We start from the raw sequence: 72089 nt of genomic DNA, 5'->3' as shown, positions 1-72089 counted from the left end.
TAAAAAGATAAAGAAAGAAGAGTTCTTCTTGGGTTGCAATAGCGAAAGACGATAGTCAGACGAGTTCACAATCAGACGGTTGATCGACTAAGCACCTGTATCTAGGATACGAATTTTAAAATAGGAAAAAAAAAAACTAATGAGGTTCTAATCTTCCATATGAGTGGTAACAACTAAATATTAACAATAATATTAGATAAAAATAAATAAAATAGAATAAATAAATAAATAAATAATCAATAAATTAGGAAATTAAGAATTAATAAAGGCAAAATAAGCTAAAAAACTTAAGAAAATATTTTGAAATATGATGTTCTCTCAAAATCCTTACTAATTTAATCCATTAGTAAAGTTCCCTTATTTAAAATTATTTTTTACAAAAATCCATAATTTTGTATCCCCAAATATTTAAATATTATTATGAAAAATAAAGGCAAAATAAGATAAAGTGAAATATGATCAAATTTAGATAAATATTCCAAAAATATTCTTTTAAAATAAGCAAGCAAAATTAAGGTAAAAATAATATAATATATTATAATATATATTATATTCAAGTAATTAAATAATTTAATAAATGAATAATTAAACAATTTAAAACCATAATTTAAATAAATAATTATATTTTAAAAACATTTCTAAAATACATACAAAGTGTTTATCTGATACACCACACTATATAATAAGTGGTATTACATGGAACATAACATCTCAAGTACTCCTTCATAAGGTGACAAAAAGAGATACCTGTTTTCAAAAGTGCTAATGCTAGTAACTTATTATCATATGATTTAGGAAGAGGATAATTAATGCTTTTTGTGCAAAATATCTGTCATCCTTACTAATTTAATCCATTAGTAAAGTTCCCTTATTTAAAATTATTTTTTACAAAAATCCATAATTTTGTATCCCCAAATATTTAAATATTATTATGAAAAATAAAGGCAAAATAAGATAAAGTGAAATATGATCAAATTTAGATAAATATTCCAAAAATATTCTTTTAAAATAAGCAAGCAAAATTAAGGTAAAAATAATATAATATATTATAATATATATTATATTCAAGTAATTAAATAAGTTTAATAAATGAATAATTAAACAATTTAAATAAATAATTATATTTTAAAAACATTTCTAAAATACATACAAAGTGTTTATCTGATACACCACACTATATAATAAGTGGTATTACATGGAACATAACATCTCAAGTACTCCTTCATAAGGTGACAAAAAGAGATACCCGTTTTCAAAAGTGCTAATGCTAGTAACTTATTATCATATGATTTAGGAAGAGGATAATTAATGCTTTTTGTGCAAAATATCTGTCAATTCTCTCTCATTTAGCTCCTATAGGATGACTAAATGATACCCATATATTAATCAATAAATATAATAGTACATAACACTAAAACTATATAGTACGTTTTAAAATAATGGAATTAATAAATTCATACTTGAGCAAGAAAGGCTATCCTCAATCCAATGAATAAATTCACCATAATCTTCAGAGGAATTAAATATTTTAATATACCCAGCATGATTATTTCTAAAACAAAAAAATTTAAACTAATTAAAAATAGAAATTTCAATTCCAGTTGGAATATTTAATGCATATTGTTCACGTATTGACTAATCGCAAACTGCATTATTAAACTATATACATGCGGATAGATATATATTGAGAGAGAGTTCTTAATTCTAATATACTTAATACAAATTCGTGTCGAAGTCTTACTGTCTAGCTTGCCATTCGTTAATTAATTTATGATAGATAATGTCCATACATAAAAAAAGTACAATATTGAGATTCACAATTTTGAGCAATCAAAGGTATTTGGGGTTCCAACTTTGATGGCAAGTTTCATAATTTCTAGGTAGGAAGTAGATATTTGGTCTCGATAGGAACTAGAATGTTAATTTTGGACTATGTTGCTATAGATAATATTATGTTTTGTTATTTATTTATCATTGTTATTATTATATATATATTTTTCTTTTCAGTTCACATTATCTTTCAATTATGAGACAATTTACAGTGTAATTAACAATCGAAAATTGAAATATAAGTTATACGTAGGAGAAATGAGATCCAAAATTTAAGGAAAGCTGAAAATAATCAACAAGGAATTGAAACGGCAATGATATAATGATCAATTGTTGTCCTACAAGTTAGAAAATATTTGAAATCCATGCACTATTTAGGATGTCATGAATATGATGACCCAACCAAATGATGTATATATACGGGGAATAACCCCATATCATACACAGTCATAAACATGATCCATGTTAATTAATGAACAACTAATGGATTGTCTTTTCTTTTCTTTTTTTGTTTGAATAAAAACTAATATAATGTTGTCTTTCAATTAGTCTATAACTTATCAGTTTAAAATATCATATACATTCCCGAATGCCAGTAGGTAGTTATTCTCAGTGAAGAAAATATCGATGTCGATAAAAATATCGAAAGTATGAATTTACAGAAATATCGATGGAAATGTCGATATCAATGGAAATATCGATAAGGTTATGGAAACTGTAAATTTTTAATTTAGAATACAAATTTTGAGATATAAAATAATTAATATAATAAAATAATATAAAAATTCAATAATTAGAATACAATAATAATAAAATATAATAAAATACTCATCCAATTAAGTATATATACTAAAATTTTAAATAATATATAACAAAAAAACTAACAATGTTATTTATTTATTTTTAAAATTAAATTTATTAAAAAAATAAATAAAATTAAATTAAACACTAAGATAAAAAAATAAAAAAAATAAAAAGATGTGTATTAAAATACTACATAGAAAAAAATCATGTATTATCTTTTATATAATATAATATTATCATATTATTATTTTATATTATTTTATTATAAAATATTATCATATTTTATTTTTTTATTTATTTTTTTCTTTCTCTTTCCTTCCCCCCACGTGCAAATTTCTTTCTTATCCTTTCTTCTTCTTCCTCTCTTCCCTTCGTCTTCTTCCTCCCTCTCTTCTCTGCCAGATCACAACTAATCCACATCACAGCTGCCGACATCTCCCCAAAAAATCCACCGAAACCTGACAACTTCTCACTGACTTTTCCATCGGAATTTCCACTATATCCACCCAAAAAATGAAATCCCGACCGACTCCTGCGTTTCCAGGCGAAACCCATCGAATCCGGTGACATTCCGGCGACACCCATGACAGAAACTCTTTCCTCCCTCCCCTCCTTTCGATGTCGAAGGTGGTCGACAACCGACAGAATCGATGACTTTTCGCCGGTGTCATCGACATTTGCTTCACTGGTTATTCTTTGTTGGTGGTGGCCAGTAGATGTATTATTTATTGCCCTTATGTCTTTTACATATATGCATATACTGGCTGTTGCCGCCGCCGCCTCCATTGCAAAACTATTTTTCAAAAGGTATAAAAAGAGGAAGGTAGACAAAAAAAATTTATTTGCTTTAACTGTTATTAAAATATTAATTACGCTTTTGTATTTTGACTCACACATTCTTACCATTTAGGCTTTTAAACTTTAAGTTCTCAAAAATAATGATTTAAAATTTTAATTTTTTATTATATTGCATGTTCATTCAAAATTTATCTAAACTTTAATTTGACTAAATAGATTAATAATGATTCTATTGAAAAACTTAATAAAAGACTCCGTGAGAAATAAAAAAGAAACAATTGGAATGTCCATCGATGTTAAGAATGAGACTATGTCAATCGATGATAAAAGCAACATTATGGTTCTCATTAATGAAATAATAATAATAATCACATTTGCAAAATTGTTGCCAATCAATAAATTGAGGATTAAATGAATTTAAAATAAATTTTAAAACCAAATGATTAAATTACAATTTTAAAATTTTAAAAATAAAAAATACAAAAATGTAATTAATTCCAACATATAATATTCATATCTTCATGAAATTATTGTATATATAGTCATCATCGCGGTATAAAAAGAGGAAGATAGACAAAAAAATTTTATTTGCTTTAAATTAATATACTTTCGATGACACAGTATAAAATGATAGTATCCATATATATCGTCATTAGTACGGTTTGGTGCTTATTTATTCCATTTTTCAGTTTTTATCTCTTTCTGGAATGTAGTGCGTGTGTATATATTATTTAGTGTATACATAGCTTATACGATGTTATATGTTCCCTAGAAAATTGCACCGTAACAAATATTCTACATGCTTTTTAAGAGTTTAAGTCCCATCCTTGAGCAATACATTTTTATTATTTTTTAAAAAAAACTTTATGATTATCAACAAAGAAATTAAACAAAATATAATTTATTAGATAATTATGACGATTTTTTTGAAACAATAATTATGATAACTTTATTATTAAAATTTTGTTAGTTGAAACTGAAACAGAAATTTAATTATACGGATACAATCTATATATATATATATATAAAAGCATTTAATTAATTTCAAAATTAATCTATATTTTGGTGAGTAATGGGGTTCAAGAAAACAGGAACATACCCTGTTTTTTGCGTTTTTTTTTTTTTTTTTTCAATTTTTGGTAAAGGTGTTTTGGTTAGATATACTATGTAACTTTTACATAGTTGGAGAAATTTCGTATTTATTTTCTTTAATTTTAAATATTTTGCATTTGCCGATCATCATCAGTTAAGTACAGTAATTTAATATTTGGTAAAAAATGTGTACTACATATTTATTATATATTATTTTCTATCAAATATTTTATTATATATTTAGTCAAAATAAATATTTGATAAAAAAAATAATGTTTTAAAAAATATAAATAGGTTGGGCTAAGTTCAATAATGTTGAAGTGGTGATGGAATGGGTAATTTGTTAGTGTTTAGCAGGCCATTTGTTTCATTTTAATTTGCTTTTTGAATAATACAGTTAGAGAGTGAACCTTCTCCCCCTAGCTGCTCGGTAACTCGATTCTATTACTTGAATCAAGCCTGTAAAACACTTGATAGTGGCACAAGGATGAAGACAAGACGGCTCAGGTTGTCCAAGATCATGACGAGCACATAGAGCGGTGCCGGGGGTATACGTTCCTAGAGGTAACACCTAGTAACGAGATACCTGTTCTCAAGGACGTTGAAATTCTGCAGACGGGCATGGTGAACCCTATAAGCTGCAGGGAATCAACTGCTTACAATGTTCGACGCTGGCTCCATACCCTGAACATGAGGGATATGAGCTTTCCTTATATTTACTATCTGATCCAGACGATCCCCCGCCCCGATTCTTCTTGAGACCTAAGCATTATGCTTATTTTTATTTATTTATTTATTTTTTGGGTCTTCGACCACAGGGGAACACTATGAGGTGCCTCGACTTTACTGCTTTACAAGTTCTATATATAGCCATACAATTCATTTGTACTGTATAAGGCATATATATATATATACATATATACACACAAAGAGGTGTATATATATATATATAAGATACTTGGATAAATATAATAAAAAGAATATAATCCAGTTAATATTGTTATTTTTGTTTTATATTGGTGGATTCGAAGTTGAGATCTATGTTAAAACTTGAAACTATATGAAAAATAAGCACATCTCTTAGTTGACATGATAGACATTATACTAATTAGGACACTGTAGAACTATTATATTAAGCATTCTGGTACTCCATTAGCAAATTAACAACGTAAGAAAGAAAGCCATGGAAGTCACTCAGTTTTTAGCAAATATTTTGCAGATAGTTTATTTAGATTGAGTTTAGGTTGAGGTAGTGATGGTCTTTAGAGGCTGAAAGCCATGTCGAAAACTTGCTTGCCAAACTTTCTCAATGTTGGACATAATGTTACCACACTCATGTTCATTCCAACCTTCCAAAGCGTGTATAATCCCTGCTATTCTCCAGGCACTCATCACCCTCCTTGGCAACCAATTCTGACAAACAAATTAAACAAAAAATAATAAAATATTGATAACTGAGATATTATTAATATACATACATATATAAAATTATATTGTAAATTGGTTGATAAAATCAAATTAATTTACCTCGCAACAGCGTAGATTTTCAAGAGACACAGGAGTTGCCATTGCTGGTGTGTGGTGGTAAAAGCAGTCTTTGCGCAATTTAATGTGAAAGATCATGGTTTTACTCATGTGAAAGCTCGTGTCCAACTGAAAGTACAGCCATTTTACCTAAAAAAACAAAAAAGGAAAAAAGTACAGCCTTAGGCAACATGATTATACCTGTTCCCCCTAGCAATTCAAGGTTCAAACCGTCTACAGAAAAATAAATAAATGAATAAATAATAATAATAATAATAATAAGAGGAAGAAGAAGAAGAAGAAGAAGAAGAAAACTAAAAATAAAAAATAAAAAAAAATTCAAGTTCAAGCCTAACTAAAAACAAGAAATAAAAAAAAATTCAAGGTTCAAACCTATTTACCCAAATAAACAAAGTCAGATTCCACACACACACACACACACACACACAAAAGAAGAAAAAAAAAAAAAAAAAAAAGGGTTTCAAACCGTGGAATTACAAAGGAGAATCAAGAGGTTCCATCCACGGGCATTTAATGCCATTTTTTGTTAATTACCAGTCTTGTCATTTTGATATGAGAAAAAGTGATGGGTATTTTTAATTTCCCACATTGCTCCTTTGGCCTTTTCTTTTAACTTCTTCATCCACGCTTTTTTTTTTTTTTATATTAAAAATAAAATAAAAAGTTTTTATTTAACTTTCTTGTGGATTAAATACATGCCACAAAACAACATACCAAACCAAATAAACCATTTAATTTATTTATTAAATGATTACAACTTTTACCAAAATGCTTTAAAAATATATATATATATATATTCCATTAAAATAAAATAATATATTCCATGAAATTCACATAAATGACAATTTCATTTTTATTTAAATAACACAATATTATGCAATAATTCATACGATATTTCATGTAATTAATCCAAAAATAAATTTTATAAAATGTACTACTCGTCTGAACATACAAGTCACTTCACATCCTTCACAATATGCGCCGCCGCGGATATCTAAAATGCCAAAAAAAAAAAAAAATCATTAAAGTAGTTTTTTTCGAATATTTTACACGCAATTTATTTGGAAATTTAACACAAATCTTAATAAAAACTAACAATTTATACACCAAAGTGGACTATAAAATAGAGTAATAATATCAGAACTTTTATATTGCTATATAGTAAAATGGACTATAAAATAGAGTAATAATATCAAAAGAGACGGAAAGCAATAAATTACAAAGGCGCACATACCAAATTCACTTGCTATCTCATTCCATTAGGTCCTAACCAAGGCAGAGTAGGACAAGGTTTATGTATAACACCGAAAAGGACATTTTTGGCCACCCACAAAAAATTGAAAGAACTTCATTGACATAATTGACAATGACACCATTCTATTGCCACATTACATGACATCAGTAAAAAAATAACTTCTTAAACAAACCAGCAAGATTGAACGCTCAGTGAGCCAGGTAATTTTACGTTGTCTTTCGGTTGATAAACTTTCAAATAAGGAACAAATTTCATTGCATATAGAAACTTACATAGTTATCAAAATCAACTACAAAATGGAAAATGCATAAATATTTTGTAAAAAGGTTGAGCTAGTGTTTTGACCGTGTTGAAATTATTAGAGGGTGAAAACCATGTTGAAGACTTGCTTCCCAGACTTTGTCAATGTTGGACATGGTGTTACCACATTCATGCTCATTCCAATCTTCTAAGGCATGCACAATCCCTGCTTTTCGCCATGCACTCATCACCCTTCTTGGCAACCAGTTCTACCACAGAAAGCAATAGATAAATTTGCCAACAGAAAGCAATAGATAAATTTGCCATACATATATAAGCAGAAAATCAATTAAAGACAGGGAAGGGAAAGCTGAATCATATATATAGCATCTGAAGAGTAATATAAAAAAGGGTAATATTAGGGGAATTACTTTGGATCTTATTATTAATTACATCACAAAAGCGTAAATTCTCAAGAGACATGGGAGTTCCCATTGCTGGTGTGTTGTGGTAGAAGCAGTCTTTGTGGAATTTCTTAGGAGAGAATTGGGAGAAGGAAATAAAAATTGTTCCCTTTGAAGCCTTTGACTGTGCTTCTTCACTTAATCCATCTCCCACTAGCTAGATCTGAAACAGTTTATCACAAACATCTGAATGAGTGGCGGACAATAAGGATGTATAAACGTGATAATTAGCACTAATCTTAAGAGGGCATGATTTGCAGCACAGTTTACCTTGTGAGAGTAGCGTTTTGAGCTAATTTACTGGAAAATGTATTGCTACCGAATGATTTGTTAAGTTTGATATACTCATCCTTATGCAATGCAGCTACCTGAAATAAGCTTTATTAATTCATGTAGAAAAGATAGTTGAAGTAAATTTTTGAACTTGAACCTTCTTAAGCTTTGCCTATATACTTCATACTGTAATAAGCAATTAACTTGTGTTTGACATTTATAACTTTTGAAAACAGAACAGAAAAGAAACACCTTTAGTGGTATATGTATTTGTATATGCATTCGTCTATGTTTGGAAAGATAATGTGTAAATATATTCGAATATTTGCCTCTAAGGAGAACTTTGGTTGTCCCTTTTGGTATAATGTTTAGAACTACGGCCGCTGCTAGGCTACTTCCATCCACCACCTTTATTTTCGGCTTAGGATGCCTTAGCACACAAAGCCCACCATATCCGTTCAGTTCCTGGCTCTGCAAAATATATCAATTTTTTATCAAAGAGAAAGCAAGAGAACGGATTGTGCTAAACAGTCTTAAGTTTGTTGGCTTTGTCTAAAACAGGGATGAAACTTTGTTAGCATCTTAAGATTTTCATAGTGTTTCCACTGAATCAGTGATTGAATTTGAAAATTGATAATCATAGTTTATGTTTATTGATATTTTATTTAAGTTTTAGCAAGCTTACCTAATTCAAGAGACCTAAACTCTACACTTTAACCCCCTTTTCCTCAGCTTCAAGTATGGCTTCCTCAATTAAGCCATTGATAGATTCATATTGCCATTGCAAGAACTACTAGGAAAAAAGAATTGAAGAATATAAATCATCACATTAAATCAACTAATGGAAATTAAATTAAGAACACAATTTATCTAAATCTTATTTGTATGAACAGTTTTCCTAGAGTGGAATAATAACCTTGTAATTTGTATTTTGGAATAGCCCAAGTCTGTAATCTGAGTTGACTAAATTGATGCGTCTCAACCACGAAAGTGCTACCATAACTCCATGTTAACACCATGGACCACAATGTCACTGGCCACATCAACCATAAGTACCATTTTGAAGTGTGGGGCCTAGAGGCCAATGAGGCAAATCTCAACTGTGGATGATAGATTCTGGAGAAGTTAGATGTGTTAGATGCACCGCATCTGGCACTTCCTCCTCTCTCTTGAGTGAAGACTCGTGTAGGGAATCTGAAGATTTGTCCATTGATCCATAGATGTAGTCATAGAGTGGCATAAATAAGGAGTAGTTGGTTTGAAATTGAGTGTGATGCAGAGAATGGAACCTGTTGTATTTGTCCAAATACTGACTTTGAATTACATATTCACAAAAAAGCTGAACAAATGGGTTATTTGGAGCATTATGTTATGTACTTGGTTGATCAATTTTTAATAAATTACGTTTTACCCAATATATATATATATATATATATATATATATGTCTTATTACCATTTATCTTAATAAAGTAGAGATGAAAGTTAATTGAAAGAGGGGTTGGGAGCTTACAATGGAGTTTACATGTAACACCCCGTCCCAAATCGCACCGGAATCCGTGCACGTTGACCGAGGTTGACCGTTGACCGTTGACCGAAGGGGGTCAAAAGTTGACTTTTTGACTCGGTGAGAATTTTGAGTTGACTAGGGTACCGTGGCGAAGTGCACGATGCCACGAGTTCGTAGACTGATAGCACGTCGAAAACAGAGCTACGGTTTGAAAGTTATGGACGAAACAAGTTGCGGTCCAAACTGTCCAAGGGGTGCCGGAGTTGACTTTTTGTTTATGGGGAATTGAGTTTTGACTCATGCATGGTTGTGAAGTGCTCGTCGATACGAGTTCACAGACTAGCGGCACACTCAAAACGGACATCCGGTTAAAAAGTTATGGACGTTTGAAGTTTACCGGATACCGTATTATTTTAATGTTTTTGGGTCGATGAACAGTGAAATGCCACATGTCAGCTTCTGAGTGGTCCACGTGGCATGAACAGTGTCACACATGGGTTTTATTTGTTAAAACACTCGGGGAAGAGAGAGAAAGAGAGAGAGGAGAGAGAAAGAGAGAGAGGAGAGAGAGAGAGAGTCACCGGCCGCCGGTCATTTTCACGTTTTCCAGCCTAGTTACTGTACACACGCCGGCCAGCCAGATTGCCCACCTCATTTCCGGCAAAACCTCCAAATTTCACGGCGAACGGCCGCCGGACGCGCCCGGATCGGACCTCCGAAGTTTGGCGGCTATTTTTCCCCCTCCACCGCCGGCCACCGCGAATCGGCACTGTTCCGGCCATTTTCCGGCCACACGCGCCTGACAGCCTTGATCCTCTCCTCAAGTCCGGCCTACCCACCAAAAATCACGGCCATCGGACCACCGATGCGCCGGGATCGGAGCGTTTTCCGGTGAGGGGTTGGAAATCTTCAAACGGTGATTTCTCCGCCGTCCGACCTCCGTTTTGCTCACCGTCGGTCCCGTTGGATTGCTCTCCTCACGATCTACAAGTCTACAAAATTTTACAGCCAACGGCCACCGCACGCACGCGCCACCGGCGACGGTTGCTGGTGACCGTGGCGGCCCGCCGGAAAATACTGTTCCAGCGAGTACCCAAAATTTCGGCCAGCTCCAGTCCGCAGTGTTCGACCTCCTGAACCCAAATCCGACTTCCGTTTCCACCAATTCGCGACGGTTTGGGAGAATTGTGGAGCCGAAACCCGAAAAGCTTCCCGATAAAATTCCGACCCCGTCGGGTACGATCATCGGAAATTAAGACCGGATCTGTGATTAGCATCACTCGAGCTTCGATTCGGTATATGATTCGTAAATTTTAGTTATCGTTTGTGTTTGACCCCCCGGGTACCGGGTATTATTTACCCGAATAAAATATTAATTTATTTGACTGCCTGTGAATTTTGTTCTAGGAGCACCGGTGAGTCGTAGAATTGATCCCGTAGTGGATCATGGGTTAATTGCGTGCTCCAGGTGAGTGACCCACCTTCAGATTAATTTTGGGAATTTAATTGGTGATTATATTATGTGTGATTTAAATATTTGGAAATTAATTTCTTGTGCCAAATATTTATTGGATTTATTGTGGAATTATTTATGAATTTATTGGATTTAAGAAAATGTGCATTTTGATGCCATGTGAAATTATTTTATGGTTTGAGGATTTTGAAATTGGTGTGGTTTTAATGGTAAATTGGGCACGATTTGATTTTCAAATATTTCAAGGAAAATATTTGGTTATGTTGGTGATTTCAATTTTTATAAGAATATGCCCATAAAATATTATGGGATTTGGTTATGATATTTCGAGAAATTATTTATGCTTGGAAAAAAAAATGTGGATATTTGAATTGATGGATTTGGGAGTTGGTGGATTTGTAAATCATGGGATTTATGGCATTGATTACAAAGAAATTGTGGGAAAATTTCCAGTTCAAGCGGATGGATTATGCCCGCTATATTTATGAAAAATGTGAAATTTGTTATATAATTTACAATTGTGAAATTTATGATTTTTAGATGCACCGTGCACGTACTGGTGTTCTGTTTATATGTGATATGGTTAGTGTGCACACGGTTGTGATTAGCGCGCAGGTGGGTGTGATTAGCGCGCAGGTGATGTGATTAGCGCGCAGGTGGGTGTGAGTAGCGCGCGGTTGATATTATGAGGGTGTCCTGTGGATGCCATCGGAGAGGGCGGCCACCCCCCTTTGGCCGGGACATCAGGTTAGCAGCGGCGCAGTGGGACGCCACGCGACCGTATGCCGGTTTCTCTCTATAACCTCCTGTCTGGCAGTACCTCGGGACGCTGGGTACTCTGGCGCCACTGGTATATAGTGGGTGCATCAAATGATTTTCAGAACTGTGTTTTAAAAATAAAATGTTTGGAAACTGAATTGGAATTAAAAATATAATTGTTACCGCTTCTGGTATTTAATTGATGTCTTGGTTTTCGGGGAATATGGATAAAGGGTTTTGTGAAAATGTTTTAAAAGGGGAACCTTTCCAACTGAGAGAATTGTAAGGGTTTTGAGAGAAAATATTATTTCCAAATAATTATTATTTATATACCTATTACCGTGGTATTATATTGTATAGTAGTAGGGTCGCTCACTGAGATGATTAGCATCTCACACTCTTAAATTCCGTTCCTCTAGGTACCAGGTTGTCGGTGTTCATTCGGAGCAGACTCGATCTTCATCGCTGTTTTACTTCGTGAAGTACCCTGTTCTTCTTTATTGCAGTTGTACTATTTCTTTCACTCTTGTTGTATTTATCTTGTACTGGATTACTGTATTTTTGTTTTGAAGTGCTGAAATTTGTGGAACCAATTTGTAGTTTGTGGGAGGAATAAGGGGATATTTTTGAAGTGTGTTTTCAGTGCAGGTAAATTTGTGGTAAGTAAATCCCTTAGGGGAGGTGCTGCCGGATTTTCCGTTGGAAGGTTCGGTGGTATTTCCCTGGGATCAGGGCTGTCTAGGGTTCCGGAGGAGGAATTCTGGACGGGTCCTGACATTACATATGGTACTTGAGAGGAGGAAATATAGAGGAGAGCTAGTTTGGAACAAGTTCAAAATTACAGTGGCCCATATTGTTCATGGAATCAGTTTAAGGTATATAACCAGAATAGGATGCTATTGAGACAGTTCCTGTGAACACTGTAGTCAACATTGGGATTGCAAACAGGACAATATATGCCAGGTGCGCCGCAAGTGGGTGGGTGACAGCTGTCAAAGAAGTAAAAATACAACTAACTAATCTCTATCAATATTCAGTGCACTGTGTCTCTCTCCTTAATTCCTTGTAATTTTCGATTAGTTATCATACATCCATAGAGCAAAACAAAAACAGCTTGTTATGCATATCTTTGGCCAGTACAAACTATATATATATATATATTCTTGTCAGAGGTGCTGTAAGAGATTTGAGAATTAGACGCATCATGTACATAGAGATCAAGTTTCAAACAATTTAGCAACCTGAATAACCACTTCCATCTATCTAACATGTTTCCATAAATTCCATCAAGTGCCATTTAAAAGCTAACATCTGGGTACGACAAACATTACTCTAATTTATGCCAAATTCTGTCCCATATATTATCTGTATTTGCATCAATCACACAACAAATTGACAAATATATGTAAATATATTAAAATTTCCACACTTTTAACAAAATTATCAGTGCCTCAAGTGCCGCAAGCATGTCATCGATATATATATGGTGTTACGCAGTAAGAACTTGGGAGCTATATAAATATTTCTGTAGTTTATTATTCAATTTTAATAACCTTGTTCCACTTGTAACTGATATAAATCTATGTCAATGAAGAATAGTTCAACACAACATCCTTCAATGATCTCACACGATGTAGAAACTTATTTTGCATAAAGGAACAAACCTAATAATAGTAATAATTAGAAAAAGCCAAAATATTAATGCATATAATATTTTTATAGTTATAATTAGGCTAACATAATGATTGATTAGTTGAAATTCATGATAGGCTGAAACCCATGTTGAAGAGTTGCTTCCCAGATTTTGTCAATATTGTTGGAGATGGTGTCGTTGTTCCCACATTCATGTTCATTCCAACCTTCCAAGGCATGCACCATCCCTGCTATACGCCATGCACTCATCACCCTTCTTGGCAACCAATTCTGTTACATGTTATAAACCAAATTTTTATTTAGTTGATCTAATAAGAGACTGATTATACCAAAAGATGATATCAATAGGTCATGACCAAATTGGAAATTATTGGTTAATTACCTCACAAGTGTGTAGATTCTCAAGAGATGTAGGAGTAACCATTGCTGGTGTGTAGTGGTAGAAGCAGTCTTTGCGCAATTTCTTAGGTGGGAATTGGGAGAATGGAATAAATATTGTTCCCTTCGAAGCCTTTAACTGCTCTTCATCACTCAATTCATCTCCCACTAGCCATATCTGCAACAGTATTCAATTAATATTGGTAAATTGGTAGGAGCCTAAGCAGGATATATATGATCAATTAAGTAATTGGTATTATTATTACCTTTTGAGAAGAACATTTTGAGAGAACTAATTTACTTGCACATGATAAATTGGGAGTCAATGATTTGTTAAGCTTCAGATACTCATCCTCATTCACTGTAGCTACCTGAAATCATGAGCTTCAGATACATATTTATTCATGATTTTTTTTTTTTTTTTTTTGGTCATTACAATAATACCCAGATACAATCATTCATGTTGAACATAAATTTCAGTTACCTTGAACCATCATCGAATAAATGCTTTTTCCTTTGATGTTTACACAATTAATCAGTAATTAAGTTGTCGTAAATTGTCATTTACATAGTTATCGTTATTGCTTAATTATTTTCTTCCCCAAAAAAAAAGGAAAATATCCTCAACAATTCATCGTGTATATGAATTTATATGTGTGTGTGTGTGTGTGTCTATATTGATGATATTTACCTGGATACCCTTTTGGCACAGAGCCAAGGCAAGGGCGTAAGCGACCTTGGTAAGTTTGCCTCTAAGAAGAACTTGTGTAGTCCCTTTTGGTATATTGTTTAGAACTACAGCCACTGCTAGGCTACTTCCATCCACCAACTTGACTTTCAGCTTTGGATTCTTTTCCACATAAAGCCTTCCGTGTCCATTCAACTCCTCACTCTGAAAATAAATTTATTATTATTTTTATCTTAAATAGAAATAGGGACAAAAAGTAAATATCTGAAAAATTAAGAAGCAAAAACTTGCCTGGTTCAAGAGACCTAGACTTAACACTTTAACACCCTTTTCCTCTGCTTCAAGTATGGCTTCCTCAATCAAGCCGTTGATAAATTGATTTTGCCATTGCAAGGAGTACTAGGAAAGCATATATATGGAAGAGCAATTATACCCAAATGCAAAACAAATGAATTTAGAAGAACACATTTAATTGGATTAACATGTGTATAACAGTATTTAATTATCTTACCTGGAACTTGTATTTGGGAATAGACCAAGTTTGCAATCTGAGTTTATCAAAACGATGCCTCTCAACCACAAAAGTGCGACCATAAATCCAAGCCAACATCATGGTCCACATTGTCACTGGCCACATTAACCATAGGTACCATATTGATGATGTGTGGGGCTTAGAGGCCAACGAGGCAAATCCCAACCGCAGATGGTAGATCGATTCTGGTGTTGTTAGATGGGTTAGATGCACGACATCTGGCACTTCCTCCTCTCTTTTAAGTGAAGTCTCATACAGAGAATCCGAAGATTTGTCCATTGTTCCATAGATGTAGTCATAGATTGGCATAAACAAGGAGTAATTTGTTCGAAATTGAGTGTGATGCAAAGAGTGGAACCTGTGGATGGAGTATTTATCAAATAATCGCCATTTTTGCTATGAGTTATATTTTACATGTACGTGTAATTAATAATCGAAGTTGATTAAAAATTGAAAGAATGATTGGAAGGCTTACGATGGAGTATACATAAGGTACTTGAGAGGTGGAAATATAGAGAAGAGCCAGATTGGAACTAGCTCAAAGTTGCAGTGACCCATATTGTTCATGAAATCAATGAAAGTTATGTAACCAGTATAGGATGCTATTGAGACGGTTCCTGTGAACAATGTGGTCAGAATTGGAGTCGCAAACAGGACGAAATACGCTAGGTGCTCCGCAAATGGATGAATCACGGCTGCCACATAAATATATTTTTATAATATTTAGTAAAGAAAATTAAAAATACATAATCAAATTACATAATCATATATAAGCCTCCAACAAAAGGGGTCAGCTATTAGGAGTCCATTAGATAATTTATAGAAATTGACCCCAAAAAAATAAAAAATAAAAAATAATGATAACGCACAAGTAATGGGCTCGGTGACAATGGAGGAATGGTGATGAGAATGATAGCGAGAGTAGAGGAAATGGTGGTGAAGAGCTCTGTGGAGCCAGTAATAAAGGAACTCAACCGGACCCACATGAAGCAAAATTGTCATGACCACTCCATCTGCCCTCCACAACGGCAAGTTTGAAGCCCGTTTCACTGTCTTGCTTACTACGTATAACAATATTCCATTCAACAATATTTGGTCGTCCCTATTAATTAGACCCAAATTAAATTAATTAATAAGTGAATTAGTTAATTAATTTAGTTAATTAATTGTAGTTATCAGTACTAACCAGTTCCTTTCTCTGTCAACTTGGTCGAATTCGAGACCTCTATCTAGGATCCGATTGTTACCTTTGGTGGTTCGGTAACGAGAAAGAGTGATCCAAATCTGGTTGTGAAGAAATCTCCATAATAGAAATGGTAAAATCAGGAAATGAGACTGGTCTTTCTCTTTCTCATCCGCTTTAAACATGTATGAGTACGTGTTCTGAATCGCCCATGGTGCCAATATCATGTACTGCATGCATAACCCACATTTTTAACTCACAAATAATAACGGTATGCATTACAAAGAAAATATTCATATCATAATATGAATTATTACTGTTATTATATTCATTTTTACAACCTTCATATTAAATATTAAATTGGAGGAAATTGAGTAATAGAAATATATAGTCGGTTGTACTAGAAATAGATAACAAAATAATTCTAACAGTATCTAATGCCCTTAATTTGAAGAACTTAGATTGACATAGAGCCTGATAAGCATGCGTCTTCAACCCAATCTTGATCATGTGTTAATATAATATTTTTATTTTCTTAATTAAAAAACTATAAAAAATTTTCCAAATATATTCGAAAATAAGTAATATCCAAATATATTTAAGATAATATAATCCAAAATTAGAAAAAATATCATGCACAGAAACTTTCTTATTCTTCAGTACATATGACACCTTATAATATAATTAGTGTCAGCATATATACATGCATCACCATGCATACATTCATGCATAAATATACATACATACAAACCTATATATATGTATATATAAAGTATGAGTATGTGTTCTGAATCGCCAATGGTGCCAGTATTACGTACTGCATGTATAACCCACATTTTTAATTCACATATATATAATATAATATGAATCACAAACAAAAATATTCATATGATAATATGAATTATTATTGTTATTATTATTATTTTCAACCTTCAAATTAAATATTAAATTGAAGGTAACAAAAATAATTGACAATTATAGTAGAAATAAATAATAAAATAATTCTAATAGCTCCTAATGCTTTAATAAAAAGGATTTTAACACATAAAATAATCAATGACAAAATGGAAACAATAGGAAGAACCTAGATTGACAATTAAATAGGAAATTATCAATGAAGAACAATAAGAGCCTGATAAGCATGTATATTTACTGACAGCTTCAACCCGGTCTTCATCATGTATTTATCCAATATTTTGTAGTTTTCTTTATTAAATATTGAATAAAAAAATTATCCACGAAAAATTCCTCTAATATTTCAAAATAAGTAATTGTTCCAAATATCTTTCAGATAAATAGTATCCAAAATTAGAAAAAATATCATACACAAACACTTTCATATTCTTCAATATATATGAGACCTAATATAATCAGTGCTAGCATATATACATGCATCACCATACGTTCATGCATGCATACATATACATACATATAAACGGACATATATTTATATATATATATATATATATATATAATGTAACATATTACGCATATGTGATAATATATATGCATGAGTTACTTTGGCTTTCATATATATATGATGATGATGATTTTAATATTCTATGCTTAATCATTATGAATGATACACATATGGAATCAAAATGCTTATGATTAACGGCCCTTAGACAGAGAGAGTGATATATATAGCTGAGAGAGAGTGGGCTGGAGAAGAGATCGTAGTATATGAAAGGAAGACCTTAAAGCTTCCGAGAGACTTCCATGGCCAGTCAGTAAGGATTCCAGGGTTAAAAGCCATCACTGCTTGTTTTCCCGCTCTCTTTCTTGCAATCTGCAAATACACACACACACACACACACACACACACACACACATATATATATATATATATATATAAAATATGTAGGTGAAGATATTAATTGATGATTACCTTTCCTCAAATGTTTTGGGTATATGTCAGCGTGACATATACTAGTACTGTTCTCCTTGAATTATTAATTCTAACCTTCAAATCTACAGCTACCTCTCTCAGCGTGACTTATACTAGTACTGTTCTCGTTGAATTATTAATTCTAACCTTAAAATCTACAGCTACCTCTCTTCTTCTTTTCCCAAATTAAATTGCTTGCGATTAGTCGTTCAATTATATCAAAGCCACACCCCACGTATGTCACGTGTCCATGATTACCGCCTTTCCCACGCATGGACTATGTTTTATTTTTAATTTAATTTAATTTTAATTTGGTGAAGGGAATTTCATCACCAAGTCAAAAAGTTCTTGCTTATTACTGAGTTTTGGTTGACAAGTTCTTGCGAATTTATTTTGGACGTTACAAGTTTATTTGATTAGATTTACTCATTATAACTTTAACTTTCATGGGCACCAAACTAATTATTGGATAATTAACAACATCATGGACAGAACAACTTTACGCCTTTAATTTTCTTTTGAAAATATCTATCCATCTATCCATATATATATATATATATATATACATCATATAAAATTAAGCGTAATATATAATATGCACCATCTTTTCCTCTAAGGGTCTGTTTGGAAAATATCAAAGTTGAGAGGGAAAATGATTTTTGGTATTTAATTTTTTGGGATTCAATTTTTTGAGAATTAATTTTTTTCTTGGTTTGTTTGATAAGTAATAGAAACGTTGAAATTTATAAGTAATTAAATTTAAAATTATATAATAAATTAAGAATAAATATGTACTTTAAAAAAAATTTAAAACTAATTTTTCTGGAATTTTCAAAATGACACATATATACGTGGGAACAATTTTTCCATATATTTTTCTACATTTGTGGGAATCTAATTCCCTGGACTCATATTTTTCCACCTTACAATAAACATCCAAAGAAATGAAAGTTATCACTTTTCTAAAAAAATTAGATTCCCATTAATTTTACCTCTATTCAAATATGCCGTAAGATTTATCACTTTCCTTTTAAATTTACCACTTTAAAGGTAATTAGTTACCAATCCTTTTTTATTTTATTTTTGCCCTTATTGGAGTTTATAAATTTTTTGCCTTAATAGAGTTTACAAATTCTTAAATATCTAAGTTATTATTAAAGTTAATTAGTTATCAACTTATCAAATCAATTTTTGTTCCTTAATCGAGTTTATATATTAAATTTTTTTGCCTTGCTTAGGTTTATAAATTCTTAAATATCTAATACAGGTTATTGGTAGTTATTTTTATTTATAAGTTTTCGCCTTATCATAATAAATTCTATATATCACATGTTATCTCTTTAACTAATATAATCAATCTAAAGTTCGAAGAAAATTTGAACCTTCTTCTCCCACCATAATACTACTTTACAGTGTGCGGTAATAAGAAACAAAACTAAATTGTAGTTTGTTTTGCAATGGCATTTCTTTTTTCAATTGTTTATGAATAAAGAGACCAAGTAAATTTTTGTTTTTATTTATTTATTTGTAATTTATTAACTTAATCATGATATGTTTTATTTACTTTATACTTTAAAGTTTATATAATATGATGCATGATCAATTTGATTATTTACATATGACAAATAGAAGAAAAATGTTTTTGGATTGGGGTACATAATAGAAAAAAATTAACATTAATTAGATTATTTAGATTTTGAAAATTTCAAACAATAGGAAGCTAGAGTTTTGAAACATCTAGAGACATGAAACGTCAAAGAGTTATACGTAAATTTTGCCTCCCTCAACCTATGTAATCCTAGTCTTGTCCCTAGCTAAATGACATCTTTTACTATAACTAGTAATATTATTCGAAGAAGCAGTCATTTTCTTTTTCTTTTTTCTTTTTTTTAAAGAAAAAAGAAAGAAAGAAAGAAAGAAAGAAAGAAGTAGCCATTTTCATTGAGTTTTGGTTAACAAGTTCTTGCATATTTATTTTAGACGTTACAAGCTTTTGTTATTGGATGAGCGAGCTCATTGTAACTTTGATGTGGTCCAAATCAATTCTTCATTGTTGGATTTTTTTTTTTTTTTTTTTTTTTTTTTGGGATCAACATTACAACTGGAAAGAGGAATTTTACAAAGTTCAAGGTTTGAATCTAGACTTAGATGTGTATTTTCAATGGATTTTACCATCGAATTAAACATATGAATTTTTAAACTTGTACTTTGAAAGTGACATCTTTTACTATAATTAGTAATATTATTTTAAGAAGCAGTCATTTTCTATTTTTTTTAAAAGAAAAAAAAAAAGGAAAGAAATAAAGAAAGAAAGAAGTAGCTATTTTCATTGAGTTTTGGTTAACAAGTTCTTGCGTATTCATTTTAGACGTTAGAAGTTTTTATGACTGGATGACCGTATTATAACTTTGATGTAGTCCAAATTAATTCATCATTGTTGGTTAAAATTTGTATTTTTTTTGTCAACGTTACAACTGGAAAGAGGGATTTTACAAAATTCAAAGTTCGAATCGCTGGTATTATGATGTGGCCAACAGTTCTAGATTAATAATTTTAAAATGTTATTCATAGTTTACTTTTTGATATAAGTTTTGTTTTCAAAAAAGCAATGGGGTTTATTTATTTATTGTTTTCAAAAAGCGTTTTTTATTTTTTTCAAAAAAAGCATTGTTAATCTTCACTTAGCGACTTGCATAGTACAGTCGGTATTGGTTTAGAAAGATTCAAAACTAAAAACGTAAATGGTGATGCAACAATCTATAGTACAAAAATGTCGATTGGAACTTCTCTCCTCTTTTTCAATGATATGATGCATTTTATTGAAAATCATTAACAAAGTAATATAATATATATATATATATTTTTTTTTTTTGATAAACAAAGAAATAAAATAAACTTAAATGAAAGAGAATAAGTTAAAATTATCTTTTAAAATGAGATGAAATCTTTTAATTGATTTGATATGAATGAGATGATCCACTAATAATCACTCTAAATTGGTATAATTAATATTGATATATTGGAAAAATAGCTCCCAGCTTTATATTAGAAACCAAGATTCAGTTCCTTGCATGCAGTCCAAAACTTGTGCACTTATATTTGTTCGAACTTCCAAGTTCCAACTCTGTATTCTTTATAACCCCCATCAAATCACTCAGAATTCTCTGATAATACATTTGACTGTGATTAGAAAGATGAAAATCAACAAGCTGTTTCCTTTTTATCTCATCAATGCTTCAGGTCTTTCATAAAAATAGAAAAATCAATCAATGCCTTGGGTCTCGATAAATTAATCTCTCACATAATTTTGTGTCATATGGTTAATAAGAAAAATTAAAAAAATGAAATTAATAATCGAATGTCTGAGCCCAGGTTCGAACTGGGGACCTCTAGTGTGTGAGACTAGCGTGATAACCAACTACACCACCCAGACAGTTGCAGCAAAGGCACCAAATAAGATTATATCCTAAAATTGACATTCCCTTGTTACTACTACACGATCAGTGACTTTATATAAATCAATCTTGATGACTACTACATGATCTATACAGATGACTATAACAAAAAAAATAACAGTAAATAAAAAATGGTACACGCGTGGCGTAGTAAAATTCTTCAAGAAAACAAAATAAAAAGAAGATTTTTTTTTTTTTTTTAAAGAAAAGTTGAAGGATATAGACATAAATAAAAACTAAAGGATATGTGGGATAAAACTATAATGTGGATGGTCCACATGTGGTTTAATATCAAAACTGCCGTTTTTTTTTTTTAAATATCGACTTTGCTGTTATACATATACAGCAAAGCTGATGTTTTTTTTTTTTTAAATGTCGACTTTAGTATTGATGCTCTTGCGGACCGTCTGTATCATAGCCTCATTCAAGATATGTGAGATAACAAAAAAAAAAAAAAAAATAGTCCTAGTGTTTTATTTATTTATTTTTTGGGTTAGTGGACAAAATTTTCTAAGAATGAGTAAGTATTCCATAAATGCTAGAATTTATGTTCCTTTATTATAGGAAAGAATTAAGGAGAATTGCAAATTACATTATTGACCCTTATTCTCTCCCCCAAAAAAAAAAAAAAAAAAAAAAAAAAAAAAAAAAAAAACCATAGAAGCACGGCATGAACATGCATGGTCTGCATTATTTTTCACCTTCATTCACCAACTTGCTGGAGTGCTGGGAGAGGTACGAGACCACAACATAATTTTTTTTTTTTTTTTGGCAGATTAAACATGTATAGCTGAAGCTTCATAAGTATCACTATCACTGATCTAAGCATACAGGACAACTCTATAAACCAAAAAACATTCAACCCACTTAATACTACCACTGACGTAATCAGACAATTAAGCTTCACGCACTAATGTGTGACATTGAGTTTCTCTTCCACAATCAAAGCAACGGGCGTTTTTGTTTAGTTCAACAATATTTATCTAACCAACTACCTGGTGCTAGAAGAGAAGAGATTGCTAAAATCTATTATGCCAGAAACAATATGACTACAAATCTAAAAAAATTATCCATATAAAAAATAATGCATTTTTAATGCACTCTCTACGTTAATACATGTAGCAAAGCAAACAGTTTAATGAATAATAGAAACAAAGAAACAAACTAACGGAGTACATAAATTAAGCTCACAAATCCATCATCTACCACAAATCCATATCACCCATGATTCATAAATATATTGAAATTATAACAAAAAAAGAGAGGCACAAATCTATGGACTTATTTGAAAATGAGTCAACATCAGTGCTCAATCCAAAAACTGGAACCAATTCTAATACTAGATATGGTCAAGACATTAAAGCTTCTTTCAATTCTTCCAGAGCCGATCGGACTGTAAATTAAGACATGAATCCTCCCTTATCACCTCTACTCTCAATCTTGAAAAAATATGACAATGATTTTCAAATGGAAGGTTACAACAGGAAAAGAACATTTTCCTTGTGCCCAAGAGAGACGACTTCATCAAAAGCAAAAATCAGCTCAACTGCTATTCTGTATATGCCCTCTTCATCTAGTGACATAGAATATTCAGGTACCTTTAAACGCTTTAATGAACCAACCTTTTTTCTCAAGTCATTGAACCAACATGTTAACAATGATATAAACGGAAACCTCAACTTACTTGAAAAAGCCTCACTTCTGAAAAAGACCCTACATTTCATGACCACCCTTAATTCAAGTAAAACTATAGACTAGGTAGAATGTTTCACTGCAGTAACCAAAAGATCCAGAACTGAAAAGCCAACTTCCAAACTTCATGAGATAATTAAGAGACAGAAGGCATAAGAGCATAAAGCAGTAGACTTAAGAAAATAGGAATCTACATCTATCCTAACAAGATTTTCACAAGAACAACAAGAAGTGAAGATGCTCCTTGTCCAGAAATCATAATTTTATAAAATTAATATATATATATTTATATAAACATAACCAATCGACCAGAAATGGATACAAGCTTAGAGAGCATTTGCAGACTATTTATATCTTCCAGAATATCGCTATGTTTGTTTGGTATTTGTAGCAACTATAATGCTTCAATAAGCTGGTAAACATAGCCTACATTTTCTGCGTCTGCATAGGTATGTTGTTTCAAGTGCCCACCAACTTTTGGAAAGTGGCTAGAAGACCTTCAATTCCGATGCGAGACATATCCACAAACTGCCTTGAAACAAGTACTGTCAAGAAGGAAAGGAAGAAAAACCACCATTTCAAAGTTTGAATAACTAAAGTACTCTTTTTGTTTTGTTTTTTTGTTTTTTTTTTTCTTGTTTGATTTATTTTATCTTTTTTTTCCTAGTTCTTAATTCCTATCCACATTCAACTAAAGTTAATTGGTTTGAAGTAGTTGTCCTTTAGATCTGCAACTTGAAATACGTTACAATTTAGATTCTCAACTCTCAAATTGTTGACGTGTACTCCTATTGAATTTTTTTTGGCTAATGATGGTTAATGGCTCTATTCCATTTTGCCAATATTAAAACAGGGCTGAAACAGGGCAACATGCACTGCTGAAACAGGGCTGCTTCAGAGATTCATTCCTTTAGGCTTAGGGAAAATCCAAGGACTTATAGTCAACTTTACTGGCCTCTTGCTTGTCCTCTTTGCTGTCGGCATTATACTCACTATTATAGAATAGAAGAAGAAAGAAGACTATAGGATAGACAAATTCTTGAATTTTGTAAGTTCATTTCCATATCTTGGAAAAACATTTTTTCTTTTTCTTTTTGTTTGTTTTGCTTCTTTTGAGGAACTTAAAACCGAAAGAGGAATAGGTAAAGCCAAAATGGAAGGGGGGCTAGAGTTGGCTAATATTAGGTGAATTTCGTTAACTCTTCAATGAAGAACATAAGAAATAGAAATAGAAATAGAAACTTCTGGGATGGAACTTGTAATCATAAATTGCCCTAAGCTTGTTAACCAGTAACCTTTTCATATCGATCGGATATAACTGTCAAATTAAACTACACGGCAAGTCCAAATGAGTGGACAAACTAATTGACACTACTGAATTGGAAGTTCAATATCATTTGCTCTTTTATAAACATGTAAGCATCCAAGATTTTCCATTCAAAATTACGAAATCTAAAAACTTAACATGGTCGCCAATGAAACAATGGATTTATTTCCGAGGCCTTTTCAGTTTGGGTACTGTTCCTTGACTCAGTTCTTTAGTTGTTTCAAATACTACTGGTTGGGTTTTGAGTTCCTTTTTGAGATGCTTTTAGCTACTTGACTGATACCAAAGTACGTCAAAGGTGTGCGCCGATAGGCACCTGTATCGGTGGAGACAAATGTGGATAGAGTTGCAGTTGCTTTGGAGAAAGTGATTGGCTTTGATGAGATAATCTTTCCTGAAAATTCCTTCATCTTCTTCAGCTTTATGTTTTACAGTTTAAAGAACCTATTAGAATTAAGAGAACACACATTATTGTAATCCTACATTCTTATCGCACTGCCAACTCAAACAAAATTTCATCTCAACTATCCTTTGGTAGCATAAATGCACAACAACATCTATACTTATTATATATATATATATATATATATATATTTTTTTTTTTCCTTTGTTTTGGCATTTCATAAATGTATACATGATAAGCATACACAGACATTTAGCTGTAATTGATTAATTTTATGCTATTTGGTTGTAGCTTTAATATGAAAGGTTAGGTATCTAATTTAAAAGATATCAAATCTAATTCATATAGAAAACTGAACCCATAAGACCAAACTCAAATTTGAAACCCAACCGGACTCATATGAGCAAGTAACACGTACCCGGTAAAATAAACACGCCCTTTTACAAACACATACACATATATATGCGCATATATATACAATTTTTTAATGGGCTCCACACACACATACATATATATATATATATATTATTTCGCCACGGGATCTAATAAAAAATTAAATTTTTAATTTTATGTTGGAGCCTATTATGATATGGCCTCCGGAACCCTAAGGAAAAAAGAACTATATATATATATATATATATATACACATACGTTTCTTGTAAGCTGACATTGATTCAAAGATAATGAATAAGACATATTTTGGCGTATGCCCCGTATCCCACTGATCATCTTCACGCTATTTTGAACACCAATTTCGTTAGTCGCTGATCTTACTTAAGTCATAAATAGCCGAAAGATTCCCTTGCAATTATTAATTAACCTCGGAATGGATCTATGCAAGTAATGTTTTTCCAACAACAAGATGATCGTAATCAACCTTTTCTTCTAGTCAAACAAGAGTGCTCTTATTCAGCGTGTATGTAATTTTTGTGGAAATTTTATATCCGACATGATGTAGTGATTATCCCACTACTCCATTGCTTTAATAGAAAATAATAGAAAATAAGGATAATCATCCCTTTTAACCTACCTTAAAAAAAGTAAGCATCATACTGTTTTTTATGATTTATTTTTTGTTACATATATTTTTTTTTATTTTTAATTTTTTTTGTTCGTTCTTTATATATTCATTCCAACAAGTTGCTTCAAAACTCAAATTAATATTTGATTTGTATGAACGTTGTCGTATCTAATCTAGATAACGTGGGTGCATCTACAACATAGAAGTTATGTACAAAGAATGTCTTCCCATTTTAAAAAAAAAATTGCTGGGTTTTTGTAACCCAAAAAATGTTGTCATATCCTCTATTATAACCCAGACAAATTAAAAATGTTCAAGTTCTTTATACCAAATACCTTTTCATATATAGAAGGAGAAAAGAAAATGAAGTTGGAGAACAGTTAAAGAGACTAAAAAAAGTAATAATAAAAAAATAACATACAGAAGAGAAATACGTCGAAACTTCATTAGGATGGGGTTGTATTGGATATGGATCTATAGGTTCACTCTAACCGTAGGGTGTTTCATTATCGCTCTAGTCATAGTTTTCCATTGCAGTAGTTAATGAAATTATTTATATAGCATATTAATTTTTTATATTTGTTTTAAAGGGTGAAATAATATGTTTTATTGGCATAAGAAGCAAAAAATAAGATTTAGTGTGTTTAATAACTTTTTTAGTGGGGATAGGACCAGTAATTTAATTTAAAATTTTAATGAAAGTAAAAAAGAAAAGCATTTATTTGATTCTTTTATTATTGATTATTAATAGCAAAATGAAATATCAGATATATGAAAAAGATGTCCTTATAGTCTGTAGAAAATCAAACAAATTAAAAAGTAGGATGAATTTCCAGGCATTTTTCAAAATGATGGAGAACTCCAAGTTGAAGACGAAAATGGACTTATTTGATTAAGCTCCATTTAATAGCTCATAACAGTTTCATCTCTTACTCTTATCTGTAACAACTCATGTATATCTTTGTATTTATGTTTATCTGGTGTGTTTATCTTTTTGTACCTACTCTCTTGTATTTATACAGCAAATCAATACATTAATAATACAGATTTTACACTATATTCCTCTATGCTCTATATGGTATCAGAGCACTAAAGACTTCATCAGTTCTTTCGATCCTTTTTTTTTTTTTTTTTCCATGGCCTAAAATTTCTCAGCCGCATCTGCTTCATCTGCACCCATTGTTCCTATGCACAATGATCCAATGTTCTCTGGACAACATCTAATTGTTTTGAACGTTGCCTCCCAAGCCCCTCTTCGTCTCACAGAGTCTAATTACTTTTCTTGGCGTGCACAATTTGACTCGTTACTCATTGCCTACGATCTGTATGGCTATGTTGATGGCTCCAAATCGTGTCCTTCTCCAACTGTCACGGATGCTTCTACCAATCCTCCTTCTTTAATACCCAATCCTGATTATCTCTTCTGGGTGAGGCAAGACAAATTTGTCCTCAATGCCCTTCTTGCTTCTCTCACACCAGATATTGCTCACCTAGTAGCAACAGCTACTACATCGTATGTTGCATGGACCTCACTGGCAACACACTTTGCAAAACCATCCAGATCCCATATTCTCCGTTTGCGGCAGCGCCTCATCAAACCACAAGGGACTCGACCAATTGCCACATACCTTCTTGATGTACGAACAGCAGCCACCGAACTTGCCCTTCTCAACATGCCCATAAGTGATGAAGATCTTGCTCACTACATTATCAATGGCTTTAGTCCAGAACTCAAAGACATTGCTGTTGCCTTCCGAACCAGGGAGTCTGCAATCTCCTTTGCTGATCTTCATGAGCAACTCATTGAACATGACTCTTACTTAAAAAAAGTTGACCCACAAACTGACACCATGACCATATCTGCCAATGTGGCTTATCGGTATACCTCAAACCCTTCCTCGACTAGGAAGCCCTCACGGTTCTCTCCTCCTTCCCCGTTCACTCCTACCTTTGGTCAATTCAGACCACATAATCCTGGCCGCTCAAACAACTACAAAGGGAAGTGTCAATTGTGTGACTAACAAGGTCACTCTACTCGGTTCTGTCCGTCCCTCAAGCAACAGTCCAGCCCGACAACAACCACCTCCTTCCAGATATAACACAACACCACAAGCCTATCACATCAATCCAGTGGATCATGGTGTTTTAGGCCATCATCCATCCTCTGGAACCTCTCCTTCCTCAAACTGGTTGCTGGACATCGGGGCCACCCATCATGTTGCTAATGACCTTCAAAACCTTGCCATTCACTCAGAGAACGATGGCACAGATGCAATTGTAGTCGGTAATGGTTCCAAACTCCCTATCACTCATATTGGTTCTGTCCATCTTCCAACTTCTTCTAAATCTCTTTTGCTTTTTGATATCTTGTGCGTGCCTCACATGACCAGAAACCTCCTTTCTGTTTCTAAACTATGCATTGCTAACAATGTTTCTTTTGAATTTTTTCCTTACTATTTTGTTGTTAAGGATCTGAAGACGGGCTCACTTCTGCTATGGGGTCCATACATGCAAGGAGTATATGAATGGCCTTCTCAAGTTTCCCCACCTGTCAGCTTCATTGCTCATAAAGCCCCTTTATCTAATTGGCACTCTCGCCTTGGTCATCCATCCAGTCCTGTTCTTCATCATGTCATCTCCACTTTTTCTTTTCCAGTGTCTAATTTTAAATTTTTTCCGTGTGACACAAACTTCCATTCGGTGTTTAATCCTTATCTAGTAGTAAGCCCTTTCAGCTAGTTTATTCTTATGTATGGAAACCCTCTAAAATAAAATCCCATGATGGTTTCAATTACTACGGTGTATTTGTTGATCATTTTTTTAAATATATGTGGCTATTTCCTATCAAACAAAAACTGATGTCTTTCAAGTTTTTGTTAACTTTAAAAAAGTTATTGAAAAATTATTTCAAACATCTATAATCTCTTTTTATTCTGACAATGGAGGAGAATTTTTAAAATTAAAAACCTTTTTTGCTGAAAACGGAATTAGCCATTTTTTAACAACACCTCATACACCGGAACAGAATGGCTATGCTGAAAGACACCATAGACACATTCGTGAAACTGGTCTAGCACTTCTCACTGATGCCAACCTTCCGTTAAAATTTTTGTCCTATGCTTTTACCACAGCCGTTTATCTCATCAACTGGCTTCCTACCAAAACTCTTCACAATAACTCTCCTTTTCACATTTTATTCCACAAATCCCCTAATTACAAATTTTTTAAAAAATTTGGGTGTCTTTGTTATCCTTGGTTGAAGCCATATAATTCTCACAAACTAGAGCCCAACTCCAAATCATATCTCTTCCTAGGCTATCTACCCTCTCAGAGTGGATATACATGTCTTGACCCCTAAACTGAAAAAATTTATATATCACAGCATGTGGTATTTATTAAGTCTATCTTTCCTTTTAAAACAAGTTTTTTTTTCTGACCAATCAAAAAGCACTCCTTCTCCCACTCCTACCGTATCATCTATCCAAGCTGCTTATCCTTCTCATCACCTCCTATCGTTTCCTCAACAAACTCAAGTCTTCAAGACTTCTAGTCCAACCATATCTCCTTCCACGTGTTCACCAGGTCATCTAAAGTGTCTCCACAAACACTTAATCTTGCATGGTTACAACCCCCTCTTCTTCAATACACTCATCGTGGCCATTTAAAGACTCCTCCGTATGTTCCCTCCTATGTAGAAGGTAGTTCGTCTCCAGTGACTTCTCAACAAACATCACCTGCCACTTCTCCTCCTCCTCAATGCATTCACCATATGCATACTAGATCACTCAACAACATCTTCAAACCCGAGCTGCAATTTTATTTAGCCACAGATACCACTGTTGCCCAAGGCTTGGCAGATACAAACTGGCTGCTGCCATGCAAAGTGAGTATCAAGCTCTTCTCAAGAATAAAACTTGGGAACTCGTACCTCGCTCTGCTAGTCAAAATATTGTTGGTAACAACTGGATCTTTCGCATAAAGAGGAATCCCGATGGCTTTATTAACAGGTACAAGGCTCGTCTAGTGGTGAAAGGATTTCATCAACGCCCTGGGGTTGATTACTCCGAAACTTACAATCCTGTTATCAAACCAGCCACCATACGCCTTATTCTAAGTCTTGCTCTCACCAACAATTGGCAAATTCATCAGTTAGACATCAACAATGCCTTTTTAAATGGCACGTTGGATGAGGAGGTCTTTATGAACCAACCTTCAGGTTTTGTTGATTCGACCAAGCCAACCTTTGTTTGTAAGCTTAAGAAGGCACTTTATGGACTCAAACAGGCCCCTTGCGCATGGTATCTTGCTTTAAAGTCCTTTATGCTTAACTATGGTTTTAAAAACTCGGCATTTGATACTTCTTTGTTCTACTACACTCAACGTGGCTACATCATGTACCTGTTGGTCTATGTCGATGATATTGTTATCACTGGCAGCAGACCCTCGTTCACACAAGACTTTATTCATGCTCTGTCAGGACGTTTATCTCTTAAGGATCGAGGTGCACTTCATTATTTTTTAGGTGTGGAAGTCATACAATCCACCGCTAGTTTGCTGCTCCTAATAGAAATGCATCTATGATCTTCTTGACAAAACTAGTATGAGTGGTGCCAAAGAATTACCCATACCGATGGTCTCTTCCTCTTCTCTTTCTCTGTATGATGGCCAAAACCTCTCCAATGCAACTCAATACAGACAGGTGGTTGGTTGCCTTCAGTACCTATCGATCACTCGTCCGGACATCACCTTCACTGTCAATAAACTAGCACAGTTCATGCACAAGCCTACAGACATATATTGGAGTGCTGTCAAACGTGTGCTTCGATACTTGAAGGGTTCTTCCAGTCTTGGTCTGTTCCTATGCCGCTCCACATCTACCTCCCTCCATGCATTTTTAGATGCTGACTGGGTAGGTAATAGAGATGATAGGAGCTCCACCACTGCCTACATTCTTTTTCTAGGTGCCAACCCCATTTCTTGGGCTTCAAGAAAACAAAAATCCATCTCCAGGTCCTCCAATGAAGCCAAATACAAAGCTGCTGCAAATGCTACTGCTGAACTCTGCTGGGTGGAGAATTTACTCACAGAACTTGGTGTTCCCCTCTCCACTGCACCAGCATTCAACTTTGTCCGTCAACAAGTTCAGGCTGGCACTCTCAGGGTCTCTCACGTCTCCACTCATTATCAGCTGGCCGATATTCTCCCTCGGTCTTCGTTCTTGTCTAACAGGTCCAAAATCAGTGTTCTTCCAAGACCACAAATTTTGAGGGGGCATAATAGCTCATAATAGTTTCATCTCTTACTCTTATCTGTAACAACTCATGTATATCTTTGTATTTATGTTTATCTGGTGTGTTTATCTTTTTGTACCTACTCTCTTGTATTTATACAACAAATCAATACATTAATAATACAGATTTTACACTATATTCCTCTCTGTTCTATACCATTTATATTGATTGACTGTGTATGATTGCTTTGGACACCACACACACACACATGCGCACACACACACACGCACATGCACACACACACACAGAGGATGAGAAAAACACTTCCAGTGGTTCTAAACTTTGATCCTAGTGAGCAGCCAATTAAGGAAAAAACATAAATAATAAATAACTAAAGGTAGTACTAGTGGACAATGAGTAGAACTAAAGAAAATTAGGACTCAAGTTTTTGAGCCCCATATTATAACTTTCATTGGTTGACACATAGCGTGATATATTTCCAATTTTTCCCACCTATTGAGAGCTTTCAGTGCTCTCCCAGCTAACTTTTATTTCAAAGTCGTAAGTAAATGAGGCATATTAGTTAATTTTGCCATATATATGTGTGTGTATATATACATGATATCCCTGTGAGCAAAATAATTTTTTTGGCTTGGAGTACAGCGGTGGTAGTAGTAGCTGTTAGAGTTAGTGACCCGAATTCTTGTTGACCCGACCCGAAAAGCTCGCGGTGCGACCCATTTGGTGAAACTAATTTTGGAGAAAAATTTGGGGCTCTGTGGTGGACCTGTTCAATTTTAGGGTTTCTTCCGTACTATATATATATATATTGTTGTTCGGCTGTAATTAGGGTTTTTAGGGTATCTCGAAATTTGGCTCACCTTGTATCAATCTTTCGATATTGGATTTGCTTCTCCCTGCCCGTGGTTTTTCCCGTCAAGGGTTTCCACGTAAATTGTGTGTTTGTTCTTCCTTTTCTACTATTTCTGTTGCTATTTGTTTTTCTCCCAATTTCGTAACAGTAGCATGCAGCAGTTGGAGGTGGAAGTGGAGGAAAGTATAATAATAGTATTGATGATACGGATACGCTATCATTGCTTGCGTTCAAGTCCCAGATAAGGGCAGATCCCCATGGAATTCTAAATTCTTGGAATGAATCTCTGCATGTGTGCGAGTGGACAGGCATCACCATATGGCCGATGGCACAAGTTGGTGACCATCTTGGACCTCAAGTCAAACGACCTCATGGGTAGAATATCTTCCCACGTTGGAAACTTGAGTTTTCTTAGGACATTAGACCTCCTAAACAATATATTCACAAGCCAAATTCCTCCACAAATCCTTCGCTTGTCCCGGTTGACAAAATTACTTCTTTACAGCAACACCTTGAGAGGCCCAATTCCACAGATTTATATATCTCATTGCTTTGGCCTTCAATTACTAGATCTAGCTTATAACTTTCTTACTGGAAAAGTTCCCACAGAGGTTGGATTGCTATCTAAGCTTAAGGTGCTCGATTTCAGCTTCAACTATTTAGACGGCGTAGTATCGGATTCCATTGGAAATCTTTCTTCTCCCTAGTGTTTCGGTTTGGCAGAAAACAACATGCATGGACGCATTCCAACCAGCTTTGGTCTGTTAAAAAGTTTTGACGTCTTTTCTTTCTTGCGGAGGCTGGTATGTCTGGGTGCAATTCCTCACTCCCTTTCAATAATCTTTCTTCTCTTAGATTGTTTTATGTAACAAGCAACCAACTTCATGGAAGCCTACCTCCTGACTTGGGCTGCAATCTTCCCAACATCCGGAAGTTTCCATTCGGAGACAATCAGTTTGGTGGACCAAAAATGCCTCAAACCTCGTGTTTTTTAAAGTCGCCATAAACAACTTCAGTGGGAAAGTGCCAAGTTTTGTAAGGTCGTCCAAGTTGAAGAATCTGGCTACTCAATCCAACAATCTCGAATCTCCTGAGGACGATGATTTAAGTTTTCTTTCTTCTCTTGCATATTGCTCACACTTGCGAGTTTTAACAACTTCTCGCAACAATTTTCAACTCATGATCTTGCCCAAATGGATTGGCTACTTGTCAACTGAGCTTGTACAATTTATCATGGGAGAGAATAGGATACATGAAAAATATTTCCATTGAGATCGGAAATCTCATAAACCTGGAGATTTCAGGCATTGAAGAAAATCAACTCACAGATCCTATACCCAGTTCAATAGGTAAATTACAAAGGTTGATTTATATATACCTTGATTACAATTAGCTCTCAGGTACTGTCCCTTCTTCTTTAGGAAATTTCACGCAGTTAAGTAGACTGTATCTACTCTCAAATGACTTGTAATGAAGCATTCCATCAAGCCTTAGAGAATGCAAGAGTTTGACATTAATGTATCTTTGTCAAAACAATCTCAATGGTCCTATACCAAAACAACTTACTGGTTTGTCATCCTTATCCACTGCATTAGATTTATCCAGCACCAGCTTGATTGGTCCTATCCCTACAGAAGTAGGTAAGTTGGTAAATCTTCCCTTCCTAAATGTTGGTGATAATAAGTTAATTGTTGAAATTCCTGCCACTCTTGGTCCCTGCACAAGCTTCGTTTATTTGTATTTGTAAGGAAACTCGTTGCAAAGGAATATTCCCTTATCTTTGGCTTTTTTGAGAGGAATCGAACAACATCTAGCAACAACTTATCCAGAACAATCCCAACATATTTGCAGACTTTTCACTTCTTGAACATATTGAACTTATCGTTTAATGATTTTGAAGATGAGGTTCCTGTTCAGGGAGTGTTCAATAATGCAACTGCCCTTTTTATAGTGGAAAACACAAGGCTATGTGGAGGAATACCCCAATTGAAGCTGTCTAAATGGTCCTCCAATCCCTTCAAGAAGCATTAACTATCTTGCAAGGCGAAGATCATTATTGTTTCTGTTGCTTGCGGACTTGAATCAAGCATTAACTATCTTGCAAGGCGAAGATCATTATTGTTTCTGTTGCTTGCGGACTTGTTGCATTGATTCTACCAATGCTTTTGCTTGTATTTTGTGTGTTAAGGAAAAGAAGAGAGTCAGCAAATTTGGAATTCACATTTAGGATTCCTTTATTGAATGTATCATATGGAGATCTTTTTAAAGCTACTGATAGCTTTTCTGAAGCAAATTTGATTGGTTCTGGAAGTTTGGTATTGTATACAAGGAAATCTTAAATCACCCAAAAGCACAAGTTGTTGATGTGAAAGTACTAAAAACTTCAAGAGCATCAAAAAGTTTCATAGCAAAAAGTAAAGCCTTGAAAAGGATCAAGCGCCAAAATCTTGTCAGAATTATAAAGGGATGTTCAAGTATCTATTTTAAAAGAATGATTTCAAAGCTCTTGTTTATGAGTTTATGGTTAATGGGAGCCGAGAAAAGTGGCTACATCCAAGTCATAGTGCAAATTTGGGAGAAGAACATAACCTTTTGAGTCTTATAGACAGGGTAAACATTTCTCTTGGTGTGGCAGATGCTTTGGATTATTTGCACAATCATTATGATGTGCCAATAGTTCATTTTGATTTGAAGCCAAATAATGTTCTCTTGGTCAGCTTCCCATCCACTTTCCTCAGAACAAATTAGCTCTCTTTGAATACGAGGGTCCATTGGATATACTGCCTCAGGTACAATGCATTCATGACTGATTGATTTCTGCTATTAAAATTGGAGTTGGTTGTTCTGCGGAGCTATTGAGAAACCGAATGGATATTGGTGACGTTGTTTCTGAACTTTATCACATAAAGGATAGACTTCTTGGAACAACCATGCACAGGGAGCATTAAGAACCGTCCAAACAGTAAGCATTCTCTCACTAATTTTTACATTATAAATCAATATATATATATTTTTTAAATATATAAGAAATGGGAAATGATACCTAGTGTTCCATGTATGAAAATCATGTCTTAACAATTTATCATATTTAAGTTTTGTCTACATGATGAAAGGCTCTATAAGTTCATAAATTTTCAGTATTTGATTACAACAGAGCACTCTGTTCTGAAGGAGAACGCGGTGGTTTTTTAGGAGGAGGTATTCGAATTGGAGGGTATGGCCAGCAGTTTAGCAGAAGTGATGGTAGAATATTTCATGCCATTTAAACTATTTACCAGCTAATAAAATTATAGTCTATGTATTAAATAGTCTAGTCAAGTCAACAACAAATTTTCATTTTTTACTCTCCTCCTCCTTTATGTTATTATATTTGGACAGCTTTATATGGCACCTCTATTACTGCAAAAATTTAATTTGAAAATTGACATGGTGCCATTTGACTTATGTGTTATGATACCTGTGTGGTCTATTTTGGTATTCATCTTCATCTACTTAATGTATTATAGGATGATATTCATGAGGCGGATTGCTCTTGAAAAATATTAAAATATTGCTTTGATTTTGTGTTTGTCCACAAATGTTGGTTTACATATTATATACCATTTATATTTTGAATATTTATATAGAAGAAGGATTAATACAATTACATATTGTATGATATTCTAAAAAAATACATATGTTAAATCTAGTGATTAAAAAACATACATATAGAATTACAGAATTTATGCATATATATATGCATGCATATCCGAACAATTTAGTTGGAGAATGTGCCATAATTTGCTATCAAAATGTTGAATAAACTACCAATTTCATCATATGAATAATGTAGAAGCAGGAGGTTTGAAGAAAGACACCAACAACGTCATCTTCGTGCGTTTCTGTTTAATTAGTTATACTATTTATTTTTTTTTTTTTTTTAAGAACTGTGTCGTTTTATTAACCTTAAGTTGTACTCTAATTCTTGAAATTTTGTACTCCATCCAGAAAGGTTAATTAAATCTAAAGACCCTAAATTACTTAATAGTACAAAAGTATGTCTATCAATTTGTAATTGTACCCATGATATAACCAAAAGACAAAACAAGATGGAAAAGATCAAAATAATTACCAAATAAATAAATAAAAAACCAGCAGTGGGTTTCTCTGTTTAGTATATGAATGTCTATATATATATATATATATATATATCTATATATATATATATATATATGTATATTATCACATTGGACACTGGACACTCCTTTTATGATCAGTTTAGTGAACTTCGAATATAGATCATTGACATCTCAGTAGTAAAAGTAATTATTATTATTATTACTATTATTATTATGACAATGATATGAATTACTCTTCTATCCTAATATAAAATACATATATATATATATATATTATGATTACGTTTAAAGAAATTATTGTAATTAATAAATCCAACATAAATACTAGAACATTATTAATTTAAAGGATATGCAAGCGCATGCATGTTATTATATACAGTTTATGATGATCATAAACGTAGGATGGATGAAGATTTTCACGCTAACTGAAAATGAAAATCACAAGACGAAGGATCACAATTCAAAGAAAAACAATCCGGTACCTTCCTTGAGAGACTTGGATCCATCATGGTCAAATTCTTGAATCCCAATAAGAAAGACTTACTATTTTGGCGTTCACCCCCTAATTTCATGTAAACATAATGTTGTTTACACTAGTGAGTTCCTTCAGTCTCATCCCAGATTGAAGCAATTAAAATCTCCTTCAACGTCCTTATTCCTTGATTGGAGTACGTCTACTCTTAATTTACTAACCAATTTAATCAATTATATGAGCAATGTATATATGTATAATTACAAATTGATGTGGAGGTTAACTAATATTGCAAGTTCAAACATAGCCAATTAGGCAAATTAAGCATATATAACCATTGGCAACTCCTTAACCAACTTGTGTTGGAGCTCCTAAAACTGACCCTGTATGTTGTGCTCAAGGTGATTCCTTTCTCTCTTTCTCTGCCCTGCATCAGTTTGATTGCTCTGAGATAATTAATATATTAATTAAATAATTTTTCATTTGCTCTTTCAGTATTTAATAAAGATTTTTTTTTTTTTAGTTTTTGAAAAAATTTTAGTATATTTAAAGAGTTACATAAACCCATATCTCTTTTGACTCCTGAAGTCCTAGTAAAAGAAATTATTTATGTTAGCTAGTGTGGTTTTCATTTTCTTGATATTTACTTATATATATTTATATATATGTTCGTGATCCTTAATCAATAAATAAAGGCTATCGTCGTTTGAATGATAATATATTCTTGCTTTCTTTCAAAAAAATAAATAAGTAAATAAATAAAATAGTCTTGCTCGTATTCCCAATCACTTTTTAACCTTCTTTCCTTTCCACCGAAAAACAAACAAACAAAAACAAAAAACATAAGAAGTAGAGGAAAAAGAAGAAGATCCAACTTTGCATTTGTACTTGGAATGGCAAAAAGAAACCAAAAAAAAAATAAATAAATAAAATAAAATAGTAAATAAGTAAACGAGTAAACTAAATATAAATATATAATCAAAATTAAGGATATGTCTTCTAAAGATGAGTTAAGCTTGAAAACTATATAAATTCAACGTAGTACGTACATACGTAGCTTCTTTATTTATTTATTTTGTGGGATAAAATACGTACATTGTAACTAGTCACAGCAATACATCGCTTTATTTTCCGGCTTTCAGCCATGCACTTTTCAGAGTGTTACAAACATGACTTCAATTTTTCCAAATTGAAAACCATATTCTATATATTTTTTCAAAGAATTAGCACTGACATTTTTTTTGGTAATTAAGAATTAGCAACATTGAGCTTAATAATTATTAGTAATGCATTCCCCTTCTGGATGACAAACTAATCCATAAGATTGAAAAGGGGAAAAGGAAAAAAGAAAAAATTTAACAAGAATACAGATAATCATGAATTGGCTTCTCCATGACACGTTTAATTGATCAACATCAGAAAATGGCTTCAAAAACCCATACATCTACCTCAAAAGGATAAAACCTTTTCTATTGGAAAACTGCTACAATTACCAAAAAATTTATTAACTTTTAGGTACCAATTACTAGGACTAAAATATATGATTTCTTATAATTATAAAGCATGGGCTAGAAATAATATGCTTAGAGGAGTTTGTTATTTAGGAAGAAAGGGTACTAAATTGAAGATAAAATTGTATTTGAATAGGTCCATCAAAAATTTCTTTTTTTATCATTTTAGGTCTAAATTTTTCTCTTTTGTAAATGTTGAAAAGAAAATTTTGATAATCATTTATAGATCTAATTGATATGTTAATGAATCATGTATCAAAATAGAATGTAAGACAATGAATGTGTAATTAATATGTTAATGAATTATGTATCAAAATAGAATGTAAAACAATGAATGTGTGCATTTCTTTGTTTTAAGTGATGAATTTTGGCCATTTAGGATTAATTGTCAAACGAGCGGATTGGACTACATTATATATAATAATATATATAATTTTTCTTCTATCTAAGAAATCCTGCATAAATTTTATTTGGGAGACCTTGATTTACGTTTAATCAAGTGCTTTTTTAAGGTAATTTGTACTAAATTACATTTAAACTGAAACTTCAAAACAAAATTTATCCACGATTCTTCGAATGAAATAATATAAATATATATTGGAAATGGTAGATCTTAAAATTATAGCATTAATCTCAAGTTGCAAGTAAAAAGCTTCAGAATCTCTTGTTCTTTGCATGACTAGCAAAGCTGCTAAACCCATAAGAATATTGTATCTACGCCTGCTTAACCCAACAGTGTCCTTTGCTTACTGCTTTTAATTAAATGGCACGGAAAATAAGAAAAAAAAAATTATATGATAAAAAGTTACAAGACAAAAGACGTAGGTAACTTTAGGGGGGAAAAAAAAGTTATATATCTTGGCAATTGGCAAAACTACAATGATTATAGAATGGTGAGATACGATTAATACGATTTTACTAAAAATAAACCATGATCAACTATTGATTATGAGATCAAATAAAAGTAAATTTATTTGAAACTAAATCCAGGAATTCAATCAATATTTATGTAAAATAATATATGTGGCATTATATATATAAAACAATGTCAAAGATAAATAAATAAATAAAGAGTATATGGGATATTATATACTATCAAAAAAATTAAATAAATTCGATGCAATGGTTGAGAAAAATTAACATATATATATATATATATATATTTAACACTATTTTTAATTTTAAATAAAAATAATTATGCAAAACAAAAAATAACTTTGTTCAATTTAATATTTAAATTCCGTTAAAGTCAAACCCAAAAAAAAAAACAAACGTAAAAAAAATATATAGCAATAAGCGAGGGAATATAACTCACGTGGCAAGCACGTGTGCACCAAGTTTTCTCTGAGTCTTTTGGGCAGCCTCACAGAGGGTAGAGAAAGAGAGAGCTCTACTTGGAAGCCAGAGAGAGAAAATGGCACTGAGAGCAGCCATACTTCGCCATGTCCGAGTCCCAGTTCAAATCCTGGCCGTACGGTCATCGGAGCGATCATTATTTGGTGCTGGAAGCTTTTTCCGATCGATGTCGTCTCACGGCGATGATCGACCTACCAAAGACGAAGTCACCGAAAGAGTTCTATCCGTCGTCAAGGACTTCCCCAAAGTAGATCCTTCTAAGGTTCGCCCTTCTTTCTCTCATTTCTTTTTTTCTGTTTGTTTCCCGTGAAAATTTTTCTGTTTTGCTCACCACGGATAAATTAGAAAAAGCTAGTAACTTCACCCAATTGATGCTCAATCTTGGTGGATTTTTTTAACTTTTTTTTTCAATTTTTTTTTTTTTTGGGTGAAAAATGAAAATGGAAATTATAGTATTAGATTAGGAACCTGTTATTTTATTTGTTATTGGGTATTTGATTTGTGCATTGCTAGATGTGGTTCAATTTATTTGATTATTCAGCTAAAACCCTATTCTAAGTTGGCCCAGCTAACTTTGTGTAATTGGTAAGCCTCATGTCCTAAAATATGGAGAAAAAGGTACCCTTTTTTTTTTTTTTTTTTTCCAATACTCGTTGGGTTGGAGGGAAAATAATCCACTTGGAATTTTGGATCTGCTTCTATTGCTGCTTTTTCCTTTAATAGTTCCGAGTGAATGTAAAATTTATAATGATGCTTAGTGAAAAATCTTAGTTTTCATTGCTAAGAAGGTGTATTACCCGTATCTTTCCGCTTTAAAAAACTAATTTTGGAAAGCATTGGCCTAATGTGGGATGCACCAAGTAGAGGCAGGATCAAATAAGAAAATGAGAGATACTACGATTTTTTTTCTGCATCAGGATATTTTTATAGCTAGGCTTGTTTTGAAATGATAACCAAGTTTTCAAGTTAGAAGATTTTGATTGACCGTAAGTACCAAATGTTTCACTAAGAATCTGTTGATTGAACACTTAAAGGATTTTCTAGCTGATTTATTGTATATATTAATCACTTTTTCTTTAGCCGTTATCCTTTTTTTATATCTCTACATAGAGGTTTCATTGGTTGGTAAATGTTTTCAGTAAATTAGCCATAGTCAGAAGGAAGTGTGCCATTCTGTGATCTAATTAAGTTTCAAGTTTTTATTTCTTTGATATCCTCTCGCTCTCTCTGATACATGTCTTGTCTTCAATATAGTTTCATGCTGCATTTAGCTTGCTATGGGATGGAAACTTTGCTTGTATATCATCTAGATTCTGTAGTTGATATTTATCTAGTATATACTTTTCCACTCCTTTACAATGTTGTTGCATTGTCATCTGCACTGTGCAATGCATTTGACCACCGTTGCAAGTAAACATTTTATTTTATTTTATTATTATATTTTTTTGTAGTAATAGCCTTTTACATGCTTCTTTATGTTCCTACGTTGATCTATATTCTATAAACTGAAAAAGAACAAGACATAAATTGGAATAGGGAAGAAAGTAGGAGAAAGAGATAACTAAAGGAAGGGAAGTATCAAAGTTTTAATGTTATTGTGATTTTTAAGTATTCTTAAGATTAGTAGAAATGGGGTAGGGGTCATATATTTCAGTTAGGAAGTGGATCTTATGGTGCATTTGAAAATTTAAAAGCAATCTTGGTTAAAGTTAAGGACACTGTTCAATATAGAGATGTGCTTTTCTTATCTTTACAGAGTTCTTGAGGCATAGGGTTGTTGGGAGTGTTGCACTAGAGCTCCTTTTGAAGTGACTTTCTTCGCTTGGATGTAAACGTGAGAAAGATACCCTGATAACTTAAGAAAGTGTGTATTTTTTTTAAATCTCTGTTGTGTCCAAGGATTCTTATCTTACAATAAAAGCGAATTCTGGTGAGAATTGGGAAACAGAAATAGAATTCAAAGTTTAGATTTTTTTGGGTCACAACAAACTATTCTATAACTTTGATATTGAGATGATGTAATATGTTATTGAACTTCTATTTTATGGCTTTGAGGAACCTTTTGCTATTATATGCAGGTGAGTTCTGATGTTCATTTTCAGAAGGATTTGGGCTTGGATAGCTTGGACAATGTGGAGATAGTAATGGCTTTGGAAGACGAGTTCAAGTTGCAAATTCCAGACTTGGAAGCTGATAAGATTGATTCCACTCATCTTGCCATTGAATACATCTATAACCATCCTATGGCTGGTTAAGGTCCTTAATAGCTTTTCGATTTTAGAAGGAAATGATGCGTCCAAGCTTTTTTCCTTTTGTCCTTTACCCTTCAATGCTTGTAGAAATTTTATCATGTTGGGTGATGGAAAATAATTTCAAATCTGTTTGGAAAAACAGCAGTCTTCTGAGAGTTAGACTCAAATGTCTCTCAAGTAAAATTTTAATGTCATTGCTGCATCTGACTTAAACAGTCACATTATTTTCTCTGATCAATTCATTGCTTCTCCATGTTCTAAACTCTCAAATCTCGATTTCATTTTATTTGTTTTCTGTTTTGTTTTGACTTGTTTTTTGGGTTTTCGATGAAGTTATGGTTAATGTAACCAGGACTATTCTTTTGTTGTTGCACTATTGGAACTGAGAGGGCAAAACTGCGCATTCTATACTGATTAAACTTTCAACGTAATGCAGAATGTTCACCATTTATTGTGGAGTTTGATTTTTCTTTCCCTTTCTCTCTCAAAAGAAGGAAAGGAGGAAAAAGTATTGTGAGCATGGAATTTTTTTATTTTTATTTTTTTTTATCGGAATTTTGGGCGTGATTATCTCTATTAGTTTTCTAATTTTCATCTTAGCAAATTCTTGCATCTGTACCCTTTGTGTTAATTGTACAGTTTGAATTGGTAAAATTCTCTACCTATTTGCTGCGTATAATAGGCATTTTAGTGCTTTAAGCAGGTGAGTATATGCAGTAATAAACAAATGAAATTCCAAAATCTTTTCCTCTTTACCATTTAGTAGATCCAAAAGAACAAGTTGATCTATTTCTTCCAAATAATTGCAATAATGTGAGAGTGAGAACTGAAAGTGGGAAGTCGGTATTAAATTTCACATAAACCAATGATGAATGTTCTAATCGGAACACAGAAATAGAAGGGAGGGTGGGGTCTGCAGGTTGTGAATTTCTTCTGATTAGCAATTTGGATAATTACTGAACTTCGTCCTATGCAAAGCAGACTCAACCTTTGAACCATTTATATGAAAATTAAAAAGGGTGCCCCAAATTTATACAAAAATCCATTCAATATTCCCAATATGAATGCTGATTTGGATTTGATTCTAGAAGTACATATTATTATTGTCCACATTTGAAGTCTGTCTATAAAGAAAAAGCAACCAACCCAAAGTAACCGTGCCTTGAAGTTACTCCAAAATGTATGTTTGTAGACTATTCAAAATCTTGCGGATTCTTTTGTCATGCAAAATAATTGCTTTGAAACTAATCTTACCGTTTGAGTCCCTATTTAATGGTAATAACCATGTCTAGGTGCAAAAGATTCAATTTCAAAAATGGAAACTACTTTAGTTTTTACTTTGAAAGCAAGTTTGAACTTATGTATATATATATATATATATATATTGGATAAAAAAATAATATATATCTGATTAATTACTTCATGATTAATTTCCACCATGAATTATTGTAATTTTAGTGGTTTTTAATTTTCTTGGCCCTCATGGATGTGAGTCATTTTCTATATATATATTTATATATATATATATATATATATATACGTATATATCCTTGTTTGAGATTTAATCTTCTCTAGTTAGCAACAAAGCAACCATTGCTGGAGTTGATTAATAGATCATTTACTTTTATCCATATATATATATATATATATATATATCTATAGATATATGTATATTTCTTTTTAAATACACTCATTATATTTTCTTAACAAGTATGATTTTTATTTTTATTTTTTATATTTTATTTTTAAATGGTGTCCACTACGAAGTCGGAATTAATCATGTGTAGGATACTTGTAGGCTTGTGGCAATCAATTTCTTTGGCGTCGTATTATTATTTTAGTTTATATATATAATACCATACTCAACATCATTAGTTATGGAATACTGATGTACATAATACCATACTCACCATCATTAGTTATGGAATGCTGATGTGCTATATTTTCTTTTCAAAAATTCATGATCAAATAGCTGGACCCAATGGATTGCTCATTGACAACAAAGAGTATTAATTAAGACTCTAGAATTATAATTGTATCAAATTCTTATTGTAATAAGTAATTAATCCGACCCCATGTAATTAATTAGGTATAAAATGTATCTATACGTACATAGACCGACCTTGTTTACACTTTAACACTACAATCCTTTGGTTTGTTTTAAAAGAAATATCTCTTTCACCAAAATTTTAATTTTATCTATACAAGAAGTTTCCATTTTCTTCCACCCTTACTAAAATCGGTGAACATTTAATTTGATATATATATATATATTATACCAAATAACTTACCAAGTAAATTATATATAATTAAGATAATTATTACAACATATATATATATATATATTTATATAATGAAATTTTTTATTGTGGATTATTTATGAATACTAATATATATTAACTTAAAAAAAAAGTATTACAAGGCTTAATTGGAAGCTAAGTTTCTCTTGTTCTTGATGTTAGAGTGAAAGCTCACTATTAATATGCTACTACTAGGAACTTTCATATATATATATATATATATATAATTCTCTACACAATAAATTAAAATACATTGCATAAAAATAAAGATAATAGAGAGCCAATTAACATGGCTAATTAATAAACACACTCAAAGAGTGAATAAATAAATAAAGGAACCAACAAACAAATGCGAAATTGAACTAATTAATCAACTCAAATGAATTTATTAGCATGTTAATAATGGAAAGCGAAATAGCAGACAACTGAAACACATCCTTGTTTCTCTTCGTCAATGGCGAAACAACATCTTTTCTCTCCCCAAACCCATCTTCACAACTGGTAGCGGCGTCAACCACCGAGCTCAGCTCGACGTTGGCATCCGCATAGTGCTTGGACTTGTAAGCTTCCATGGTTTCTTCAATGGTTGAAACGGCGTCGCTGTAAAGTTCCATGCAGTCCTTCAAGCAAGCTTTTTGATACGGTGTGAGCGTCTTGTTTTTGATGATGAGGAGCTCCTTGATGAAGTGCCTCGTGCCGGTGACGTTGCGTTTGATGAGCTTGATTGAGATTGAACCCAGTTGGCGAAGATTTGAAGCGCCGCGGCTTTCTGGGGAGGATTGGAGGGACGCTACGCAGAAGTTGTAGCTTAGGTTTGGATCAGTTTTTGAGCATCTTTTGCAGGTTTGGTGGATTAGATTGGTGGAGGAAATTGCATGGAAATAGGAGAAGAAGAAGAGGAAGAAGAAGAGAAAGGATGGTTTGTTCTTCATTTTTTCTTGTTTGTAGGGATATTTGGTTTGTTTGTTTTTGTATCACTTTGGTTCTTCATGGAAGGATTAACTTATATAATTGGTGGGAATGGGAATTTTATTTTATTTCAATTTTTTTTGTTTTCTGAAAATAGCAGAAGAGATAAAGGATGCTTTGGTTTGAATTATGATTATTGTCTAAAGAAAGAATAAAATCATTTATTATGTATATGCACCATACAATACCAAACATACACGCAATAAATAAAGAGCAAGTAAAATAAAAGAAAGATAGGGTTGAAGATAATCATTTCCCTTGAAGAAATAAAGAAAGGTTTCCTAAATTTGTATATGGAAAAAAAAAAAAAGAAAAAAAAAAAGAAATGGAAAGAGCTTAAATTAATTTTCTTGGTTCTAAAGCTTTCGATGAAAGGAGCAAAAGCTTAAAGATTTATAATGATAACTTGCAAAAATTTAAACTTGCAAATGGTGTATGATAAACTAATTTACTAAAATGGTAAAGAAATATATAGCTTCACTTAGCAACAAAAACATTAGAATTTCTAGTCCGTTCCTACAAAAAGATGATTGTTTTTTAGCTTAAAAGTTTTACTTGTTTTTAGAAATAATTAATTATTTCAAAACATTTACTTCATTCATTGATTTTTTTTTAAAGGCAAAATATTTATTTCATTCCTTGTTTATTGCTTTTTTTTTTTTTTTTTTTTTGAGAACAGAAGGCAATATATTAACGTTTGAACTAATATTAAAAAGAGTATAAACTAAAACAAAAAAAAAAAAAAACAACTATAAATATTTAAAGTAGGAGCAACTTTTACATGATTCTTGATATCTCTAATATCAAATGAAAAATAGTATTTATTTCTTAATACTTTTGAGGGAATTTAGCAATGAAATTGTTCATGAGAAAGAGAGAAAAAAGGAAAAAAAAAAAAAAAGATTTTATTATTTTGTTCTAAAAATTAATGAGAACACATTTGGCAAAAGCAGAATTTGAATTGAAAGCCCCCTGATTAAAGCCCAAAAACCCACGAAAAACCCAAAGCTAAAAACAAAAGCCACCTCAAGGAAAAAAAAAAAAAGAAAAGCCCCTCTTTCCATTTCTTTCAAATTTCAAGAAAGATAAAGGAAACAACGAACAAAAGCTCTGTCTCCCTCTTTCTGAGAGTGACCCAGAAAGAAATGGCGAATCTCAGGACGGCAATGGATTCGGCGTTCTGGGATTTGGAAGTGGCTTCTCCTCGACTCCTTGAAGGGACGGCAAAGGCCGTGCCTGGCGAGCCATTGCCTATGGATGGTGCTCGAGCCAGTAAGGCTCTTAGGATTCAGCAGCTCTCGCTACTGAGAAATGGGTTTCCTCTCGGAATTATCCCTTCTTTTTCTCCCACTGCTCGCAAGGATTTGGGTTCTTTCTCTCTTCAGTCCCTCTTCCTCAGACCAGCCATTTCTAAGTGGTAAAACTAGTTCATCTCTTTAATGGGTTTTCTTTGTTAGTCTGTTTGGTTGCCGGGAAAAATGTGGGTGGAAAGTGTTTTATTTGGAAAAAGCAAAGGTATGTTGGGAAGTATGTGTGTGTGTGTGTGTGTGATGGAATTGAATTGTGAAAATGAGCATTGGAAGGACAAGACAGACATTTTCTCTTCTATACTTCCGGCAACCAAAAATTAATAGGATTTTCGATTTCTGATTTATTGAGAAAATAGTGTGTGTTTATGTAATTTCAATTTTAGAAGATATCAATTTTAAAATTGATGATAGAGGATATCAATTTTAAGAATTTTGTTGTGTTGGTATCTTTACTCTCTTTCGTAATCCTATTTTTTCTTCCTGAACTTCAAGTTATTTCGAATTTTTTTTTTTAAATTTTTTTGCTTTTTCCTGCGAGTCCCATTATACAATTTTGTTACCTTAACTATCTTTATCTTACTAATGAGTTTTTTCTAAATCATTTGAATTGATGGAGTAAATTATGTAAATGAGCATTGGAAGGACAAGACAGAATGTTTCTCTTCTATACTCCCGGCAACCAAAGATTAATAGGATAGTTGATTTTTGTTTTACTGAGAAATAGTCTGTAGTTATGTAATTTAATCAGTTTATTTTATGCTAGCAGATATGGATTTTAAGAATTAAGAGTGTTGTTAACATTACTCTCTTTCATAATCCTGTTTCTTGATCCTGAAGTTGAAGTAATTTCGTTTTCTTTCCTTTTTTTTTTTTTTTTTTTCCTTTCCTGCTAGTCCCATAGAAGATATGGATTTTGAGAATTAAGTGTGTTGTTAACATTAATCTCTTTCATAATCCTGTTTCTTGATCCTGAACTTGAAATAATTTTGATTTTTTTTTTTTTTTTTCCCCATCATACAACTTCGTTACCTCAAGCTTGTTTCTTGTAACACTGAAACTACATGCATCTTTATCTTACTAATGAGTAACTAATCTAAATCATTCTATATTTATTTCCTCTCTCTGGTATCTGGGGTATTCATTCTGTTGGTCCTCTTTTTTCCATTATTCGAATTGTATTTGACTGGATTGGTGCTTCTTTTGTTCCTGCAATTTGAAGATGTCTAAGATAATTTATTCTTTCAACCTTTTCAGGTTGATATGTTCTCTGCTCTTATCTTAGTGATCTAGAATTAGTCATCAAGATATGATAGGAATTTCTTATAACAAACATCCTCATTCCTCAAGCATCTATCCTAAGAACAAGGGATGCATTATGATTTACAAATCTAGAATTTGAATGTTACAAATTTTTCAACTCTCTGAACTTCTAAGTGGTTTACTATTTGATTTCTGTGTGTATAGGTGGCTTGGAGTGATTGGACAGATCCGGCCAAAGAAACTGATTTCTAATATTAAAGCTGAATTTCTTTCTAATGATGACTCAGAGTTTCCTACATTCAATGATGTCGCAAAGCATTTCTTGGATAAGTCTATTTATTCACTTGGATTGTGCACACAGTTTTCTCTGACTCCTTCATCATCCATTAAGTTGAGCACAGAAGGGCATGGCGAGGAAGAGAGACGCCACAAGATGATGCTCTTTCATAAGGCAAGCGCTTGTATTCAATATTTATGAGTAGTTATAGAAAGCTATAAAAAATAATGTTGAAAGTGATACTTTCAAATTTTATTTTATGTAGTTGCTAGGTGGTTAGGTTGTTGCTTGGCTGTTGTGTTGGCTGTACATTTGAACTTTGTGTTCGACCAACACTATCGTATTCCTCTGCAGTGTCAATTAAAAGCTTTTTTTTTCTTAGTTGAAATGGGTTTGTTAGGTGAATTAAAGGGTCATTTCCCTAACCCAAGATATATCTACGAGAGATATTTAACACTTGGATAGACCTTGAGCTCATCATCCAGTGATTTCCTTTTCTTTTAGAAGGAATTTTCAGTGGATGAATGATCTTGCATATCTTTTCCTTAATATTCTCATATTTGAAAAAATTTAAATACAATACATGCTTCACATTCTATAAAAAATCTCTTCAAGCATCTCAACTTGTTTTCTTCTTCTGCATATCTGATTTTTCCGTTTAGATATTCACATTGACTAATGACTACATATTGTTCTTTTACAAAGTTTATAGAATCTTAGCATGTTTGTTTTTGTGGCTGTTTGAATTTTGATGAATGAGAAACTGATCTATGTCTCTTACCTCCAACATGTTTGCAGTTCCCTAATCATGATGTCATACTGGAGGCTGCATGGCCCCAGTTGTTCATTGACCATAAAGGACAATATTGGAATGTGCCAGAATCAATTTCCTTAGATCTCTTGTCCCTTGTTTCTGAATCTGGATTCAGATACCGCTTGGGTATGCATAGAAATAGTGGCCATCCTCAGGCTCTTGATAGCACAAATGCTGATGCACCTGCTGCTCTCATGCCCGGATTCGGTGCAAAGGCTGCCTTTTCTTATGAGAAGAGCAGGGACTTTTGGAGGCAGAAGCAGAGACAGCAGGATATGTATGAGAAGACCAATCAGGGTATCTTTTGGTGGCCTCCGTATGATGTATGTCTAGGGGAACCTCATTCCGCAATATCAGGAATTATTGGTAATGTTACTACCTTGCACAGTTGCTCTTTACTTGTTTCATCATATAAAAGTGGGCCGCACTACTGTATATGATAAATATTAGCATTCTTGTTTGAAGTAGTTTGGCATATTACATTTAAGGACGTGTTTAAAATTTTCAAAAGATTTTTTTCTTCTTATAACAAGTTCAATATTGTGGCATATGCACATGTAGATCATATGATGGTAGGGCCCTTACCTCTGGCTGGGGGTATTAAATAGAATAAGATCAAAGAAGAAGAGTGTAGATCATTCGCTATTATTCTCATCTTTATTTGTTTATTATATTGTCATGCGTATACCAATTATGTTAATAACGTAATAGGGGCCGGTTAGCCATGGACAGGAGAGCCCGTTAAGGAATGGCATCTGAACGAGGCCAAGCTTGCTAATGCCATAATATAACAAAAATAAGATTTATGTTTGATATGAATGGTAATAAGAACTAATTGAGTATACTGAAAAAAATGTAACATTTGGAAAGATTACTCTTTCATTATTTCTTTTTCCAAGTAATCTTTCTATGTAAGATGCTTACTGGTAGTATGATATTCTTCAGTTTTCATTGATTCTTATCCATCGTTGAAATTACATGTTAGGTGGAAACTGCACAATGTGGTTTGATTCTTCTAACATTGCTCCTAAGAAGAGAAGCCCGTTCGGTGCTGATTTGTTTGGCTCAGTATGCTACACTTTCCAGCATGGGAAATTTAAAGAACTCTATGGTGATCTTACCAGAGTAGATGCTCGCCTTGACATTTGTTCGGCTTCAGCTTTTGCTAAAAGGTTAATAAATGGTATCAGAAGGTCCTCGGTTAATAGTGCAGAAGATCCAATGTCTTCCCCCAGGCTTAATCTGATCTTCCAACAACAGGTATTTCTGTTTGTATCTTATATATGTTTAATCTTTCTTTCCTTTTTGGAACAAACAGTTTGTACAAGCAAAATGAACATGATCTTTCACATGATATAATCACTACGTGCACTCTATAAAGATTTTAAATGATATAATCACTACGTGCACTCTATAAAAATTTTAAGTATCTGGAAAAACAATGTTATTGCTGTTGATACCTGACATAGGAAGAAACATATGTAGCAGCATTGATTAACCATCTAAGGGAGCGGTTAAACTTACCAAATATTGGACTACAGTTATTTACATATAGGTTAGCTATAGTCTGTTAAAGCCAATCTTGATGTGCAATTCAGATTCCTTATCTTGGCTAGAAGATTAGTCTTTCCGTGCGTGACAATGGGTGACTAGAGGCATAATAGAAAGACATTCAAACCAAATTTTAGTTTTCAACTTTTGCATGCTGCTGATATGGAATGCAATATGGAATTTCTCGGTCTTACTCTTCCTTCATGTTTGTAGGTTGCAGGGCCAATTGTGTTTCGAGTCGATTCCAGAATTTCTCTTGCCTCATTACCTGGGAATCATGGACCACATATCGAGGATTCTATATTCAGTTTGAATTACTCACTGAGACTTCTGAAATCTGGAAAAGTTGTTGCTTGGTACTCCCCAAAAAGAAAAGAAGGAATGATTGAGTTACGCCTTTTTGAGTTTTAACTTAGGTTGTTTCTTTAGGAATTGTTTTGTATGGAATCGTTAGACTTTCTAAAAGGAAAATAGATTAAAGATGGTTCAACTTGTTTCAATTGTTAAAACTGCTCCTCTCTTCTTTTTTTCTTAATGCTGCATGCATGTATGTCAAAAGTTTATTTGCTAGGGCATTACCAAAACTTCTCACATGGTTTTCGAGTGTCATTATTCTTGAATCAGGGCAATGGAATGCCTTTTTGTCAAAAAGAAAATAAAGCAATAGAATACCGCACTGCTTTCTCATCCTTCTATTGAAGATAAGATTATACAAACAGGTAAACATAAATTAAAATAAGGTTGGTTATTGTACTTGGAAGTTGTCATTAATCATTTATACATTTCAATTTTGGATTTGGAATTTAACAAACGATAATGCATTGGTAAATACGTGGTTCTTTTAGACAACGAAATTGATAAATGGCGGTGTAAAAAATTTAGCCAATATGAAGAGGTTCATCCGTTATCTTATTAGAATCCTTACAGTTAAAAGAGAGATTTGGCAATCATAAGGTAGTACATGACATTAGCCTCCAATATCACTCCCTCTTTCATTGCTTCAAAGAGTGTTAATACACCAACTACAAGTTCAATGTACGAAAATAAAATATTACCAAAATCTATGTAGCCAGTCCAAAAGGACGAGAACATCTGTTTACAATTTAACCAAATTTTCAAGCTACAGAATTCCGAGCAAAATAAATCAGCATAAAATTGTGATAAAGATTGTGCATTATGAAGAATTGCTGAAACTATTCGACCAAAGCCAACAATTCACTTTCCTTGCAGAAACAGTGCCTACCGTCTGTTCCCAAATCCACCTGGTATTACAACAAAAATTTTCAACATTAGCAGCTTATAGAAACAACTTAACGGAAGAAGCAAGCTCTTAAGACAAACTGCACTTATTTAGTCAATTCATTGCTGAGATGTAATCATGAAATGGAAGAAATATACTTCCACTCAGCTAATAAACAATAGAGAAAAAAGAAAATTGGTAATTTTGTAATGATTAATAAAATGAAAATTATGTGACTCAACTGGATTTAGGTTAATGACTAGATACTTTTCAAGTCAGGAGAAAGGCTTAATATACACAATCCTTTCAATGTATACAATTGTTACAGCATCAGTTATGGTTGCATAAGATATTCGATTAAAAGCCATCAAAGAAAATTAAGATTACAGTGTAATCTTATTTATATCAAAGATTTGAACAGCTTCCCACCAGATTAAAAATAAAAGAACATAAACAAAAAGAAAAAGAAAACCCGCTTACCTCATAAGCATTTATGTCTGAGAAGAGAACCTGCAAAGAAACAAAGATTTACTTTAGATACATAATTAGCACCAAAAAATATAAATACACATTATCACGCTACGTACAAAGTTCAATAATCAGACAATCATGTGCAAGCATAGGCATATAAATAGAACTTATAATTAACAATTTCACACATATTATGTGTGAAATGTGAAACGATAATAGTTCAGATAACAATTGTCAACAAAAGAAATTTTCAGATTGAAATTTCACCTTTGTTCCAGCTTTCACTTCCCCAACTTCGGAACCAACAGAGAGAACCTGATACAAATATAGAAGGTTTCGTCAAGTTATTTTTCAGATTTCTTTCATACTTTTGTGGGTGTGTGTTTTTGCAAAAACAAATTACACATAAAATACTTAATATTTTTAAATTAGCCAGTTAAAAATGGAATATGGGTTGACATGGAGTCGGAAAGTATGGAATAATGGAGGACAAGGTATAGAAATTTGGAAGTCTAATAGTGGGCCTCGAATGATTTTATGTGATTTGACTGTATTATTGTTACCATTTAATTGTAAAGTAACTAGAAAATTTTCAATTGCTACTTATATCTTCTTGTTTATTTTTTCATTGGACCAAATGAAATTTGCCACAGATAAAAACGTATCATAGAAGAAATTGGTGTCAGCTAATACTAATTATCATAGAAACTTTTAACCGAAAGATGAGTAGGGTTGGTTTTTAGCTTACTTCTCCCATTAGATACCGCTCAAACTTAACAGCTGCTTTGGGCAACAGAACTCCACCGGCCGATTTCTGTAGCATAAAACATTTCATCACATATCAAATTATTCATACAACAAATGTTACCGTATGCATAAATTTGAAAGAAAAAAATTGTAAATTCAAAGACACATTTCAGTTAGATTAAGACGACAAACACAAACAATTTGAGCAGAAAGTGGAAATCAGTGATCTTCAGTACTAGTGGTAAACTACTCTAATAAGAATAAATGATCACAAATAAGAAGGCCAAATAAGCTTGTACAGAAGCAATTTCCTTTATAGCAAGAAGGCTAACTAAGTTCATCTAAACACATTACCACTTAAACATTCTATGAGTATATGCTATTAAATCACATACTTTTAAGGATCAGCTATCATCTCAACATCAAAATGAAATACTCTTGATTGACATTTCCATGCTACTTTAATAAAATGACTTCTCAATAATTTATATTGAAGATAATAGGGTGGGAACCATCATAGCAGATGAATTTAAAGCACAGCAAGCCACTCGTCAAAGTACATATGCAAATGCGAATTCCATGTGTTCGACATTAGCCCAAAAACATAAATAAATTACTCCATTTTCACATTCAAAATGATCAACTAAGTTACCAATCCCAGATGAAGACAGAATTAAAATGAAAAAAGTTACCAATAATTTAAAAAAAAAAAAAATAGTACTGACTTTTAAGTACTACATATATTTCAAATGATCGACAAAGTTACCAATCAAAATTATAAATAACTAGTAGGAACGTCAAGATGACTGTACCTCAGGGAGCTCCTCAAGACGAATAAGGACTCTATCAGCTTGTGGAACCACCTGTCAAATTACAACCTTGAGGCATTAAAATCAAGAACCAGATAATAAATTCAGTTAATTCACCAAATACTTGTAAATGCACAAATATTTTAGCATGAAAAAAACCATTCACTTGTTTAAAAGAATTTAAGTTTTTTTGGGTTGAAAATTCATAAGAAATAAAAAATATAATAATAAAAAATAACCTTGGCGGGTTCCCATTTCTTCGAAATTGCAGAGATTCTCAGTGAGTTTCTTTTCAAGCCTATCCAAAGCAAACAAGCCAGTCAAACATAAATGATAAGTAAACCAAAAATTCGAAGGCAAGAACTTTCAAATGGGGTTTTAGCTTGTTACCAGACAATAGTCTCTGGTTAGAGAAAGAAGGAGAGTTGGGTTTGCATAGCAAAGGTCTTGGAAGCGAGACGAAAGTGGACGCCATTGAAAAAGCTCAGAGATAAACAGAGAGAAAATGCCGGAAGCCAAGCAAATTGCAAGTGTGACAACTCTTGTACAAGGAAGAGCAAAAGAAGAGCGTGTATAGGGTCGGGTCGTGTGGGATAAGGAGGCACGCCCCGCACGTGCCTGTGTTAACCAGGGAGTTCTGGAAACTTCCAACATCTATGAGAGCCTCTGTTTTTATAGAGCTGACAGATGAAACTAATTGGGCCAAGCTGGAAATTTGACCCAATGTCCCTGTTTGACACGGGTCTAACGAAATTTGTCCATTGCTCTCAAAGTTTTTTTAAAAATTTGTAGTTTATTATTCGTTTACATTTTTATATTCATTTGAAATTACTATAAAACATATTTATTAATTGATTAAATCTATTTAAATATTTTTTATATAATTTTATTATTTTTTTCAAAAAATATGTTATATACATCTATCTAACTTATACTTTATTAAAAATTAAGATTATAAATACAATAATTATTCATAAATTATGAAAATCAAAAAATATGAAACAGTAAAATATATTTATTTTATTTTTTTTCATTTTATGATGATTGCTTTAGTTTGGATTATTTTTTTCCATCATGTACCAATGACAAAGTCGGCTTATATTTAATTCTGATATGTCAAAATGTGTTTTTTATTTAAAAATTTAAAATTGAATATTTTTTAATTATTCAAAAGCATCTATCCAAACATTATCAAGATATTCAGCTTTTATCTATCGAGCATTACATATATATATATATATATATATATACAGATATTAAATACCTTACGCTATGTAACATGTCAAATTTTTTTTTAATCATTGATGGTTTATATGTAATTGAATGTAAAAAATATGCAGAATGAAAAAAGATATAGATAATGGAAGTGTTGAATTATATTAATAAAATATTTTTGTTACCTTTATTGTTGTTAGAGTTGTTCATAGTACCAGGATGTCCAATTCTGCCAATTATTGATAAATGATTTAAACATATTCAAATATATGCCTAAGGATAGGAAACACCATATGCTCTTAAAATAAAAACTTTTAAGGACTAAATTTCAGATGATGTAGTCACTCATGAGATAATAGATTTAAATAGTCTATAATTTTGAACAAATTAGTTTGCAATTATGACATTAAATGCAATCTCAAAAATGATATTTTTGTACTTTTATTTTTGGTAATTTATATAAAGCATGTCCATTATAGTTTTGCATTTTTATTTCTAAATAAAATTAGGATATTTAATATCTCTAATTTTCGTTTGAATATTTACAATCTAACAATTTTAACATGTTCAAAAGTAGACAAATAATTTTTTTAATGGTGTACAAAAGTTTACAATTGAACATAAAAAAAGTACCCATATGAAATTGCATGTTAAGAAGTTCACGACTGAACATCTAAAATAAGTACAGAAGTTTATGATCGAATGTTCTAAAATAATAAGCTATAATTTTGAAGATGTTTAAAGGTATACAAGCGAATATTTTAATGTTGTATAAAAGTTTATGACCGAATATCTAAAAATATATCCATGTGGAATTGCATGTTCAAAAGTATACAACTAAACAAAAGGATAACGTGCATAAATTCACAACTGAACATCTATAAATTTATGACTGAACGTTCCAAAATAATAAATTATAATTTTAAAGATGTTCAAAAATAAAAATCAACCCTAATTCAAACGAGAAAGAAGAAAAAAAAATATTTTAATGAAATTAATTTTAAAATGATTGTATGTAGTTATTTTAGAATTGTGAAAAAAAAAATTTATTTGTAGATAATATATAATTTTGAGATTATATGAATTAAAAATATTTTAAAAATAAATAATATTGTATTAAATAATTTTATATTTTTTATTAATTTAAGTAATAGTATATAAAGGATGAAATTGTAAAGAGTTATTTTAGAATTGTAAAAAAAAAACATTCAATATTTTTTTATCTACCCATCATTTTAAAAAATTTTCAATTATACCCTTAACCCATAAATTCCCTTAAAAATACAAAAGCATACAAGCTAGTAGACATGGACTTGAGGTTGCACAAACCGAATCTTCCATAGATTAAAGGGATGCAATTGGAGAAGAGAGCGTGCAAGGGGGTGAGAGTATGAAGAAGAAGCAAGATGAATATGAGGATGAAGATGGAGGAGGCCACGCAGAAGAAGAAGAAGAAGAAGAAGAGGAAAGTGTGAGTTTGGGTTTGGAATGGAATTTGGAATATGGGTTATATTATGGTTGTTGTTGATGTTAATATCCTCCATTATTACTATTGTGATATCAAGAGATATTGAGAGTTACTGGAACTCTACTTGATGGATATTTATGTCTTTTTTTTTTTTTTAATGTATAGATAAAAAAATATATAAAATAGAAATAAAAAATAAAAGGAAAGTATAGGTGGAGCAGGAATTTTTTTTTTTTTTTTCAATAGCATTGTAAATGGATTTTGTTCGAAGAAGAAGGAAAAAAAAAAAAAAAAGCAGAGGTGCAGAGATTGAAAGCTTTTCGAAACGAGAAAAGAAAAACAATAATTTGTAGTTTGGTTGAGGGTAAAAATAGAAAGTAGAAGGTAGATAAAAAAAAACTAAAAAAGGAAAAAGTAAGTATCGTTAACCCTTATTTTAATGGATATTGGGCCAAATTTTCCTGATAAAATCTTTAACCTGCCCATTAAGACAAATTTTCGAAGAAGTATGGGACAATGTGGGGCCCACATAGCCCAATTTCGGCCACCGCTAACTAAACTAAATGGCCCTTGTTTACAAGAAGGAAGATGGCCATGAAATCTTTAATCGGCCCATTAAGACCCATTTTCTAAGATGTATTGGACATTGTGGACCCACAGAAGCTCCATTTCAATTTTTTGAAATCCGCTCCAATTATTTATGAGAAAGTAAAAAAGAACAACGGCTAGTAGGGTCCACCACCACCCAGCTTTTTTGTCCTTGAACAATGCAGCACTTAATCAGTATTCATCCACTTTCCTCCCTACACTTTTTTCCTGGAAAAATTCTTTTTTTTTAAAAATATATTTTTTTGTTTCCTTTTTTTTTTTAACTCTTTTGATTTTCTACTCCCACCACTAAACAAATCAATCACCTTTCCTATTATTCTTGTAGACCAAAGCCCTTTGTTTCAAAGTTGGGTTTCCTTTTTTTGACCTTTTCTTCTACTTTGGGTCCTTGTGTTTCAAAACCCATTTTTGAGCTCAAATTTGGGTAATAGTGGATTATGGTGATGATGGCGAAGAAACTCTGTTACTGGGGCTTGTTCTTTCTTTGTTGTCAGTTACTGCTTACAGCTCATGTTTGCTCCAAGAATCATGGTACTATCTAAATCTATAGTTATGACGTTATGGTATTTGAAAGTTATAATACTCTTCAATCTTTGTGGAGCCTTTTTTCATGCCCTTTTTTAATCCATTATTCATGTACATTTTATGTTTTTGTGGTTTGTGAAACTGTGGTATTGTTGCATCTAAGATTATCCTTTTTTGGTTTGGATAGTTTTTCTGCGTTATTAACTTATTTTTTATTGCTTTGATGTTTGGATTAATCTTCACGATTTGTAGTGTGCAATTCTTGGATTATCTGAAAATTTACCTGAAATGAAGGTGGTAAAGATGGAAAAATTTTGTTGGGTTCTCTGTAAATTCTGCTTGTGTTTTTTTCTAAATGTGGAGGAAGACTGTATTCTTCATGTCATGTACATTTTACAAACATCAAGTAAGTTGATGCACATACAGATTTTGGTTTTTCATAGAGGATTTAGAGGTAGATATGAACTTTTAATGCTATTTCTTTCTATTTGAAGAGCGTAATGCAATTTTCCTGGGTCTTTACTGAACTTTTTAAATCCAATATGTAATTAGAAGTATATATTGTACAACAACTACTTTTAGCCTTTTAAATCAACAATTTGTAGGCATTCTGAGCTAACTTTAAAATTAACAAGCTAGAGTTCTTCCATTCTAAAATGTCCTCTAATCATTTGACTCAGTGCATTTCTACTTGCCTGGAAATTCAAGAAGGTTCAATAGTTTCTGCTTTATAGTCTTCTCTCTTTAGAGTCCATCAGCTAAAGAACAAAGTTAGCCTCTAAAAACCCATTTCAATTTACCTTTTTGCAGTGGATTTGAATTTCCCGTTTAGATGAAGATGTGTCGTTGGAGTTGGGAGATTCTCTTAGCAAAACAATCTACCTGAAACCAGTCAATCTGAGCCAATTTTCCCCTAATACCCTCCCCATGTTTATGTAAGGCATATTATGGTACTTGGTACTATTAAACGATGAAATATCTAAAGTATAGTAGGAGGCAGACCATGACTCGATACAATATATATATATTTATACTTATTATTTTTCTTATCATGCAATTAAAGCTAAATCTTATATCATTTTTAATACCGAATGTAGCTCTTGAAGCAATTGAGCTGTTTTGATCACTATAAATGGAAAAATTAAGTACATAGTCGTGTTTGAAAAACTATATTAGCTTTAAGTATGTATTAGAATTTGAAAAACTGTTTACATATACAGTATCCTCTTAAGGAAATTGGGAGTTGTGTTTCTTTCTTACTCCGAAAATGGAGTAGTCATACTCCTTATTTTCCAAGAAACATGCAGACACCCATGCTAGTACTTATAATTACACTTGATTTCTTGTGTCAGGTGAACTCTATTAATCAAAAGCCTACATTATACACGACTATTATTAGCCTTTTAAAGCAACAATTTGTTGGCATTCTGAGATCATTTTAAGATTTTACACATTAGAGTTGTTCCCTCCTAAAATGTCCTTCAACCATTTGAGTAATTGCATTTCAACTTGACTGGAAATTTAAAAAGGTTCAATAGTTTCTACATTATGGTTTTTTCTATTTAGAGTCCATCATTTACAGAACAAATTTAGCCTCTAAAAAACCCATTTCAATTGCCTGGCTGTAGTGGACTTCAGTTTGGATGAAGATATGCCATCGAGTTGTAGGATTTGCTTAGCAAAACACACTACCTGAAACCAGTCAACCTGAGCCAGTTTTCCCCTAATACCCTCCCCATGTTTCATTAGGCTATAATAATGAGACTGGGAATAACTAAAATATTGTAAAATTAATATGCACCGTGGATTTGATATATAGTTATTAGTGTATGACTTCAATGGAAAAATTATGAATATTTAAGTATATAATAGAATTTGAAAAACTATTTATATACAGCATTCTCTTTTGGGGTATTCTGAAGATGGAGTACTCATACTTTTTATTTTCCAAGCAACACAACATCCATACAAGTACTTATAATTACAATTGATTTTTTTTATCAGGTGAACTCTATTGTATTCTTTATATTCGTGTGTTTCAACACTATTTGGTTGCAATGATATAGAACTCTTGACCTCAATGACCAATAACTCCAGTTGTTTCACTAAACCTATTCTTTGTTCCTCTATTCTTTAAGGTCTGACATCTTTAAGCTACAGTCATGCTGTGAGTACAACATGCTGAGTATTGTTTTGGAGATCAAAGTTGGGCCCATAACATGTTGTTTTAGTTTTTGCATGGTATAAGATCAAGCTGTGTTTTGTTTTCTATTAGAGTTCCTGGGTGATTTACTTTGCATTTTTAATTGAAACCACCTATAGTAGGCATAGTAGTAATCATAAGGGGAAAGACTTGATTATTTGAATGTTATAGATAGAATACATGCTTTCTCCCTTTTGTTTTCTTCTATTTTCTTATTATCCTGCTTTCCTCTCTTCCTGTATCTTTCTTCACGTTCTCTGTCTTCTACTCCTATCTTCTCTTTCCTCAGTTGTTCACCAGATATATCGATGAACAAATAAATTTTAGGTGTAGGAGGTCCACCCCATATTTTTAAAACTCAATTTTCCTGCTCTTGGTAAGACAGCAATCAAAACAGTATTTCAGTGACCATGTAGTTGCCATACATTAGAAGTCATAGAATTGTTGCAATTGGATAAACATGGTGTCCGTGACCAATGCATTTATCATCCTTAATTTCTAGAGTCTATGATTGTCAAAACTTCAATTTAACATTTATCTCCTTTTGACACTCGCCACTTCAACTTAATGATGGCTGGCTGGGGACAATAACACTATAAGTTTTCAAATATTTTAATGTAGCCAGAAATTGTTCAAATATAAATATTTTCGAATTTAGGTTGTTACATGATGTTTATTCCACAGGAAACCCGGCAACTGATATTGTCAGCATTATCAACCATAACAGAACAGCACACAAACTTCCAGAGCTAAATGACAGCCCTGGACTAGGCTGCATAGCTTTGCAGTATATCGAATTGTGCAAGAGCAACTGCACTAAAAACAATACTGTAAACTGCAAACCATCAGAAGATGACTTCACTGAAGTTTTTGCTCCTAACTGTGGTGTAGAGCTACCCACTTTTGACACCATTACTGGCCATATTGTGGGTTGTCAGTCAAAGTATCTTGAGCCATCACTAGCCTATTCAAATGTTCTCATTCGAGATAAGAGAGCTTTATCCATTCTGAGAAACAAATCACATTCTGAGGTGGGAGTTGGCATGGTTGGGGTCCATAAAGGGCCTTTCTTCTGGTGTGTTCTATTCAGCAGTGGAAAGACCAACTCCACATTTGTTCTGGAAGATCGTGGGGTGGGGATTAAGCAGAAGAAAGGGTGCTATAGCGGAAGCAGCATTCCATGCAGTGCAGGGCAGAAGGCTGCTGTGTTTTCTAGTAATGTTATGATCATGGCCATTCTGTGTGTTTTTCTGTCACAACAATTGCACTCCAGTTTATTCATGACAATGTGAAATTTCATTAGACTAGCTCCAAAATTTTGTTACTTGTACCTTTAAAGAAAGAGAGCAATTTTTATTACTTCAAGTATTCTTGGATTTTCTTGAATTCCTTACGATATTTTTATTTATTTATTTAAATTATTATTATTATTTTTTTATTTTTTTTAGAATTCTTAGATCTTGATAAGATCTAATTTGAAGTCAGGTCATGCTTATCATTATCTAGACACCAAAATATGAGGGAACCTGAAAAGCTGTCAGCATCTCTCTCTTCCAACTACATATCCAGTTCTAACTGTTCGTTGTACTCATATTATATGTACCTTGCAAAGGTGATGATGTTGCTGTTTCTATGAGTCAATACAGAAAAGTTTCCATTATTGTCTCATTCTTTTTGGAAGTCATGCATATAGGTTTCCATATTCGTCTTGTTCTTGTTGAAATTTTTCTAAGGAGTTAGTATAATTTAAAGTTGTGATAGGGGCGAAACATTCTGTGCCAACCACCTTCACCCACTTGGTATGTAAAAGGGACTTGACTTATGAAAACATGGTCATGAATGATGATACCGAAAAGAGAATTTATATCAAAGTTCATAGGAAAATAAGAAAATAATATGCATGAGATAATTTAATTTGATTTCCTTTATTATTATCAGTTGTCAAGTTTGATGCACTAGTATGGCAGTATTTTTGAGTATTACCCAAGGAATCATTAATACAAGACTTTAATTATCTAATTGCTATTATAGTATTTTTCTTTTACTTGGTGACTAATTATGTGATTACTAAATATATATATATATATATACATATATTTTTCTTTTTCTGAGTTTGATAAGTAGTTGGTGGTTATAATCTTGATCAGGGTAGTACTTACCATCGAAGCCATTGCTTGGGAATAATTTGTCTGGGCCATAAATTTTTGTTGGGCAAGCTCTACCTTCTCCTTTTAAGTTTCTATCCTCTTTTTCTTTTTCTTTTTCTTTTTTTTCCTTTCCTGAAAAATCATTACTAAAATTCTTAAAAGTTTCTACTTGATTGTGAAGAAGCCAAGCCCCAATGCAGACATGGTTATATCATTTATCATATTTTATATAAAATGGTGACTAGTTTTGTTCAAACAGTGATAATTGTTGCGTAAAAACAATCCACAAGAACGGAAAATAAAATTAATGTGTTTTCATCTATTATAAATTTATAGATATGAAAGAGCTAGAATAGTAATGCAATTTTGGTGAAGTGAGTTTTATTTGTCAAATTGGAACTTTGCTCTCTCTGAATATTCTCTGGTTAAATATAATATACTATCTGTATAACTATATATGTCAAATGAACAGAGAGAAAAATAGTGAACAAGTATACCAACTCATACAAGATGAAGACCCTAACTATTTCACATACAAAAGGTATCACCTATGCCACAAACTCATACAAGCTACTCAATCTTCCAAATCTAATACGATCTAACGTATTGAATTTATCTATATGTATATATATATACATGTATGTATGTATTTGGTTTTTTTGGCAGCCCAAAACAAAAATATCTCATATTAATGGATTTTAATTTGTAATTAAGTAGGTGATTAAACCTCTAAAAGGCAGGAAGGACAATATTCATGCTGTGCAACCCAGACAACCAAGTTACTACAGGAGGAAGAAAAGTTACCTTCCACTTTTTAGGTGTATAAAATTAGTTATCATATCCTAAGTTGATTTCCTTTGCAATCGCCTCTCATTCGATCTTATAGATATTTGAAGATTCTCAAATAAGTTCATAATGCTAAATTAAAAATAATAAATAACAAACAAGGAATATATTTTTTTAACCTGCCTTAGCCAATACTCTAGCAATAAAGTATGCAATCGAACTTTATTAAAGAAATTGAACCTCTATGCAGAATGTATTATTTTCCATAGGTAGCGATACAATTAATTAATTTGGAGTTAAAAATTAGATACTCAAATTATGATTCGAATAATGTAATCAAACTTGGTGTAATATCCTATAAATACCTCATTCTTCTTTTATTTATGTGTGTGTGTGTATATATATATATATATTAATTGGGGTAGGGGATTCGACTTAACCCCGAATCTAGTAACCTTGATTTAAATTAATGTGCACATATTAAACCATTTTTTCAAATCAAATCTAAGACCATAAAAATATATGACTAAAAAGTAGAGGAAAATGCCTTCTCCATAACAAACAATTAGACATGCATCTTTATATCTACAAATAGTAATACTAAATTGCAGTAACTTATAAACATTAGAGTCACACTAATATATATATATAATATTGATTTGTGAGGGTCCGCATAAATCATACCATAAAAACCTATAAAAACCATCTAAATTATGGTCTCCAACACCAAAATACACTAGATATGTATACAAATGTTGATAAGTAGTTGATCTACCATTACTTACAATAGATGTGAAGGGAAAGAAAAACCGAAGAAGAAAAAGTTTAAAAGGTGTCTCTTACCAATTCTCAGCATCTTTGAAAGTCTAGCTCATCCAAATATTTTGGCTGCTTTCATCAAATATACTTTATTTTCCTTTTTGCTCTTTTTCATTGACAATGTAAGCAAGCAAAGCAAGGATTCTTAAAGAAACTAGAAACTAGAAACCCGTACTTGTTCTTTCTGCCCAATATTTACACATTAGCATACATATGTTTAGGCCTTTTACCTTTTTCGGTTTTTGATAAAAGCCAATATTCCTAACAAAATATAGTAATCAAAATTGGTACAAGGTCAATGACGACTCCATGTCAAATGTGCATTTTCGGAACATAAAATAAAATAAAATTAATGGTTCATCATGATTGGCTACATCATTTATTAACAGTGTGTCTCCATGCACCATGTGAGGGAATTTAATATTTTAAAAGGTAGACAAGAGTTAGGTTGATTTTTGTTTTGTACTTTTTTTGTTTTTTAAAACTCATATTCAAACCAATTCTACCAATTTTAACTTACAAATTAACCCAAATTAGACAACAAATCCAGATAGTCAATGATCTAGTTAATTTTGATAGAGAGTCAACATTTAAGATTTCTTTAAAACTTTGAAAATTTTGAAACCAAATCCATGCCAAATATAATCGTTTTAATACCAAGTTAATTAATATCTTGCATTAACTTTGGTTTATTTATTAAATTGACCAACCAAATGTCAGTCAAACTAATTTTGTTGCAAAATGGACAACCTTAAAATCTCAACCGTTGACCTTACCTCAAACGTAAAAAGAACCAAAATCTGCACCCTCTATTTTCTCAAAGTAACAGTATCTTTACGGCATTCTAAATTCACCAAAAAAAAAATAAAAATAAATAAATAAATAAAAAATACACTTACTATTTACACGGATAAGAGCAAAAAAGCAAGCAAATCGGAATAAACAATATTTTTATTTTTCCGCCCAAATTTTACTATATACCCACCCGCTATATATATATATATGTATATTTTATTGGGAAAAAAATCTACTGTCCACTTCAGCTCTCTATGCCACGGTTGATTTTTATTTCATTTTCCGATAAGTTTTAACTTTTTTTTTTTTTTTTTTTTTAAAGAGCCAACAAAAAACCAAGAAAAAAAAAAAAAGTGGAAGTAGTAAAAAAAAAAAAAAATAAAAAAAAATAAGGAAAGAATTTAAAAGAATTTAAGTACTAAAACGGCAGCGTATATACTATCCATGGTCATACCCCTGAGAACCAGCGGAACATTTCACTGATCTCTTCCCCAACTCGTGCGGCTTCCATGTCCCATTCTCCGGCGACGGTAACCTCACTCTGGCGACTGCTTCCGGTGAAAAATCTACCAGAGCTCCTGAACGATTGAGCTCGCGAAGACAGAGACATGGAAAGCCTGTCAACGTATTCCTTGAGCCAGCTCCTGCCACTTCCGGCGGCTACTTCCCCCGCCAAACTCTCCTCCGGCACCATGCCCGGCGGTTGGCCATCGTCCTTCTGGTCGGAAACACTCCTCCGGTGCCCATTGCTCAGGCTCACCTCGGAATCGTCTTCAACAAGATATTCGAACGATCCGATAGAATAGGATCTCCGTCTATCTCTTCCTCCTCCGTCGCCGATGGACTCCGTTTGCCTGCCACTGACGCTTCCGATCTCCAGTCTGAAACTACCACCACTGCGGCCGGAAGTATTCTCCCCGGTGTTGGTTGCCGTCAAGCTTTTGAGGATTTCGGTTTCTGAAGCAAAAATAGGGGAACGGCAGAGCGGGCAGGTCTGGTTGGACTGAAGCCAAGTGTCCACGCAGAGCGCGTGAAAAGCGTGGCAACAGAGAGGGAGTAGCCGGAGCTGGTCGTCGGGCTCAAACTTCGACAAACAGACGGCGCAGTCGGCGGCAGCGGCGGCTCCGGAAGACGACGAACGGCGAGTGACAGATGAGAAGGTGAAGAGAGGCAGAGAGTCGATCAACGAGGCCGTTGGATCCTCTGGCGAGACTCGACGAGCAGAGATTCGGTGCGATTCGAGGGGAATGACAGTGGAGGAAGAGGAAGAAAAAGAAGAGGAAGCTGACTGAGAAAGGTGTCGGGGCATCGGCGGTTGAGGTGGCGGAGGAGAAGGCAGAGAGAGACGGAAGCGATGAAGGTTATAGCGAGGATTAGAACGATGATAAGGATGCTTGGGCTGAGGTTGCTAAACGACGTCGACGTTGAATGGTGGTGAGGTGGAGATGAGGCGGTCGAGTTGTAATAATCAGTGATTGTCTCTGTGTTTGTGTTTTCTCCTCCTCCTTGGACGAAGCTCAACAATGGCGGAGGAGACGACATTTTAGAGAGAGAAAGTTAGAGAGAGAGAGAGAGATTAGATGTGGTATTGTAATGAAAGGGAAGAAAACGTGTTAAGAACGAAACGCAAATGGAGAGGGTGCACGTGAGGGGCACGTGTTTGAGGAGTGAGTGTACGGAGAGAGAGAGAGAGAGAGAGAGTGAGTCGGTCGGATGTATCTGGGGAATATTAAGGACGATAAAATGGTGGAGCTGCGAAATAAATGGAAATGAAGGAGGGAGTAAATGCATTTTGCAGGTGAAGGAAGGTTGGGTTTTTATTTCTACTTCTTGCTTGGAGAGAGAGAAAGTTTTATACACATACACATACACGTATATTTTTTAGAACTTTACCGTACATACAGCGGTGCTTTTGGAACCAACTCAAAGTCATCAAGGCTATGCTTTGTGTGTGTCTCTGAATCAGGAGTAAAAAGAGACAAGGTAGTAAATTGTGGGCTGTGGCCCTTATGGGTTTCTCACCGCTTTTTAATATGTTAATTATAACTACTTCTACGTCTATATATAAATGCATACATGTAACATTTCTCACCCAATTCCTTAAAAAAAAAAACTAACCATATATATTTACTTCTTTTGTGAAATTGGTTCAACGTCCTTGGACTTGTCATTGCTAATCAACAAGTGTATTGTACTTATATTATATGTACTATTCGGGTTAATAAGTTTCACTAATTTAGGCCCATTAACCACATATACACATATGTTTATATCTATCTATGAACTCCCACACCTATTACACCGCTAACATTATGGACTTTTTATTTTTTAATTATAATGAAATTTCTTAATTAATTTGTAAAAGAAAAGACAAAAAAATTGATTACAAATTTGGGATTTGCAGCATCTTTCTAGCTACCTATTTCAAATCGTGTCAGTAATTTTTTTGTTCTTCTTAATTTGGTCGAGTGTATTAGTGGGTATAATTTCAAGCTCAAAGGTAGATTTTTTACAACAAAAGGAAAAATAATTATATTTTATGTATTTGATACATGGAGTTGATGAAACTGTAGGCATGCTACCGTGACAACTAACTGGTAAAGGAGTTATTTATTTGTGTATCAAAATCTAATCAAGAAAGTCAACGCTTTAATTTAACTTCAAAAGTTATATAATATGGGTAAGATATCGGATCCCAATGGTTTGATTTATTAATTAGTTGGTCTGATAAATAGATTATATATATTAGCGATTAAATGACATTCTTTTTGGTATTTTCGAGCATGTTATAATATATATTATAACTTCTAAACGAATGCACATACCCACAACCGAAGCATTACCGGTATATTTTTAATATTAATTTAATGGAATTGAACAATATATATATATATATTCCTTGTATGTATGTACTAAGAAAATCTATAGTGCTATACTATGTGACTTATATGTATTACATTAGCATAACTACATCATTACCTTCATATTAAATATTATATGGTATATTTATGAACAACTCTATGTTTGTGGATGGATGTGGATGTTATATTTAATAAAAGAACATGCATTTTATGATATATGTTGACCAAATCCATCATTTATGATTTCACACATGTTACTTAATTTTTTTTCTTTTTTGAAAGTCCATTAATTAATTAACTCACAAATTAAGGATATTAGCATCGGAAAATCTACATATGTAGATCTCCAATTCTTCAATCATATTTGGAGTTGCAAATATAGAGATACATGCAATAAATACAATTCATTATGTAAAGGGGATACATATTATAAAAATTTATGCATACTATTAATAGTTTAGATGTAACAAAACGTAAAATTATAGCTAACTTACTTTACAATCAATAATATTGAAAAAAACAATTTAATAATATTAATACTAAAATCATCAATTTGAAAGTCAATTAATTAACTAACTCTCTCTTTGCATTTCATCTAATTTGTCTTTAACCGTAGATGAGTTTTGTATATTCCTCAATAGTTAAAAATCTATCAATATGTTAATACAAATTAATTAATTTAAAAAATATATAGAAATTACACTATATATATATATATATTTATTTACATTTCTTCACTCTATTCCAATATTTAAACACATAAAACATAAAATGATAAACCCATTTTACCCATTTTACTGCTATTCAAATTAATACATAATTTGCAGCTAAAAATGTAAAACAAAAATTGAGAGATAATGTCCTATACCACTAGTAAACAATAATAATTTGGAACGAAAAATATTGAATTCTGAATGTTGATGTTGTCCAATAATAATTTGGAAAGAAAAATATTGAATTCTGAATGTTGATGTTGTCCATACAAAGGATAAAGGATTGTGGGTATATAACTGTGTATGTGTACTACGTACTCATGTACATGAGCAATAAATTTCGAGAAAGCACAATTTTTGATGGAGTTATTGTGACCCAAAATTTGAGGAAATTTCCACTCACCATTAAATGTTCTCATCCACTCTGCAACTCAAAATAATCTCAATTTAATTACATATACGTAATTAGGCCACCTACATCAAACTATATAAGTTCTTAAATATTGTTTACCTGTAAAAGTTTTATTAATGCACGAAATTTTATTTTTATTAACTTGTTAAAATACTCTTCTTTTCAGTGCATTTTTTCTCCAAGGTTTTGTAGTATCTTGGCTTACAGATTTGCCAAACATGCTATCAATTTGTTTTCTTTTCGTGTTTGGCTGGAAGAGGATCCTATTTGACTCTCTTCGTGCTTAGACAAAGACGTATCCGTGTTCTCCTTTTAACGAATTGATATTTATATTTAAAAAAATAATAATAACAAAAAAAAAATATCAGATTAATTCATAAAATTTTTTGACACAAAATAATTTGATATAACAGTACTATTTCTTATTTCATTGGGAGAATTTTACAATCATATAATAGTGTCTCTATTTATTTTTATCCTAGAAAGCAAATTGTGTAGCTCAAATGTTAGCTACGCTTTTGTTGTCTCTAAATGGTTTTGAGTCTTGGATGGAGGAGTTTCCAGACTCGTTAATTCCTTCATTAAAAAGATGTGTTTTGTTTTGCTTAATCTTAATGAAGTTTCTCATTTTATTTTTATAAAAAACAGTACTATTTGTTGAAAAATAAATGGAAATAAATTAGTAAGGTAAGTTAATAACACAGTTGTATACTTTCAGCCAGTATATATTCAAATTTAGTACGTATTACTAAATTTTATACCCATAGCTAGTATTTAAAAACTTATTTAAGTTAAATATTTGAAACTTATTTGACAGATTCATTTTTTTATGTTGGGCAATTTGGAATTATTGGAATGCTATTTTGCATGGATATTTGCCAAAATCAGATACGTTATTATTCGATAGTATTGCTAGCCTTCATATGGATTACTTGTCGGCTAATTATCTACATAATAATGATAATAAGATTGGTTTTTTGAGGATTTTGTATTATTGGATCCCTCCACATGAAGATGTTAAAATAAACACAAATGGGGCTATGTCTACTGTTTATAAGGCGGTTGGGTTTTTGTGGTAATTCGGAACTTTAAGGGAGAGTTAAAGGTGGCAATGTCAAGACCTTTCAATCAAGGGTATAGTGTTATCACTTTAAAGTTGTTAGCTATTAAATTGGGATTAAAGTTGAGTATCTGATTGGTATTGTTGAAAGCGACTCAAAGAAAGCAATCAACTTGGTTACTTCGTCATATGATTTTATTGGGACAGATTGCTTCATAGTCAATGAAATAAGGCGTCTGTTATCATGCCTTAGTGGTTTTGTTGTGCTTTTGGTAGTAGAAAAACAAATATTGTGGTTCATAGCCTAGCAAAGTTTTGCTTTATCTGGCAATGTTGTTGAGGTCTGGATAGAGAAATGTCGACAATGGCTCCATTTTCTTATCTTATCTGATTGTTTTGTTCATTAATTCTTAATAACATTTAAGTTTTATTTCAATTAGAAAACAAGCACCTACAAGAGTGAGTGGTTACACACGCACACATATATTCATACAATATACATAAAATGAGAGTTCTATATTGTGAAAGTTAATGACAATATTGTAAAACTAGTTATGTATCGTTCTCCACATGTAGAATAGATCAGATACACTATATAAAGTAACAGTTTTATTACCATAATAAGATACTGTTTTTGATTGATGATAAATAATGTGAATGGAAAAAAGTAAGTTTACAAATAATATAACCATTACCACTTTTAAGTTGGCATATATATACATATTCATAATATAGTTATGGGATATAATTATATATTATTATATAATATATATGGTTGTCTCACAATCTAAATAATTAACATATAACAAGCATGAAGTAGAAAAGGGAGCTTGGAGGGGAAGTGACTCGTTGTTTTTTCTTTTTTTTTTTCCCCGTAATTAAGTGACTCGTTGTCTTTGTTATACTAAAAGAAGATGTCCTGCTTTAATTCTGACTTTCAGTAACAGCAATATATACTACATTGATAATTTAGTGTGGGATTGAACAGCATTTACTTCTTGTGACCTTTCATAAATACTACATATGCCTACTCTTCAATGCTACTTACTAGTCCAACTACTACTTTTCTAATTAATATTCAAAATCTCTCTCTCTCTCTCTCATTTTTACATTCCGTTCTCTTATCTTTTTTTGTCCAGGAATATTCATCTATCATCAGTAAGAGACAATTTTTTATTTTTTTTATAATTTTTATCCACTAAAAGGTTCAACATATGCTACCCAATAACCGCATACCAATGCAATTGGCACCTAATTAATTAGCACTTATATTCCGGTTTGACTATCTATGTAAGGTGGGATAAAAAACTTCAGCTTGTATTTATGAGTCTCCAAAACTTACTACATATGAAAAACCTTGTGGCCTTGCATCCTTGGCTTTATTATATTATATCTCTTAGGATTCTCTGTCTATTTGGTACATGCATGGAATAGATGGATCGTTTCAACTAAACAGATAAGCTTTTGGTTTTCTATATCTGTATATTTCAAGCTATAAGAGTTTCGAATTACACATAAGGTACATGGTATCAACTATATATATATATATATATATATATTAACATATATGTCAAATTCAATAACATATATACTTATAAGATTTCAAGAGAACCTTGATCACTTTCAAAAATATTGGTCTCTCAATTGAAGCTCTAGCTAGGATCTTTAATCATGACGATTATTTTATGGTTAAATTATTTACTTATTTTGACCAAGCACAGAATTAAGATAATTGTGATCTCCGAACTGTTATAAACTTGAACAACATTTTGCAAAAAAAAAAAAAAAAAAAAAAAAAAAAGAAGTTGCATGATATAATTTTAATCTAATGTAAATTAAAGTTGCCTATGCGTTTATTTTAAGTACTTGAAAGGCTATTATAAAAAAAAAAAGCATTACTTCAAAGGCTAGGTGGAACAGACTGATATTATATTCAGTTATTCTATCAATCAAAACTTCTATCACTATCAATTAAAACTTTTTTTTTTTTTTTTTTTTTTGGAATATTTGAACTTGCATAGATAGCTATCGGCCTAGGTCACTCCAACAAACTGATCGAATATCAGTCAACTCAAATTTCGAAATTCTTGCTTTCTATTGAATTAATTTATCCAACAAACCCAAAATAAAATAATTGAATTAATTTAGCTGTATATATATGCAAAAAGAAAAATGTTGAAAATTAAGTTTTATTTGTTGGTTCTCTGAAAGCCATTTTCCTTTTTTTCTTCTTTTTGTTAGCAATGGTGATGAAAAATCTGAAATCTAATTTAGCAATAGGTTTTATTATTTTGTTAATTTTTCTACTAATGGTCATTTACCCTAAATTAACGTACCACGTCCACTCTAAATTGCCTTCTGTGTCAATCGGGTCTGTGTCAATGACGGTGGTCAACAAGAGCTCCGACTGTCCGACACTCAGGTAATAGCCAACTTGGAAGAGGTTTTTCTAGTGGTGAACAAAAACATGAATAACACCATCATTTATGATTATATCTATGCCATGGCTTTCCACGAAATAAAAACAGGTGAGTATCAAACTTACTCTGGATCTGTAGCGATATTCGACGGAGAAAAACTCATCTCAAACATCACCACACTCAAACCATTTCAGCAACAAGGAGGAGATACTACGATGGTGAGGGTTCGGAT

At 32.4% G+C, this 72089-nt stretch overlaps 8 protein-coding genes, 1 non-coding gene and 1 pseudogene across 9 annotated transcripts; 4 read left to right on the top strand and 6 right to left on the bottom strand.

Annotated features, from left to right (window-relative positions):
* Positions 1-7307: 7307 nt before the first annotated feature.
* On the bottom strand, positions 7308-13301 carry LOC112489608 (very-long-chain aldehyde decarbonylase GL1-5-like; annotated as a pseudogene).
* Positions 13302-13554: 253 nt separating this feature from the next.
* LOC107421713 (very-long-chain aldehyde decarbonylase CER1) lies at positions 13555-18238 on the bottom strand. Its single transcript, XM_016031008.4, has 10 exons — positions 18173-18238; positions 16480-16706; positions 16163-16395; positions 15769-15988; positions 15273-15651; positions 15053-15160; positions 14765-14965; positions 14340-14444; positions 14078-14251; positions 13555-13965 (listed from the first exon to the last, which is right to left on the bottom strand). Exons 1-10 carry the CDS (start codon positions 18230-18232, stop codon positions 13792-13794), a joined length of 1881 nt encoding a protein of 626 aa, XP_015886494.3. The 5' UTR covers positions 18233-18238; the 3' UTR covers positions 13555-13791.
* Positions 18239-21723: 3485 nt separating this feature from the next.
* TRNAV-CAC (transfer RNA valine (anticodon CAC)) lies at positions 21724-21797 on the bottom strand. The gene has a single exon. It is a non-coding gene; the product is annotated as a tRNA-Val (tRNA).
* Positions 21798-33883: 12086 nt separating this feature from the next.
* On the top strand, positions 33884-35315 carry LOC132803804 (putative receptor-like protein kinase At3g47110). Its single transcript, XM_060817349.1, has 6 exons — positions 33884-34007; positions 34268-34370; positions 34556-34682; positions 34858-34977; positions 35085-35156; positions 35277-35315. Exons 1-6 carry the CDS (start codon positions 33884-33886, stop codon positions 35313-35315), a joined length of 585 nt encoding a protein of 194 aa, XP_060673332.1.
* A 4489-nt stretch (positions 35316-39804) lies between these two features.
* On the top strand, positions 39805-42314 carry LOC107403850 (acyl carrier protein 1, mitochondrial). Its single transcript, XM_016010762.4, has 2 exons — positions 39805-40086; positions 41903-42314. Exons 1-2 carry the CDS (start codon positions 39883-39885, stop codon positions 42077-42079), a joined length of 381 nt encoding a protein of 126 aa, XP_015866248.2. The 5' UTR covers positions 39805-39882; the 3' UTR covers positions 42080-42314.
* Positions 42315-44547: 2233 nt separating this feature from the next.
* Positions 44548-45466, bottom strand: LOC107403854 (putative invertase inhibitor). The gene has a single exon (XM_016010767.4). It carries the CDS (start codon positions 45306-45308, stop codon positions 44739-44741), a length of 570 nt encoding a protein of 189 aa, XP_015866253.1. The 5' UTR covers positions 45309-45466; the 3' UTR covers positions 44548-44738.
* A 900-nt stretch (positions 45467-46366) lies between these two features.
* Positions 46367-51092, top strand: LOC107403848 (protein TRIGALACTOSYLDIACYLGLYCEROL 4, chloroplastic). Its single transcript, XM_016010761.4, has 5 exons — positions 46367-46762; positions 48120-48366; positions 48991-49372; positions 49992-50266; positions 50771-51092. The coding sequence occupies exons 1-5, from the start codon at positions 46491-46493 to the stop codon at positions 50966-50968; spliced, it is 1374 nt and encodes a 457-aa protein (XP_015866247.3). The 5' UTR covers positions 46367-46490; the 3' UTR covers positions 50969-51092.
* Positions 51093-51524: 432 nt separating this feature from the next.
* LOC107403851 (10 kDa chaperonin 1, chloroplastic) lies at positions 51525-54455 on the bottom strand. Its single transcript, XM_016010763.4, has 7 exons — positions 54215-54455; positions 54064-54122; positions 53828-53878; positions 53017-53082; positions 52536-52583; positions 52278-52307; positions 51525-51819 (listed from the first exon to the last, which is right to left on the bottom strand). The coding sequence occupies exons 1-7, from the start codon at positions 54297-54299 to the stop codon at positions 51751-51753; spliced, it is 408 nt and encodes a 135-aa protein (XP_015866249.2). The 5' UTR covers positions 54300-54455; the 3' UTR covers positions 51525-51750.
* Positions 54456-57301: 2846 nt separating this feature from the next.
* LOC107403853 (uncharacterized) lies at positions 57302-61282 on the top strand. The gene is made up of 2 exons (XM_016010766.4): positions 57302-57647; positions 60529-61282. The coding sequence occupies exons 1-2, from the start codon at positions 57554-57556 to the stop codon at positions 61134-61136; spliced, it is 702 nt and encodes a 233-aa protein (XP_015866252.3). The 5' UTR covers positions 57302-57553; the 3' UTR covers positions 61137-61282.
* A 3525-nt stretch (positions 61283-64807) lies between these two features.
* On the bottom strand, positions 64808-66448 carry LOC107403852 (E3 ubiquitin-protein ligase ATL4). The gene is given in 2 exon segments (XM_016010764.4): positions 64808-65664; positions 65667-66448. Coding segments are annotated over 2 exon segments (1092 nt in total). The 5' UTR covers positions 65934-66448; the 3' UTR covers positions 64808-64839.
* Positions 66449-72089: the final 5641 nt, after the last annotated feature.

Source organism: Ziziphus jujuba, chromosome 5 (assembly GCF_031755915.1).
Source record: "Ziziphus jujuba cultivar Dongzao chromosome 5, ASM3175591v1".
Lineage (NCBI taxonomy): Eukaryota > Viridiplantae > Streptophyta > Magnoliopsida > Rosales > Rhamnaceae > Ziziphus > Ziziphus jujuba.
The sequence above is the reverse complement of the archived record's forward strand: the minus strand, read 5'-3'. Positions and strand labels throughout refer to the sequence as shown.

Excerpts from the sequence above, each read along its gene's own strand:
- LOC107421713 (XM_016031008.4), bottom strand. The coding sequence starts at position 18,232 with ATGGCTTTTAACCCTGGAATCCTTACTGACTGGCCATGGAAGTCTCTC. Across the intron at positions 15,652-15,768 it reads TACCTTATGTATACTCCATC|GTTCCACTCTTTGCATCACA; the intron begins GTAAGCCTTCCA and ends CTCCATCCACAG. Across the intron at positions 13,966-14,077 it reads AGAATCTACACACTTGTGAG|AATTGGTTGCCAAGAAGGGT; the intron begins GTAATTAACCAA and ends AACATGTAACAG.
- LOC132803804 (XM_060817349.1), top strand. The coding sequence starts at position 33,884 with ATGTATCTTTGTCAAAACAATCTCAATGGTCCTATACCAAAACAACTT. Across the intron at positions 34,683-34,857 it reads TGATTGGTTCTGGAAGTTTG|AATGATTTCAAAGCTCTTGT; the intron begins GTATTGTATACA and ends CTATTTTAAAAG. Across the intron at positions 35,157-35,276 it reads CATTGGATATACTGCCTCAG|GATAGACTTCTTGGAACAAC; the intron begins GTACAATGCATT and ends TATCACATAAAG.
- LOC107403850 (XM_016010762.4), top strand. The coding sequence starts at position 39,883 with ATGGCACTGAGAGCAGCCATACTTCGCCATGTCCGAGTCCCAGTTCAA. Across the intron at positions 40,087-41,902 it reads CCAAAGTAGATCCTTCTAAG|GTGAGTTCTGATGTTCATTT; the intron begins GTTCGCCCTTCT and ends TATTATATGCAG.
- LOC107403854 (XM_016010767.4), bottom strand. The coding sequence starts at position 45,308 with ATGAAGAACAAACCATCCTTTCTCTTCTTCTTCCTCTTCTTCTTCTCC.
- LOC107403848 (XM_016010761.4), top strand. The coding sequence starts at position 46,491 with ATGGCGAATCTCAGGACGGCAATGGATTCGGCGTTCTGGGATTTGGAA. Across the intron at positions 48,367-48,990 it reads AGATGATGCTCTTTCATAAG|TTCCCTAATCATGATGTCAT; the intron begins GCAAGCGCTTGT and ends ACATGTTTGCAG. Across the intron at positions 50,267-50,770 it reads ATCTGATCTTCCAACAACAG|GTTGCAGGGCCAATTGTGTT; the intron begins GTATTTCTGTTT and ends TCATGTTTGTAG.
- LOC107403851 (XM_016010763.4), bottom strand. The coding sequence starts at position 54,299 with ATGGCGTCCACTTTCGTCTCGCTTCCAAGACCTTTGCTATGCAAACCC. Across the intron at positions 53,879-54,063 it reads AGAAATGGGAACCCGCCAAG|GTGGTTCCACAAGCTGATAG; the intron begins GTTATTTTTTAT and ends GTAATTTGACAG. Across the intron at positions 52,308-52,535 it reads AAGTGAAAGCTGGAACAAAG|GTTCTCTTCTCAGACATAAA; the intron begins GTGAAATTTCAA and ends GTTTCTTTGCAG.
- LOC107403853 (XM_016010766.4), top strand. The coding sequence starts at position 57,554 with ATGGTGATGATGGCGAAGAAACTCTGTTACTGGGGCTTGTTCTTTCTT. Across the intron at positions 57,648-60,528 it reads TGTTTGCTCCAAGAATCATG|GAAACCCGGCAACTGATATT; the intron begins GTACTATCTAAA and ends TTTATTCCACAG.